Source organism: Cibotium barometz, chromosome 8 (genome assembly GCF_041138505.1).
Source record: "Cibotium barometz isolate CiBa-2024 chromosome 8, ASM4113850v1, whole genome shotgun sequence".
NCBI lineage: Eukaryota > Viridiplantae > Streptophyta > Polypodiopsida > Cyatheales > Cibotiaceae > Cibotium > Cibotium barometz.
The window spans coordinates 17,426,873-17,498,961 of NC_141053.1; the positions used below are offsets into that span (position 1 = coordinate 17,426,873).

The window sequence follows — 72,089 nt, forward strand, 5'->3', positions numbered from 1 at the left end:
ATTTAAGCCATATTGTCTCCGCGCACAGAAGGTACGCGGATGGATTCTGACAAGGTAAATGCCATTGTAAGATGGCCTAAACCTAGAAATCTCAAGGAACTGTAGATTTTTCTAGGTATGTCAAGGTTCTACCGACAATATGTAAAGGACTACGTGAAGATCGCAATCCCCTTAACCGATGAGTTGAAAATAAAATATAAAACTATTCGTTGGGGGGACAACAAAGAAGTTCTGAGAAGCTCAAGATAGCCATCGCAAGCAATGGCACTAGTATTGAGCATTGTGAACCCCAATAAGCCATTTTTTTTGGAGACGACGATAGTGGGAAGGCCATTGGGGCGATTTTATTGCAAAGGGGATGCCTTGTTGCATTTGAAAGCAAGAAGCTTGACTGTGCCCAATGTAACTACTTGGCTTACGAGTGAGAGTTACTTGCTATTATTCATGCTCTATAAAAGTGGTGAAATTATTTGTATGGCACTATGTTTGAGGTCCGACATATCATGAAATTCTCAAATGGCTTTCAAGTCAGAATGAGTTAAAACGTAGAAAATCCTGATGGGCAGAGATCCAACAGGAGTTTGACCTTACACTTTGTTACCAAAGATGTAAATTTAACATAGTAGCGGATGCACTGAGCCGCATGCCGATGGTGAACGAGTTGAGTTTCACCACCTTCAAGAGTGAACTCTTGGAGTCACTACGTGGGTTATGTGGGCATGATTCATCTTTTTCAAAGGTATGGTGCATTATACGCGGCCGCACTTATACACATCACATCAGCCACATCTCTCATCAGAAAGGAGTACTAATCCGAAGAGATTAGTGGAGGTTTCTCTGCGAGAAGAGGAGCAACGCTAGTCCGAAGTGGCTAGACCAGTCTCTTGGGTTATGTACCAAGCCGGAGAGCTTGGGGGTGGGTGGACCCTTCACAACCATTTGATACTAATTCACTTGGGGGTGATTAGCTTCATCGGCACGCCGGGGGCGCGGGGGGGGAGAGAGAGAGAGCGGGAGTATAGACACTATTCTATTGACGACGAGTACTTGCGCTACAAAGGTAGAGTTTGCATACCAGCTATTGGTGATTTTTGGACCCAAATTCTTATTGAAAGTCACGATAGTCTGAGTGTCGGTTTCCCAAGATACAGAAGAACTATGCACTAGTCAAAAGAAAATTTTATTGGCCTAGTTTAATTAAGGACGTCTAGGACTTTGTGCTGAAATGCAAGAAGTGTCTGGTCAATAAGCGCATAAGCGCTTCAAGGTTGGAGGTTTGCTTCATCCACTGGATACTTCCAAAGAGAAATGGAAAAGTATTTCCATGGATTTTATCACTGGTCTACCTAGAACGAATCAAGGGAATGATTCCATTTGGGTAGTGGTTGGCACATCGACCAAGATGGTAAAGTTTATACCTACTAAAAAGACAATGAAAACACTTGAGTTAGCTAGGTTGTTCATCGAACATCTCTACAAACTATATGGCCTACCCGCAAATATAGTCTCTGATAGAGATAGGAAGTTCGATAACCACTTTTGAAGGGAAGTCTTCAAAAATCTAGAAACTACTCTGAGCATGAGTACAACAGACCATCCGCAGTTTGATGGGGTCAGACAAAGAGTCAACCAAGTGTTAGAAGACATGATCCATGTGTATGTCAATAAAAAGCAATCCAATTAATAGGAGTACAAGCGGCATTTAGAGTTTGCTTACAGTTTAAAACATTCTGCGATTGGATTTAGTCCATTCATGTTGATGTATGGATTCTAGTCGAGATCTCCTTGTTGGAAAATATGTGATCTAGCATCCATTCTTAGTGTGATATCGTTAGTGATACCTTAAAGTGTCTTGTTCTAAGGTTAGAAGGCTCATTTACTAGAGTAACTGAGTGTAGGTGTAGTAGATACTTTCCTATGATTGAGGCATCACCTTTTAGGTGAGTCTATTGAGAAATCTAAGCGAGATGGAGAGATTCATGAGCCCTAGGTGCCTCCTTCTCTTGAGCCTATACAAATAGGGTAAACTACTCACACTAAAGAGCCAAGTAGAGAGCTAAGTGGAGAGTGTAATGCCCATGCTTTGTGTACTTTCTTAGTGATCAATATACTAAGTGATCCTTTGTGGAAATACTCTCCTCTTTGCATTTTTCATTAGCATGTGTTTATGTGATGCTTTGTGGTGACCTTGAGTACACTCTATTACTCATTGGTTACATCTCATTATTATCTAAGTGGTGGCATGTGTTGCTCTAGTGGTGTGAGTTTGCTTATGTGATGATCATTTCCATTATTTGATTCATTCAATCATCAAGCTCACAGCATGTCTTTTAACATGGTATCAGAGCTCCTTTCCATGGGAGTGTAATCCTTCATATGTTGGTAGGATACATCTTTGTGATTGTGGGTGTATGTGCTATTTACTCATCACACAAGCATTCTCTATTATCATTTAAGTGATTCTTTGTGAGAAACTCATTGTTGCATTTGTTGCATTTGAGGGTTGATTCTTGCTTCTTAGAGTGGCACTTTGAAGGATCAAGAAAGCCAACAACTCGAACTTCTTAGTGAAGCATTGCTTTGTGACATTACATTCCCTTCATGCTTGTGTAAGTGGCATACATAGAAGTGAGGGAGGGAAAGCATTAGTCTCTTCATCTTGAGTGGCACAAAAGAAGGAAGAGAAATCATCTATGCAAAGTTCTTTGTGAGTGAGAAGAGGTAGAAAAGAAATCCATGTTTTTATATCTTGTGTGTGTGTGTGTGTGTGTGTGTGTGTGTGTGTGTGAGAGAGAGAGAGAGAGAGAGAGAGAGAGAGCCTTTGCATCCTCATTTCTAAGTGAGAGAGAGGAGTAAGAGGTAAGAGAGAGTAAGGAGAAACTCTCTTGCATTGTGGTTCTTCTCTTGGCAAATTCTTTGTGAGATCATCATCTTGGTGTTCTATGTGTGAGCAACAGTGAGTAGCTTTTTCTAAGTTGAGCTACAAGCTCTCACTAGTGAGCTTAGGTGAGCTCAATATTCAGCTCAGAACAAGCTGATTCACGGCTGCAATTACTCAGATTACAGAGGCAAGGCTGCTCCTACAAAGCACAGATCTACAGAGGTAAGCATTGCTCAGTGCTTCTGGCGCAACTGTAAGCTCTTGCATGGAGAGGTTAGCGCAGCTTTTTATTCACAGTATATAGGGCATTGAAAGCCCTGCCTTGCCTCAGTCCTTGTGGTGCGCAAAGGGGGTATCTCGTTCTTTTCTAGTGCAGAATTCAAGAGAGATCGCCTCTTTTCTCTCCTTGAGAAAGAGGGAACCGGTTTTTAAATTCAAATAAGAAATTCTATTTTTAAAGCATAGTGGTTTAAACTCTTCTAATAATCAAAACCTTGTGATATTATCTAATACCCTTTGTAATGCCCTAGTGATATAAAGGACTTTCCGTTTCTTTGTGATTGGTATAAGGGCTTGGGTGAGTTTTATCCTTGTGACCTTATGTGACCTCATCTATGTGGCCATGCATCTATGTGATGATCTCTTGGTGGTGGTTCTACTTTGTGAGTATCCTGGTGGCTCTAAGCACTTCATGTGTGAGAGGGAAGTGGTTTCGTCATCACCATGTGAACTCTTTGAACAACATTTTGTAATGTCCTCATGTTATAAAGGACTTGGGTCAATCTTTGTGATGATGCGTGTGATATTCTCCATGTGTGATATTCTCCATGTGTGAGATGGAGATCACTTGCATACCTCGTGAGTTCTACTTGGTGGTTATCTTTGTGTTACCTTTATGGGACATTCTCTATGTGAGCACATGTGTTGTGTACATCTCCTTGGTTATGATCCTTGGTGACAATCCCTTATGGTCTCTATGTGAGATCATGGTCCTTTGTGATGGTGAAATTCATCAATTGCTTGATGGAGATCAAATCCTGGTAGTGGTTCCATTCTTATATACTACATGGGACTTAATTCACGGACTACCTTGGTGGTGCCGACATCGACTTGGTGACTTCTTTGTGGCTTCTTTGTGATGATTTTTCTAAAAATGGCATGGGTGGCAACATGTTCCTATTTAAGACCTTTTTGGACTTCTTCATCAAATAAGCATGAATGGCAACATAGTACATTTGTTGCTGACATTACATTTGAATGACATTTTATAGCCCGTGGGGCATTTTTTATCTTAGTGATGTCTTAGTGATCTTTATCTTAGTGGTAGATCTGATCCAAGCACACCTTGCGTGGTATGGATTCTTGATCAAGGGAGGGTGTTAGAAAATATATGATCTAGCATCCATTCTTAGTGTGATATCCTTAGTGATACCTTAAAGTGTCTTGTTCTAAGGTTAGAAGGCTCATTTACTAGAGTAATTGAGTGTAGGTCTAGTAGATACTTTCCTATGATTGAGGCATCACCTTTTAGGTGAGTGTGGTGAGAAATCTAAGGGAGGTGGAGAGATTCATGGGCCCTAGGCACCTCCTTCTCTTAAGCCTATATAAACAGGGTATACTACTCACACTAAAGAGCCAAGTAGAGAGCTAAGTGGAGAGTGTAATGCCCATGCTTTGTGTACTTGCTTAGTGATTAATATACTAAGTGGTCCTTTGTGGAAATACTCTCCTCTTTGCATTTTCCATTAGCATGTGTTTATGTGATGCTTTGTGGTGACCTTGAGTACACTCTATTACTCATTGGTTACATCTCATTACTATCTAAGTGGTAGCATGTGTTGCTCTAGTGGTGTGAGTTTACTTATGTGATGATCATTTCCATTGTTTGATTCATTCAATCACTACGCTCGCACCGTCTTTTAACACTCCTACTATAGCCATAGGGCTAGAGAAGGGGAACTTGCAATATGTCAAAGGAGTTTCTTGAAGACATGCAAGATATGCTGCATGCAACAAAAGATTGCATACGTAGCGCACAAGATCGTGCGAAGACCTATGCGGACAAGGATCGCAGAGAAGTGGCCTTTAAAGAAGGTGACTATATATTTGAAAATCCCTGGACACTTTAAAGACGGGAAAGTGTGAAAAGCTTTCAATTGTGGTGCCTTTAAAATCCTTAAGAAGGTTGGTGGATTAGCGTACAAACTTGAGTTGCTGGAGAGCTCTCGAGTTCATCCTGTTTTTCATGCCAGTAGACTACGAAAATCTGTTAATCATCAAGAGAACATAGTTTCTCCAAGAATTTTGGTCAAGTTAATAGAACCACCATCTATTCCACATGAACCCAACAAGATTCTCAGATATAGAGATCGAAACACGAGGCATACTGTGTACCGTGAGGCACTTGTTAAGTGGAAAGATCGTGAAGATGAGGCTTCTTCGTGGGAGTGCTTGAGTACGCTAACCAAGAACTTTCCAAAGTTCGTTTTTGCGAACGAAAACTCTTCTTTTAAGGGGGGAGTAATGTTACGTAGCCCATAGCGGCTACATACGAGAGGCCCAACCAGCTCCAAGACCGTCCATCGAAGCGCAAATGGTGAGTAACCCGGGGTTCAGGGTTGAGGATCCCCAGGACAGAGTTTCATGGGCAACCAAGCATGTGTGGGCAAGTAGGCCCCTATATATGCCCGACGGTGGGGAGGATTCCCCATTACCTATATCAGGCAGGGTGGTGATCCAGGGCTTCCCTCCTCTACATACGCAACTATAATGGTGTGACAAGGACTATCACCGCTTATTGCATAGCCAACTTAGACTAGAGTAATCAAGTCAGAAGACTCTATTGTACATAAAAGTAAAATAATTAAAACATCTTTTTCACTTTCTAATCAGTTTTAAGACACTAAAGGATTGTTTAGAAATTTTTCCATCCCAACTTGTATGGATCTTTTCAATTCCAACAATTTGGATGTCAATCTATCTCAGTAAATGCTAAATGAAAGGATATAGTCTTGAAAAATAGCTAAATCAAACATCTTTCTTTAAAGGCTTAGACCATTATTTGTTGCTTGTAGTAATCCTGGAAACTAGTGATGATGATAAGATGATAACCTCAATGAAGGCCTTGACGATGAGATAGAGCTATATTTGAATATTTTGCAAATAAGTGATCTCAAAGAAGAACTTTTTGAGGGTCATACTGGGGCTCAATGAAGCCAGTATATTAAGATGAGGACTATCACTCTTGTATAATCGAATTGCTTATTAGGGATATCGAGATGATACCTTAGAATGTAATTATTTACCACAAACTGCAAAATTAAGTGTAGTAGACCATTATTGGGTCTGACATTGGCAATGCCTCTGAAGATAGTGAACTATGTAAAAGGAAGATTTCGAACTCAATCTACTTCTACTCGCCCACAAAATTTTCATCCCTGAGAAAAATAAAATCCTTAGAGATCTTGCTCTAACATTTAAAGGATCAAGGCAGAATATGATCTTGTATGACTTGGAACTCTTTCTGGGCTATGAACATATCCTAAATAAGTGACTGTAATATCTTAAAGCTTGTCTTTTCTAATATAAGCTTTTGCACAAGGAGAGACAAATCAACTTGTAGCAACTAACTCAACAATTATGAACTATTTTCCCATGACAACAATTGCTTAATGAGAAAATTGTAGATCGTCTTGTGATGGCCAACTCAATAATTATGTAGTGCTAGTGTTGATGACCATAAAAGAAAGCTTGATTGATCCTCAAAATGAGACTTCTAGAAAAGGGAACCGCATCTACTTTCACTCTTACACCTATTAACACAGCTCAAGATCCTTTTAGTTCTTTGCTAAATGACTAGAGTTTCCTAGTCTACACTACTTTTTATGAATGATCTCTGCTGACATTTCCAAACTAACTAATTTACAAATACTTTCACTTAAGGATCATAACATCATGAGCTCAAGAGCTAAGCCAGCTAACCAAGCTCAATGCTCTTGAACTCTTAGACAACCAACTTGAGAAATAAAATAATTTTAGTTTTGTACCAATTCCGCCATCGTGTCGTGAGGATGGGACACCCTTGAAGTACCTCGATCGAGTTAGACAGCCAATCGTAACATCCCAAGTGGTAGAGTCAGTAGAGGTTCGAGATGTAACTCGACCAAGTTACCGAAACCCCCACCTAGGACAATGCCGATCACCACATAACTCGACCGAGTTACGTGGAGGACAGGTGGACATCCACATAACTCAGTCAAGTTACGTGGTTGATATCCACATACGTGCCACCTTTATGAGTCGATTTACTTGTTGGACATCCACCATGGAACTCGATCGAGTTACAAGCTACATACGTGGATGTCTAATCACTAGCTTCTATTGGCACTTTGCCTTTTGTAAGGGTTGAGTTTTAAAAAAACTATGAATTAAGACTCTTCCTCAAATGAATATATATTTTTCTTTCTTGTCCTAATAAAGATTCTAGTCTTCCTGAAGAAGCATGCGTGATATTTCTTAGGGAAGACAAAATGCCTCAAAATCAACCGCAATCAGTTAAACTGCTTCTAGAGGCCTTGGACTATGATATCAAAGATGCCCTCTATAAGGCTCAGCCACGCCTCTTTAAGGGCAAAGGAAAAAATCTAGGAGAAGATCTGGAGACTTGAATAGACTCTGTGGATGAGTACTTTGATGTGTTACAATGAAAAGAACAAGATGGATCTCTTCCATGCCTCAAGGTCATCGGAGTAGCGCGAATTTGGGGGAGGAACCATTGCGAGTCAAATGGATTGGAACCAAGCTAGCTAGAATGGAATGACATGAAGTAGCATCTGAGAAAAAGTTTGTCCCCCCAAGGTTCCATGAAGACAAAATGAATCAATTCTTAGAGCTAGCAGACGAGGGTAAACACCAAGCTTTTGCAAATCTCCTCCATTTTGTCCCACCAATGGCTAAAGAGTCTCTTCAGAATTAATTTGTCGAGAGACTCAAGGAACCCCTTGATAATCTAGTCAAAAATGCCAAGCCCTCTTTAATTTTCAAGGCAGTAGCAATGGTTGAAGACTTCTCCAAACTTCCCTGTCAAGCCAATGCAGAAATCCTTGCCTCCTACCAGAAAGAACAAGAGACTTTTTGGGAATAATTACATCTAAGAGAGTAATCAAGGCCAAGGGATTAGAAGGACAAGGTTTGAGGAAAGAACCTTCTCAGCACCTCAAGTGTCTTATCTCCTAAATGAGCTCCCAAATGAGCAACAAGAGAGACTCCACTATTAAGACACATGTTGTTTTAGATGTCAACAAATCGGGGACACAGAATCAAGGATTGTCCTAATCATCCAAAACCCTTTTTACCTAGCCCAAGCAATCAAGGATCCACATTCCAAAGACTAGCTCCCCCAGTGCACAGTAATCAGGAACCCCCTCATAATCAAAAGGTCTCAAGAGGAAGAGTTTCTATGCAACCAATCATGTCCAAGGCAGTCACTGTAAATAATCTCATGGAAGAAGACTTTATAATTTGGAGATTTGGGTTCTGTAGAGTAGAGATCCCTTTATAGACCTACATTTAGGTTTATCTTATAGAGTTGGATCAGCACTAGTTTTTAGTACCAAAGATGGTACTCACTCTGGCGATATGATATGCAAATATGTGGTATACATAGCATTGATTGTATGAATTTTCCTAGTGCCTTTGGCTCACATATATATTCTAGCCCAAGATCATAGCAAACATTGGATGGCATTTCTTATGAGTTCTTCATGTTGTAATAATTCTTACGGTGCATTTTGGATGCACCTTTGTTTCATCTCAAATTTCAAGATGAGAGAGGCCATCACTTATTACATGTAAGAGGGGGCTTTTGGATAGAGCTTGATTATCTGGGGATTTTATCTTTTGTATGGGGCTGAAGCTTCTTTTTAGTGCATAGATACAAAGGTGGAGGTGGTTATTCCTTGGGTGTTTTTAACAACTTTGCATGGGATTTATGGTTTCTTTTGAGAAACGATGATTTTCTGGGTAATGGTAGTGTTCGCAAAACGAAGACTATCCTCTCAATTTATGAGATCGTTTCTTTTGAGAAACGATGCTATTCTAGGTAAAGGTAGTGTTCTCGAAGACTATCCTCTCAATTTAAAACTGAGGTTCACAGGGTTTACATGGGGTAGCCATACTCATGATTTGGCCAGTGTTATATGTAGGTGTGATTGCCTTATATGCCAATGAGTTGCTACATAGTATTTTACTTGAGGGAGGATTTATGTGGATGAGTGTTCTACACTTACAATAGCCTCATGATCTTTATTGGGGCAAGATTGCCATGGATCAATGTTCGATACTCATGGTAGCCCCATGATTATGGGAGAAAGTAAGAGGGAATATCATAGATGAAAGATTAATGTGGTGGGCTATCCAGAAAGTGAGCGTTCTTCAGGAGGGAGTCTGGTTGTGTCAAGGCAGGATTAGGAAGGAATTGATCACTCCAATCTAATCTTTTATGTAAAACGGATCATGTATGGAGTTTATCCTAGTGGTATGGGATACTAGGATCTGCTACATGCAGGTTTTTGGAACATCTATATTCCTAATTGCTTGTCTAAAGGGGATTTATATGGAGTGTATCCTAGTGGTATGGGATGCTAGGATCTTCTACATGCAAGTTTCTAGATATATCTATATTCCTATTTGCTGGATTTTTGGACTTAGGGGAAGCAGCAGTTGTGGTTTGAGAAATCAATTTCCCGAAGGAAGGAAGAATGACAGCGTGGATTGGAGATGGATAGAGAGGATACATTAGTTCTGGTGGAACATTGCATATATTCAGCATTGACAGATCATTTGTTTGGTCAAGATCTACCTATGATAATACTAGCAGGTTATGTTTGGTATGGGTGTCAACCCAAGTTTTTCTTGAGAACTAGAATTGTTCTAGGTGCAAATAGCCTTAGAAAGAATTAATATGTTGTACAAAGGGTATGGTATAAAAGGAGACTTATATCATGGGTTATGTTTGGTATAGGTGTCAACCCAAGTTTTTCTTGAGAACTAGAATTGTTCTAGGTGCAAATAGCCTTAGAAAGAATTAATATGTTGTACAAAGGGTATGGTATAAAAGGAGACTTATATCATGGGTTATGTTTGGTATGGGTGTCAACCCAAGTTTTTCTTGAGAACTAGAATTGTTCTAGGTGCAAATAGCCTTAGAAAGAATACTAGCAGGTTATGTTTGGTATGGGTGTCAACCCAAGTTTTTCTTGAGAACTAGAATTGTTCTAGGCGCAAATAGCCTTAGAAAGAATTAATATGTTGTACAAAGGGTATGGTATAAAAGGAGACTTATATCATGGGTGTTCAGGTTTGGACACACTTTTAGAGGTCATTTACGACAAGAATGTGCAAATATCTTACAGTTAAGTGGTTCTCAAAGAGAGAAGGTATCTTGTATGAGGAATTACCCAATCTTAATAGGATAGGTAATTTGATAAAGTACGGCAATTGCCTCTGTGATGTCAGATTATCCGATCCCTTTTAGGACTTGGATTGAGGAATTGTTGTGTTCCTCACGACTTTGGTTTGAGCTAGTTTGTCTTTAGCTCCACTGAGATAGTAGTAGGAACAGTGGCTCGATTTAGTCAGTTCATATTGTTCACAAAGTTATGAGTGGAAAGAATAGACATGGTGAACCAGATTATGGAGTCATCTGTCATATGTAGTATGAGTTTCCCGTATTTATTTCCAAGAGTGGGAAAGTCTTTAACCTTTCATGTCACTAGGCTGAAAGAGATGCTGGGTGTTGAGGATAGCATTGTGACTTCTCAGGATGCTAAGAATGAGGACTTGTCTCATGTTCCATATGAATCAAAAATGGTGATTGACTTTAGGAAAAGGAAACTTAGAAATAAGTCAATCCCTCATTATAAAATATAGGACAGAGGAGGACTTGATATGGGAGACAATTGCTAGTTTATAGCATAGGTTTATTGGCTTTCTTTCTTAGATAGATTTTGTTTCCAGGAGTGGAAACATCTGAGGAGGAGAGGAAGTATGTTACGTATCTAGTGGTAGTCCTTGATATTAGTGGCCTAATTCAATAGGTTTAGGAAAGCCCTAAGATTAGGAGAAAGCAGGAGGCTAATATGATCGACTAAGGTTAGTATTAATAAATACATGTGCACTAGCTAATAAATCCATGTGTACTGGCTATTTACACAACTGGATGGTTGTTCATAGCAACAATGCACACTATATAAGCAAAACATGGGTTATTATTATCATAGCCTCACTATTGGTCAAAGTGCGATTGTTGAGACTCCAGTCAAGCATGTAGAAAAAGCATAGATCAGCATGTCAAAGGCCTCTATGGAATAGATAAGCATGGATCTATGGGATTCAAACCTTAATCCCTAAGATCAAAGATGGTTCGAAGCATAGAACCTACGGTTAGAAGATAGCTAGCCCGCATCCCTCTCGAGGGGTTTATACTAATCACGTGTTTTGTATTTAGGAGTCGATAAGGTTGTAACACACTCCAATCCACACCTAATGGGACTTAAGACGCATGTTTTTGGAGCGTATTCCACTCCTAATCGCAATTGCTAAGCTATTCTTGGGCTTAATAGAATGAAATCTAAGCCTTGTGTGGGCTCCAAAATTATGCAAGACAGATGAACAAAGCTAAGCCCTAGACTAGTCCTCGACAATGCCAAATATTGTCAAGTCAAAAGCTTACCTTAGCCTTACCAAAGCATGTGTCATTGGGCTTTACTTTATAGTCGCAATTGTAAATTCCTAATGTGGGTGTGTTAGCTCATCCATTGCATCCTCACTCTGTTGTCACACCGAAATACTCCTTACCAATTAAGAGAAGGGAAATCTCTTTTTGCTTGGATGGAGGCAAATAGATATGGTCCTTCAAGATAGTTTTCTCTCACAAAAGAAAAAGATAATGGAAGAGGAAAACCTACAATCAAACCTATTCAAGCAAACATCCATCTAGCATATATGCATAGAGGCAAGCAAAGTGAAGGAAGATAAGAGCTCACAAGTAATCTATTGCAAAGAAATGATTATGTATTACTTAATGTCAAAAAAGTCATATACAAGTGACTAGTTTTCACACTAGACCGACCAAACTTAAAATTGGTCCAACATCTATTACTAGTCTTAAGCAAGTATGTATACAAAGTTCTTAGACTTTCCCTATTTGACATTAACCACAAGGTAAGACCACTTGATATGTTCCAACCCCGTCTTACAAAAGATAAGTGCTCGTTTTCCAGTGGGTAAGATAACAAAACACCTTATGATAGGTCGGGTAGGTGAAACCATGTTAACCTACGGAGTGGTCAACATTGATATATAGTTGTTATACAAGCCTGTACAATATGACATCACATTTTTTATAGATTCAAAAACCTATGAGCTTAAAAGTATCAAAAAATGTATGCCTATCATCTAAAAAACATCATGTACATGTTCTCCTTCCATGTACCAATAGATTTCAACCATATTATCCACCTATGCACATCCACCATCTATGGGCTCATTCCACTCATATACTTCATGGGCAATTTGTATACACATCTACAACATGCATGGACATATACGCACACCTACATGCATCACCAAACTTCTCTTGTCCCTCCCTTTACACTCATAAACTCTCTCTATGTCCTCTAATAAGTGACTTCAAAAAAACAAAAGCAAGTATATCATTCCTTTAAACATGGGTGTGCATCAAACCCTCCTCCACATGCATCTAGCATGCATTGACATACAAGCACACCTACATACATCACCAAACCTCATCTAAGTGACTCTCCCTCCCTCATCTATGCTCGTAAGCTCTCTCTACCTTCTCTAGGAAGTCACCTACCTCCTCTAGGCAACTTCAAAAAAAGCCAAAGCGAGTACATCAAGCCTTTAAATCTGAGTGTACATCAAAACCTAGAAATAAAGATTTAGGGACATACATGTTCATGCAAAACCCTAAAAATGCTCAATAGAAATCCTACTCCGTGCATTTTGTCCTCCATTGGTTTAAGGTAGCTCTAATACCAACTATCATGGATTTGCGATAGAATCCTTCCAAGAAATCCTACTCCGTGCATTTTGTCCTCCATTGGTTTAAGGTAGCTCTAATGCCACGACAAGCACAAGTCTTGACTATGATCAAGACCGATTCACGTATGTAATTTGATACACTAATGTGATTTCTATATGGTCACATGACATAGCTTTATAGTTATCCACATGTGGCAGATGGGTCTCTATCCAATTGATTCTCCTTCAAATATACTAGTTTTACTGGTATTAGTTTGGTTATTCTAAAGAGTGCAAGTTAAAGTTCAATAGAATAGATATCCCTCTCCGTGATCGGAGGGCCATGAATGAACCATGTGATCCAGTTGGTTCAACGAGTATACCAGGTGTCGTGCGGTAAGATGAGGATGATGTCTTTATGACATGGTGACCCTTATCTTATTTCCAAGATACCTTTGGCTCACATGTATATTTAGCCCAAGTTTACAACAGATGTTGGATGGTCTTTCTCAATACATTTGTTGTATGGCTTCTCAAGAAGGGACATTCTCTACTCAGCCTCATCTCAGTGTTTCTAGACGAGAGATGTAGCTTTGGTATGTCAGAAGTGGTTCTTTGATAAAACCTCATTATCCCCAAGGATTTTGGATCTACTAGATGCATCATGTGTATTGGAGTGGGCGCATAAATGATGGAAAAGGAGTGAATTTCCTCAATACCATTGGGAACTTTGTTGTGCAGGGATTTACTCTCTTACGTTGAGCAATGTGATTTTGTTTGGAGTAATATTTCTTAGGATTCTTCTCCTATTATTTGGGCAGTTGTCCATGGGTCCTTTGATTGGAATGACAAGCTATTAGTGCTCTTCAGAGATTCCTGTGTAGGACTTAGCTTTGGTAGTAGTATTCAGAGACGAGTTAGCCACTTATGTCTATGCTCAGTGCTAGTGAGTAGCTACGAGCATAGTGTTGGTTGGGGTATTGACATAGTTTGTCATTTTTTGAGTGTTAGCACTTATGGTAGTCCCAAGATTGGAGGACATCTTAGGTAATGTTGTATTAGCAAATTGATGTGGGGGTCTAACCTGAAAGTGGCCGACATTCAAGTAGGAGTCTAGTTGTGTCACAACAAGGTCCAAGAAGGAATTGATCACTCCTGGATTCATGGATCTAAAGGAGGTCTTATATGGAGTATATCTTGGTGGTATGGGATGCTAGAATATGCTGCACATAGAATTTTCGAATGCATCCATATTTCTATTTGGGTGTTAGTTGACCAAATATGAGGCACATTGATTTTTGAATCAATTATAGGGAAGAGGAAAAAATGGATTGGGAACTGCAAATAATTGAATGATATTGCGGATTGATTGATTATTGGATCTAGGTTGGGATGGTGAAACTCTTTGTTTCGTCACTGGCATGGTAAAGCTTTTATGTTTTGAGTGGTGTTGGGAAACCAGTTGGGTTACCAATGGATCTTGAGGAATGCATATATATTCTACAAATATCCATACTCAGAGATTGCATCACTAATAGTATTTCAATGGATTTCATGGATAGATTTATACTTTTGTAAAGGGTTGGTTTGTGTGCTGGATATCGCTAGCAATTTAAAAATTTGGGGCCTGCAAACTAGTGAGTGATGGATTTGTAAAACGTATATGGAGTATAACCTCGTGGTATGGAACGCTAGGGTCTACTTCATGTGCACTTTACGGGTTCATGTGCAATTTACAGGTTTTCGATGATGTAGATGTTTTAACCTTCAATGTGTTCTAGAACTCATGATTGTTGGATGGTAAAACTAATGTTTTACTTGCCTTTGTTCATGAGGTATGAGCTCTATCCTCTAATGTGGCAAATATACGGTTATTGGATTTGTTATTCAAGACTATGTGGCAAAGTGCTAGCTAGTGGGGTTATAGTAGGTCCCAATAATATTGTGATGTTTGGCATCTAGATTACCTCGACACAATAGCTTGAAATTTCTAGGTACTTCAAGTAGTCAAGATTGATTGGGTTGAGTTCCTGCTCATGATTATTGTCCTCGATCTCTCAAGCAACAGAGAGGATATATCAAATTTTGATGGAATGTTGAACGCATTCAACAGCAAGACACCATATGATTTGGTCTAATTTTCCTAGGATGATGCCAAGCATAGGACTCCTAGCGACAACTAGGATATGTTTAGTACAAGTTTCGATAGCCCACATTTCCCTGAGACTTTAGAACTTGAAGGTGTAACTCTAGGAGCAGCCATTCTTGGAAAAGGGTGGATGGTTTGTAGTCATTGAATAGATTTGCAATGACAAATATTGGCTTGCATTATCGTTGGTGTTCTCATTTAAACAATCTCAATGTCTTATATCAGTGGTGCTTTGGATTGAACACGATACTGATAGGAGCATTCTCCAAGATTATGTATGACGAGAGTGCAGAGATACCTAATAGTTTTATGATTCTCGGATAGGGAAGTATTTGATGATCATCCTCTATCTGTTGGGCAAACAAGAGGGTGCATCAAGTTTTGAAGGATAACCTTTACGCATACGTCTCCATGTGACCATTTAACTAGGAGAGACACATCCCTATGGTCGACTTTGTCTATGTTGTACTAGCATTTCAGATATTGATTGCAATTTGAGTATGCTGACATATGGTTTTGAACCTGCATCTCCAATACCTATGGGATTGTTATTTGGATTGATGGGGCTAGAGATTTCCAAGAGGATAGCTAGTCGATGCGTCGGATGCTATCAGGAGTGCTCAAGACAAGGACAAAGCACAGTTATATACTGATATGAAACATTCACTAGGTTACCCACTAGAATGCTAGGTTGTTGAGAGTACCCAAGAGTTCTGAGACGTTACGATCAAAGACGATTGGGAAGTTATCCACTAGGTACAAGGTACATTATGTTGTAGCTAGCAAACAATTATCTTGATGATTTCAAGTTTTCAAACTTCGCGAGTTGGGGAATTAAGGGATTGTTGTATTTCTTAAGATGTCTTGTTTCCATGGTGATAGACTGGAGGAATTGCAGCTTCAGTGGAGCTAATTCTTGGACACCTAGCTATGTGGTTACATTAGACAAAATTTCGGAGGTAGATCCCTTGCTTCATTTCCAAGAGTGGAAATGTCTTAAGAGGGGAAGTATGGTGCAGACCTAATGCTAATCCTCGGGATTAGTAGCCAAATTCAACAAGGTTAGAAAAGCCCTGAGATTAGGAAAAGCAAACTAATACAAGCGCCTATGTGAGTTATTTATAGCAACAATAGCCATTATATAAGTGAGACTTGTGTTATTATTACTCAAAGAAAAATATTCTCTGTGGTTTGTGATGGACCACAATCACCATCAAACATGATTGGATTCGACAAATCAAGGACGATCATGCCAAAGGCCTTGGCATTACCGTGGAACATGATTGGATTCAACGGATCACAAATCATCACAAGCAAGGAGCAAGCGTTGGTAGTATACCACTGCTGACTAGCATGGTTAGTGAGATTCGAGTCTTAGCCTCCACTTCGTGGGTGATTCCTAATGGAATCTACAATTGGGAGGCGAGCTAGCTTGCACTGCACCCTTCTATTTGGTATTAATCTGACTATTTGTGTTTAGGGACATCTTGGTGTATCTTACACTAGACCACCACCCTAAGTTAAACATTAGAGCCTACCCCTACTCGAAATTAGGACTACAATTAGCTACCTGCACATTGTTCTCAAACATGGCTATGGTATTGGAGCAAAGAGAGAGAGAGAGAGAGAGAGAGAGAGAGAGAGAGAGAGAGAGAGAATGTACAAACTAAGAGATTTGCATGAGTCAAATCCGGTGATTTGTGTTGTATTTCTTCACTCAAATACAATGCTTTTATGGGCTTAGAGCCTCTCCTGTATGCCATCACTACTTAGAGCCTCTTATATCTAGTTATTTCGGTGCATCCCTAAGCGTGGATTCACACACGTACATATGAAGCCTTTGGTTACTTGGGTAAGGCGTGTTCTCCAACAACGCCTGCCCTCTAGTAACCTTGGCTAGGACTAAGGTTTCTTTTTGTTCCCCCCCCCCCAAAAAAAGGACAAAATTATGCATGAATAAGCCACCTTGCATACTGCTATGCCTAGTGCCACCAAAGGAGCTGCTGTAGCTGAACCACCCGCCTTTGTCAGTAATATTCTTTCCAATGCAATAATGCGTTCATGCCATCACTTAAAGAAATAATGTTCACAGGCAGTGACCTGAGTTGGCAACTCACCATTTCCTTCCACTGCCTACATTTAGGAATCTCTTAATCACAATTCTTTAAACCATTGTTCCAAAGCCAATGTCTCAGTTTCGCTAGCACCCTGCAAGCTAAGCCTTGCAACCCACTATGTAATTTTGGATGTCACTAAACATAGGCTAAATCTTCACAGTTGAGCAGTTGAGCACTATATAACTGGCATATTCCTTTTGAAAAATTCTGCTGTGCACTAAGTACACATTGGCGACTCTGCCAAGTGGCTCACAAGTTATGGACTGTTCTTTGATATGAACAAAGAGCACCTCAAAGAGGTTAGCTTAGCTTTCTCTAATTGATGCTGGAGGCATCCTCACATCTCAGCTAGAAAACCTAATCAAAAATAGTGGAGTTTAAGACAATTTCTTGCCATAAATTATAATTCAGCTATATTCCCTCCTCTGTCTGAATAATGCAGAAAAACTGCTTAATAATGTGCTTTTGTATTCACCAAATACAAGCCTCAGCTTTATCTCAAACATGGCCAAGAGTGGACACAGCCTTTATTAGATTCACACTAAGCAGTGCTGCAAGAATCATGCCAGGCAACAGCTTACGCTCCTCGCTGCTTTAGGCGGCATTTTTTGTTCATGAACTGCCAGGTCACTCAAAAAATCGCATAAGCTTAGCAGGAGAGACACGTGCACTACTGCACCTGGGTTCCTCCTTTTGGGGGCTTGAAATTCCACATTACTGCAGCCACATTTAATGAATTTCAAAAGTAGCATAAAAAACCACCAAATTGTTGCATGGCACACTCAAATCAGGGCGCAGAAAAGTGCATGTGAGCTGCAGCTCATGATGTGAAAGAATAGAACCTGTAAATCCACTTCCAAGTAGAGGTCCAGGTTATTTCTGACATCCCAGAATAGTAAATACCCTGCAAAATCAAATGGCATTACTTTTAAATGGCAAGATAAATGCACTTGCACTTATGTACTCAGAACTGTTGTGGACAAAGAACCGTTGTGAACAAAAGACTTTTACTGACATCCAATGAGCGCATCGCCTAAACTATAGGAACTTTTGCACCAGCACTTCCGAACAGCTTGCCATCCACCCCCACATTTCTAGTGAATGATTTGAGGCAAAAATTGAGGAAAAATATGTATCACTTATCCCTTGTTAAGGCACATTTAGCAGCATTGCTAAGGAGTTACCATCCATCTAGTGGAGGCAGAGATACAAGGCCCCCAAACAAGCTCATTTCTGATGCCTTTAGTAACATACTTACTGCCTTGCTGAAACATTATCTTTGACAATGACAGCATTCTGCAAGCAGTCAGCAGTCTAATCTGACTGAACCACATTGCAGGCTGAATTTGTTGGAGTGGAGATCAATGTAGCAACAAAGACATAGATGCAGCAAGCAAGGAGAGATGAATGAAAGAACAACAAGTGACATGATAAGCTCACCTACACACTCATAAGAGTGCATACATATACTTTGGGGGGGGGGTAGGGGGAGGGACTCCTAGAGAGGGAAAAGTTGACCTGGCCCATTATTAGCCTACGTCCACCAATCACTACCATATAAATGCATGTAGTGATGATGTGAACATGTATAGGGATCGTGTGGCTGTTCAATCCCCAAATGGCAATAAGCCCAAAGCTTTGCGAAAAGCTTCAAACTTCCCTCGTGAGAGCCTTCGTGAAAATACCTACCACATTGTCATATGCAGAGGCATAAGCTAGGCTAAATCTCTCCTGCAATGAGCCTCTCCGTAACATAATGATAATGCATCTCCATGTGCTTTGTGCGAGCATGTAACACTCAGTTCCTCACAACGGCTAATGCACTCTGGCTGTCAGTGAAGATAGACGTGGGAGACTGCTCTCCAACAACAAGATCTGCCAAAAGGCATTAGAGCCATACACACTCCATAGTCACTCTATAAAAGCTACTCTGTACTCCGCTTCATAACTCGAAGAGACCACTGTCTTCTTGCTAATTACCAAGGTGAGCGAAAAAGCCACTAGTTAGACACTCACATGTCATAACATCTAGTCCAATCTGAATCACTGAAAGCATGCAAATAAGCATCACTCCCTTTCACATAGAATAAGCCAAGAGACTGAGTACCCTGTAAGTATCTAAATACTCGCTTGGCAACCTGCCAATGTCTACTTCCAGAACTATGCATAAACCTACTCAACTCGGAGACTCCAAATTGAATGTCTAGCTTCGTATTACATGGATAGACGAGGCACTCAACAACCTGTTGATAAGGTGATGCATCAGATGGTTCACATGCATCCAAGTGCAAGTATTTAGGATTTTGTCGTAATCATCCTGCATGGCTTGCATCCAATGATTATTTTCATGTGCTCCTTCAAAAAACAGTACACCACGCTGAGCGGGAAACAAGCCCCGCCCCCTCTTCAAGAATTTATTTCAGTGTTGTCACAGATCTGAAGCCGGGAGAGATATAGATAACCTTGGCCTTCATGAGAAAAGACTGCATTGAATTGCCTTCAGGAAATAACAAGCCGTAGAGTTACACGTGCAAGATAACTGCCCTCATCGATGAATCTCGAGCAAAGAGATCCTCCAATTTTGACCATACATGATGAGCATAGGTGAGAGTTTGCATTGCCGGTGAGACCACCTCGGTGATGGTCCGCACAAGCACAGAATGCACCTTCGAGTCCCGATTCTCCCAATCTTGTAATTCCACAACAAATTCATCCTCCTGATCTTGAGTCCACCGCCTAGAGTTTTGAGGATGCTAGGGCTTCCTTTCAGTGCCCTCAACAATGTCCCACAAACCCTTGTGGATGAACCAAATCCGCATCTGAAGCTTCCAATGAGCATAGTTGGGTCCTTTCAACTTGTCATCCTTGTTCGTAGCGGGGGAGCCATATCCACAGCAGCAAAGAACAAATCTCAGCTCTCATACACTTCTCTCAAGTGCTTTCCAACGAAGCGAGGCACCAGGAACAATCAGCCCCCTCTCAAACCGTAGAAAGGAGGAGGCAGAACAACAGCAAAACAGTCCAAGATCCACCGGGAACCTCCTACCGGAAGGGCAAGGACTCATGGAGGAAGAAGACAATGTAGGGCCACTTGTCTGGCAGCACCACATGCAAAGAACTCACCAAAAACAGATGCTGGTGCAGAAAACACAGCCACAACTCCACCTTTTGCCTCTATAGAAGAAAACGCAGCCAAGTAAACTGGCCGGCTTGCCTCTGTAGGAGCAAACGCAGCCACCAAAACTGGCCGGCAGCAAACAGCAAGCTGGCTGGACATGAAAACGCAGCACAGTTGGGAAACATGGCCACTTGTTGTTGCAGATCTGCAGCCGGGAGAGATATGGAGAAAAACACACAGCACAAGGAGGGGAAGGTGGGTAGATTTGCACAGTTTGGAGCAGCCTGGACCTAAGCGTATGATACCATGAAGGAGATAGCACATGCGGAAGCATAAACAGTAAACATATGAGAGAGTGCAAAGGAGATTGAGAGAGTTGGACATGATCACCTTTTATAACAGCAGTAAAGCTTTACAATGGCAATGTTCAGCAAAACTGAGTGTTGAACTATGTGCAAGGGAAATGGATGAATGAGTGAATAAAGGGAAACTCCTTATATAGTGGAGTAGAGACCTGGCCGACGGCCTCTGGCCGATTGGCCCTAGACAAATAAATAGGAGAAAATCCAATAAAATCCCAGATAAATAGTAAAGCCCCAAAACACTAAGATGCACAATTCTAACACTACAATGACCAGAGATGCCTAGGACTTTTTCTATTAGAGATACGCCGGCATAGAGAGACTCATACGTGGAGGCGTAGCACACACAGGTCCTGTGCAGAGACAGCTTACTGATTTCTTTGGGGCACCACTTCAGCACAGCAAAGGCAGGGGCAGGATACAACCACATCCACATCTAGAGGGGTCACTCTTGAGCGTGCCTCTCAGCTATGTTAGGATAGAAGCCCTAGACCTCGGGGTATCCATGATCCAGATGGCATGGGAGGATTAGAGAGATCATCGCAAATCACCCTCCAAGCAATTCACCCCGGAGGAGCTTGTCTTCATGCTTCAGCAACCTATGAGGGATTTCATCCACTGAGGGCCCGTCTATACCCTCACACATTCATGAGCCTCACACGCCCAGAGATGTCTCTGAGTGGACACTTTCGTCCCCTTTTAGTAGCTTCCCATGTTTCACATCTTTCCATGTTACTCTTCATCTCTAGATCTTTAGATCTTGTCCCTTTTTTATGTTACACACCACTGACATTTGTACTTCATCCGACCAGATTATTGTAGCTATTGGTCTCATAGGTCATTTTGGCCTTTCAAAAGACGTTAATACAGATTTCATTTTCATCTCTCTCTCTCTCTCTCTCTCTCTCTCTCTCTCTCTCTCTCTCTCTGCACTCATTCAAAGTTCCCGCCTCTACCAAAAGATGACTCTTCCTAGTAAAAAAAATTGTTGTTCCTCTTCTTTCCTATGCAAACATCTGTTTCAGCTTTGTTGCTTGTTGCTTTTGCATCTTGGTAAAACATGCTAAGAGTCGTTATTTTTCAGGCACAGCAACCAGTATCTGCAAGCTTGGAATGCAAAAGTGTCTCTCAGCCAATGCCATGGTTCTGCATTTCTTTACAGGCAGTTTAAACACCGTTACTACCACTACAACCCAAACAAAGGGGAGCAGCTGTCAACAGCTTAAACAGTCTAAACTTGGATTACTAAAATTTTGCATCATTGAGACACCAAAATAATCAAGAAGACTATCACTAACTCACGTGAAGTATGCTATAATGGCATATGCCATAGATATACACAAACAGGCAAGAGTCACGTAAAGCAAGTAACCACGAATTCCCATGCATAAGATGCCATCTAACGATCCCTAGTATCAACCTAGAGACTTTTTGCAGAAAAATGAGGCACGAGACCCTTCAAAACCATATAAACCGCACAGAATGAGAATTTAATAAAGCTTTACCATGGATGTATTGCCTGACCCTCAAAAGTTCTTCAATATTTTATCTTCTGGTATGCCCTTGCCAACCAAAAGGGATGTGACATCCTGCAAGGTGAAGGATATTCTCAACAGATGCCAAGTAGAAGATCATAAACAAGAGAGCCTGGATATACCTCTTACCTGTGCCATTTCCTTTTGCCCACATAAAATGGCACCAGTCTGAAGAGGATCAAAAAAAAAATCCGAGTCTGCAAACGCAGCCTGCACGCTTTTTTAATGAAAAACCTTGTCCAAGAAGTCCTTTCACCTAAACAACCGCGCATATGATAACCCCTGGGATATGGCTCCACACAGTGATCCTACATACCTGAACATAACCACGCTCTCCTGTCCAATCGCCAGCAGGTTGTGACAAAACAGGCACAATCTTTACCCCTGATGATTCCCATTCCTTAAACTTATCCTGTTCCCAGGAACATTTCCCACTTAAAGCTTTGAGTAACTTCCAGAAGCCAGTATAAATGAAGTATAAAACATAAGGATTTACCTGATATGCCATCCTCTGCAAATTTCTGGTGCCATAATACAGCCTGACATTGGATCTTCTATGTGCATCAAAGCCAGCTTCTATAAGTGAGCGAACGGGACTGTCCTGGTCATTACTTCACATCAGCTAACCACAGAATATCAAAAGAACATAAGCTGTAGCAGAGATTTCACATCTGTTATACAAACATGGATTCAAACTTGAACTTGCAAATTACTACTCTGATTATACTGTGGGACACACTCCACAAATGGATTGTTTGAACAATGGCAAAATCACGATGAAGAACAAGAATCCTAAATACCAGTAAAGAAAAGCAAAGAAAAAATCAAAGACCAAACAATACAAAACAAGCTAGGACGAGTTGAGGGAGTGACCAGAGGAAAAAAACTACCAATGACACCAGCCACCAGTTTCTCCATGATTGCCACTCATCACAAACCTGAGGACCTGGGAGAGAGAGTGCTGAAAGCTTGTAAACTCCATCCTCCACTCCGCCTACCCAAACCACCTGGCCTCTTGCTTTGTCCCGGAGAGCAACAAAGTGCTCATCAAACTCCACCCGTACACTAGTCTTGCAAACCTGATGAACTGACAACAGATGAAAACCAAGTGACGGAACATACAACACCTGGGAGAAATGCTTCCCCCCTCTGCCATCGGGAACTATCTCCATCCTGCCCTCACTGTGAACTGGGATAGTGGATGTATCCCCAGTAAGAATGTGACCAGAAAGCCTGCAAAGATCCTGTAAACCAGAACGGGAAGGAGTCATGTGCCTGGAAGCACCACTATCTAGAATCCACTCCCGAGTATCCGTTTGCGGAGAATCCTCCAATCTCCTCCCTGCCTGAAGAAAATGAAACATCAGTGCCTTTAGTTTCTCGCAGCAGTAACGGACTTCTTCTCAGAAGAATTAATCACAGCACAAGAGATAGAGTGGTAGAGGCGTGTAACTCTGCTCTATATACACAAGAAGATCCCGAGAATGATACAAAAAATGACAAGGGACTGGGGGCCTATTTATATGGCCCCCCATCAGCAGTCGGCCTGCTGTAGGGCAGCCGACTGGACACAAGAAACCTCCACGACTGAAAAATCACAGTCGGCCAGCAGCAAAGTGGGTCGGCTAGCATCAGAGAAGTCCCACGACTCATGCAGTGCAGTCGGCCACTTCCAAAACCTCCACAGATGCAGTCGGCCAGGTTCAAGGTCCTCCTGCCACTACTAGACTGCCTCCCATGCCACAGAAAAATAGGGAAAAAATGGGAAAAAAATACGAAGTGGGGAAAAATGAGAAAACACCTCATACGGGCGGGCACACCCACAACAAAGGCCCTGGTGTATAAAAATAGACAGGAGATGACTTCTAACACCCCCTCTCAGCTCTTGGCTGTGAAACCAACCACAGGGAGCTGGGGTGCCGCCTCAGCAAATCCTGAGATAGCGACTTCGTGAAGAGGTCCACCGTACTGTCCTCCGTCGAACAAAACTCTAGCAAGATGTCATCAGCACAATCTGTTCACGAACAAAGTGCCTCTGGATGACCATGGGTTCCTCCAGTGGAAGCCCAAACCTGCAATGCAACCTCTGCATCCTCACCACCTCGCAAGCAGCATCACAAACAGCCCGGTACTCTGCCTCTGTCCTCGACAAGGCAAAAGATGGCTGTCTCTTACTGCTCCGTAAAACTGCTCTTGGGCTTGAAGTAGATCTCCTCGTGTCCGGATCTCCTCCCCAAACTGAGTCACTCCAACCGTGGAATCGGACTCCATCCAACAATCCCCTTCCTGTGTAAAAGAGTCCATGATCCTTCGCATGCCGCATAAACCACAGGAAACGCAATCCTGCCTCCCAAAGAGTCATCCGTGACCATGAGCTCAACTGCCTCATCAGAAAGCTCCCGTCCAATTTGGTGTCCATCAACCAGATCAATGAACCATTCTGCTTCTGAGTCAAAGAGGCAACACACTGCTCACAAGGATCAACACCTGTTACGGTGCAAAAACAAATCCTGGAAACCTGCTGAAGACCACGCAAGGTCTTCTGAAACCTATCAACCACCCCCTCTGAATCCCGAACCACAAAGCCTGGAGAAACCACCTCCTTCTGCAAGTAATCAACTGCCACCTGCTTGGCTTTCCGAAAGGTCCCTGTGGAAAGAACATCCTCACCTACATGAGTTTCTTTGTGTAATATGCAGAAGCTTCGGAGAAGCATCGGTACTTCAAAACTCACAAATCAGCACTCTTTTCGCGACGGAAATTAACACACAACCTGAAAGGAGATGTGCAAAAAATAGAGAGAGAAGGGGAAGATGGAGAGGACACGGTATTGGGTCCCAATTACCCTCTGTAGGGCCCCCACCATGGATGGTGTATTTGCTTTATTAGAATGATGTAAATCTGAAAACAAAATACAAAATTCTTGACCTTTTCTTGGCTGTCCCTGCCCTTGACCTTCAGAAGTCCACCCCTTTGCTTAGCAATCTCCTTGGCTTGTCTAGCCCTTGGATTGGCTTGAGCTCTTGGTGAAAACTGAGATGAATGATGGGATTGTGGACCTCTCCTATTTATACTACACTTCAACAGCAGTCGGCCAGTATTGGAGCAAGCGGCCAACAGACAAGTTCCCATGACTGAGTAAAATCAGCATTAAATGCTCCAAAAATCCTAATAAATGCTACATAAATTCCCTAGCAAGCTGCGGAGGCTGGCGCTTGCTTCTAGAAGGCTGGGCATAGCCTTTGCCCACAATCCATGGGCTGGAATGCCTGTATGGGCTGCCCCATACTTGCCCTACAGCCCTCTGAAGGCTGTAACCTCTTGAAAATAGCCTTATTCTTGTCTTAGGACTGTCCTACAGCCCTTCCATGGCTGGTGGGTCCAACCTGGGCCTTACTGGCCCACATGGGGATGGTTTCACACCATTCCCATGCCCATACTAAGACCCAGGGTAGCCCTATGGGCTGGCCCCTTGTCCTAAACATAATCTATTCAGTGATCTGGCATCCGGTACCATACCAGATACACAGAACCACTGACATCATTCCAAAGGGAGACTCACAGCGCGGACTGGCACTGTTTCATGTGCAAGACAGTGCACATCTGACCTTGGACTCATGTGCAGGACAATGCACACCTGACCTCGGATGACTGAGATGGATCCCTGGCTGACTCGTCCCGGACTGGGCTCACATGGGACAAGTTCACCATCCCAGGTCCTCCACCTTCTGTACAGAAATGTCTACGTGGCATCCAAGTGCGGGATGCACGTGACATCCCCTTCTGCTTAACTTGACGGAAGCTGCATAGCCGCCAAATAATCCGTCAATAATGCAGGATAGTCTTCGAAAAATTCTTTGTCGAGCCATACCGCTTCATGAGTTCCTCGGTCCTGAAACTTCGTGAGAAACTGTCGTAGTCTTCGGCCTGAGCCATGCTTGAAACGGTGCAGAAGCATCTATTCTGGAACCATTACTTCTGCTTCATCCACAATGTCTGATGTCACCAATTGGCCGACCATTTGGTCCATTCCTAGTTTTTGCGTCTCGTTCACTTGAGGCCAGGCCGGTGTCTCGTGTGAAGAGGCCAGTATTTTTGCTCGACATGGACGGGAGCCAGACTGGTGCCACCCGTGTGTTAGCAAGATGGTGTCGTATGGACGGGAGCCAGATCAGTGCCACCCGTGTATGACCTGGACTGTGTTCGATCCATGGGACTGTCACGCCATGGAAGAGCCACTATTCGTGCCGTGTTTTGCCTATGGGACTGTCACACCATAGGGAAACTCGTGCCTGGAACTGTGTCTTACCTATGGGACTGTCACTCCATAGGAAGACCAGGTTTTTATGTTTTTATGCCGTGCCAGTTTTGTGCCGACAGATATTTTGTACTTGTTCCATGAACAGGAGATATGTCCATGTTACTATTTGCACATGCACACATATTTTGCATGTTTGAAACTGTTTTCGCATGACATGTATTTGTGTGTTTGCCTGCTTGACGTGTTACTTACTGAGCGGGGACGCCTGCCAGTGAGTCGTGAAGTCTGCTCTGTATTCTGACAAGTTTTGGTGCATGTGAACAGGTGGCAAGTATGTCGCACATGTTGTTTTAATATTTTTCTTATTCTAACCCTTTATTTTATAAGGTTAGGTGTTCACACTTATTTAAAAGTGGGCACCCCCTTTGGGCACCCACTTTGGGGCCAAGGTGGGGAGCCCCACTTTTAAGTGAGTGTGGGGGTGGGCATGGTCACCAACCCCCACTAGTTCCCTTTCATGCATGCGTGGGAAATCTCTAGTGGTATCTTCACTTAAATTTTATTAAAAAAAGGGCCCCCTTCAAGCGTAAAATCCATCGCTTCCACCCTACGTGAGAACCGGCGGCTGTGAATTTTTTCTTGGCTCCCAGGCGACAGAAGACTGCTGCGCATGCTCCTCTGGTGGACTGTGCGTTCCATCTGCAGGCGGCTACCATCTCCTCCTTACTGCTGCGCCTGCCCCTCTACAAGCGGCTGAATACTATTGCTGGTGGCTGCGTTGAAACTTACAGGGGACTGCTTATACTGCTGCTGGCTGCGCCTACCTCTCCTGCAGGCGGTTATCATCTCCAACAGGCTGCGCTGCCCCTCCACAACTCTCAGACGTGGGCCACCTTCACAAGGTACTGCTGTGGCTGCTCTTAGACGTGGGCCACCTTCACAAGGTACTGCTGTGGCTGTGGCTGCTCTCAGACGTGGGCCACCTTCACAAGGCGACTACATCCCCTCCTTTCTACGCAGCCCATCAAAGCAACTGGCTGTGTGTCCTTTGTGGTGGTACATCCTCTCCACTGGTGTTCTACCAGGAGACTTCGCATCACCTGGGTGACTTCATCATCCTATGAGTATTGGTTTTTCTATCAACCATCTACAATTAAGTGATTTTCAGATTTGAGTAAAGCATTTAATGTTTAAATCTGATAAGGGATTCATCCCTCTACGGCCACACCCGTTCGGTGCCGGGTTGTCCAAGCTGTATTGGCGAACCTCGGTCCAAAGGTGCTGAGATCGGGAGAGCCAGGCGTTAGTACAAGAGCGCCTGTTTGTGCGTGGTCTCGGAACACCAGTGAGGCGCTCTCCACAGAGTCCAGTGAAAGCACAGGACCGTAGCGATTGGGCCACACTAGTGGTCGTTCTGCTTCGAGTTTCTACATCGAAATCCGAGCCTATTTGTTTGGTACTGTTTTCATATGTACATGGACATTATCTGGTTCTCAGAACCCATGGAGCATTGTATTTATTAAATACTCCCAATAAATATATCATATATTGAGGGGGGGGTCGGCCCGTTCCGGCCCCAGTGCTGGTGTCCATCTTTCCATTTCTGTTCATTTAAATTCAAGTTGTTTTAAAGTTGTCCATTTCTAATTTGTGGTTTTAAAGTTGTGCTATTAAGCGTGTGGGTGTCCAACGGAGTCCTTCCCACTTGACGGGATCGGTTTCATTGGTATCAGAGCACGGTTGTTTCCCTCTTCCTAGTGGGGAAACGAACCTGTGTACTGGACATCCCGCTTTTAGCAAACTTAAAACACAATGGACAGCCAAGGCAACCCTTTGGAAGTACCAAATTCGAGGGGTCCATCTAGTGCTTCTCGTGGGTCTGATGCCCTGCGTGGTAGGCACAAGCCCCTTGAAAGGGTTATGGATAGTGAATCCAAGGGTCAACTGTCTCCAGGAAAGACAGTTATGCTTGAACAAGAGCCTGATGCTATGAGGGCTGAAATGGAACATATGAGAAAACTTTTGCAGGCTCAAGAGCAAGAGTTGAAGTTCTTGCATGAAGATCCACATCTGCAAAGTGCTATTGAAGCCAGGAAGGCTGATGCTATGGTTGATGTAACCTTTGAATCAATGGCTCGTGAAGTGGGTAAGAAACCAAGGGAGTTGGCACTTGCCTACCTCCTTCGCAAAGATGATATCAAAGAGGGGGATGACGGAGAGCTGAAATTCAGAAATCCACCTCGTTTGAAGCATGGAGATCCTACATCCCAGAGGCTGAAATCTTTTATGCAAAAGGAAGAGGTGACTGTCACCTCTCGTCATGCATCCTCTCCACAAGGCACTAAGCCTGACAAATATATGTATGCCAGTGCTCATGGAGGGCACGAAAGTCACACGCATGCAAGATATGTATCTCATGGTGACAGGTCTACTTCCAGAAAAATTTTGCCTTCTGAGTTGTCTCATGGAGAGACCATGCCATATGCAGGTAAGTCACATGCATCTGAGCTTCGAGTTCGTGGAGCACATGCCACCGTGCCCCATGAAGCTTCTTTGACGGCCCATGGAGCCCCTGCAGATCGGGCTACCTCGTTGGATAAGGGGAAAAGAAAAAGAGAGGACCATGAGCCTCATGCCAGGAAGCTCAAGGAGTTCAAAGCAGGTGATAAATCTGTCAAATTTGATGTCTTTCATGGTGAACATGATGCCTCTAAGGTGTTAGCATTTGTGGCACAGTTCGACATTGCTTTTAGCGACGAGGATTTCACAAAAAAGTCAAAGGTGCGCCATGCTAGCATGTTTCTGAAAGGGACTGCTGCCCACTGGTGGATCACTGAAAAGATCACCAAGGATCCCATCTCTACTTGGAAGGAATTCAAAGATAGATTTTATGCTCAGTTCTTGCCACCCAATGCGGAGCAAACTCTCACTCAAAAGTGGGACAGGTTGGAACAAAAAGATAATGAGAGTGTGCAACAGTATGTTAACAAATTTTGGAAAGTGTTGCTGGAAGTGACTCCCTTCTTGCTAATCACAGAGGATGAGAGAAAGAGGAAGTTTCGTTCTGGATTGCAACCAGCATATAGATCGGGTATTGAATTGCACCCAAAACATACGTTGCAACAACTCACAGGTTCTGCCCTTGCTACGGAGCAATTGGTGCTCAAGATCAAGCAGGATCAAGGAGGTTCCAAGGGGAAGGACAAGGCTGTCCCAAATCAGCAAAAGGGTGGACAGCCACCTAAAAAGAACTTCCGGGAGCCCTACAAGGGTGGTAAAGCTGAAAATAACACATCAAAAGAACAGGGTCCAAGGAAGAACAAATTTGGATTAACCCCGGAGCAAAGAGAGCAATATGCTAAGGATGGAAAATGCTTTTCTTGTGGTAGCAAAGACCACATGTTCCGACAATGCCCAGATCGCAAATCAAAGCACGAGGACAAGCACACCAAAGCAAATGTTCATGCAGTTCCTGATGTGCAAGGTAATACAGGTCATGATGCAAAAGAGCGTATGGTTTGCAAGGCTTGGGAGCAAATCAAGGATCAACCCGCACTCTTTATGTTTAATGACTGTGCAACTGACAATTTCATCTCTATGCAAATGGCAGCTGCATTGGGTATTGAGGTTGAAAACATGGGACCTCAGATTGAAGCCGAAGCTACATTTATTGGTAAAGAGGTGCAAGTTACCCCCTTGATAGGGAAGTTGCGTATCCATATACAGGGCTATCTTGATAATGAGCATTTCCTAGTTGCTCCACTGAATGGATGTGATGTATTGTTGGGCAAGCCGTGGCACCATAGGCTTGAGCCCCGCAAAGACTACAAGTCTAATATGATTTCTTTTATGCATAAAGGCCGCATGCATTTTATTGATGCTGGCAAAGAAGGGGATTCCATCCCACTTGTATCACACATCCAAATTAATAAAGCAATGAAAAAGAGTCTTTCAGCGTACTTGGTTTTTGTGCGTGATAGTCTTGTGCCAAATCATCAAAATGTGGATGCTATGACTAATGATAGGCTGAATTTTCTTAATGCATTCAAAGACTGTTTTGCTGACTCATTGCCAGGTGAATTACCTCCCCAAAGGCTCGAAGATCACCGTATAGATCTTGTGCCAGGTAGTTCTCCACCTAACAAACCCGCATACCGAGTGAGTGCTGCACAACAAGAAGAAATTATGAAGCAAGTAAACGAGCTTTTAGAGAAAGGTTTGGTTCAGCCCAGTTCCTCACCTTACTGCTCTCCTGTGCTTCTTGTTCAAAAGAAGGACGGATCATTCCGTATGTGTGTAGACTATAGAGCTTTGAACAAGCTTACCATCAAGAACAGATTTCCTATTCCACGTATTGATGATATCTTGGATAAGCTTGATGGCTCAGCTTGCTTTAGCAGACTTGATTTGAAGAGTGGTTATCACCAGATACGCGTGGTGCCACAAGATGTCCATAAGACTGCGTTCAAGACAGCCTTCGGATTATATGAATTCTTGGTAATGCCTTTTGGTCTCACCAATGCTCCTGCTACTTTTAATCGCATGATGGATAGAATATTCCGACCCCATCGCAAGTTTACAGGAGTCTTCTTTGATGATATCTTGGTTTTCTCCAAGAATGAGCAGGAACACAGAACTCATTTGGTCACAGTGTTCGAAGAGTTGCGGAAGCATAAACTTTTCGTCAATGCCAAGAAAAGTGAGTTTTTCCTTTCAGAGATTCATTATCTGGGACATATTGTATCCAAGGATGGAGTTACAATGGATCCTGCAAAGATAGAGACTATTCGGAATTGGCCCGAATTGCAAAATGTACATCAAGTACGTAGTTTTCTGGGATTATGTTCGTATTACAGGCGTTTCATAAGGCATTTCGCCATGATTGCCACTCCTCTACATGATCTCACGAAGAAGAAAACTACTTTCAAATGGACTTCAAAGGAACAGGATGCTTTCTTGCAGCTCAAGCATGCGATCATATGTGGTCCAGTATTGATTGTTCCTGACTTGCACAAGTCATTCGTGGTTGAATGTGATGCTTGTGGTGATTGCATAGGAGCTGTCCTAAATCAAGAAGGGCATGCAATTGCATACGAGAGCCGTCGTTTGCATGATGCCGAGCTTCATATGGATATCTATGAGAAAGAGCTCTTGGCTGTAATTCACGCCTTAAAGATTTGGAAACACTACCTTCTTGGGGCTGAATTTGTAGTCAAGACAGATCATCAAAGCTTGAGATACTTTCTATCTCAAACCAAGCTTTCAGAGAAGCAGATGAGAATGGCAAACTTTCTTTCCATGTTTCATTTTCAGATTGTGCATACTCCAGGAAAGAAAAATGTAGTGGCCGATGCACTATCTAGGAGGCCTTATGTTGCTGCAATCTAAGTGGCCTCTCATGGAGATCTATCTGCTATGAGAGATTTGTATCATTTGGATGCTGATTTTTGCCATATATGGACTGATTTGATGGCTGGTCATTCACATGCCTCTTATGTTATCAACGAGGGTTATCTAATGAAGGATAATTGCCTATGTGTGGTGAAGGATTTGCGTCCAAAGGTTATGGACGAATGTCACGCTCCACCTTATGCTAGTCATAGAGGTATTATGCCTACTACTAGCATGATTCAGAGGTATTTCTTTTGGCCAAGCATGCGTAAAGACATTGAGGCTTATGTGCGTGCATGTATTACTTGCCAAAAGGTGAAATTTGACAGGCAAAAGCCTCCAGGTTTGTTTCAGCCATTGCCTATTCCCTCGCAACCTTGGGAAAGTATCACGATGGATTTTATTATGGATTTGCCCAGATCCCAACATGGGAATGATGCTATTTGGACTATTGTGGATAGGTTTAGCAAGCAAGCTCACTTCTTGCCCGTCAAGAAAACCATTAAAGCTGATCATATGGTAAAGCTTTTTCTTGCTAATATTTTCAAGCATCATGGTATGCCTAAATCCATTGTTGGGGATAGAGATCCCAGGACTACAAGCCTATTTTGGAGGGCTTTGTTTGATAATATGGGTACTAAACTTGAGTTTTCATCAGCTTAGCATCCCCAAACGGATGGCCAAAGTGAAGCTGCAAATTCAGCCGTGTTGGATTTGTTGAAGTGTTATGTGGCAGATCAAAAGAGTGCATGGGAGAAGTATCTTCCACTTGTTGAGTTTGCCTACAACAATACGATCCATGCTTCCACGAGCAAGGCTCCGTTTGAGATTATTTATGGCAGAGTGGTCTTGCCACCCATCCTTCGAACAAAGGATGAGATATTTGCAGCTGATGAATATGTTCGTGACTTAGATGTTGCCTTTGGTCAGGTCCGGACAGCCATAGCAAGATCTCAGGATAAGCATAAAATGGCTGCTGACAAGCATAGAAGGGACATGGAAGTCAACGAAGGTGATTGGGTATTGCTGAAATTTGAGAAGGCTAGGCTTCGGAAGAGGCCAGGACGAGAAGGATCATATCCTAAGCTTTCTCCTCGCTATTATGGACCCTTCAAGGTGATTCACAAAATCAATGAAGTGTCCTACAGGCTTGCTCTACCTAGTCATTGGAAGATTCACAATGCTTTTCATGTGAGTCTATTTCGGAAATATGTGGGGCCAGATCCTGATGAGCCTGTCACAGAAGATCTGCCAGAAATTGAAGAGCTTGAGGAGATCCTCCAGCCAGAACAGATTGTTTTTCACAAGGAGAGAAAGCTACCTGCAGGAAAGCTTTCCAAGAGATACCTTGTGAAGTTTAAGAATTATTTGCCTATTGATGCCAAATGGGTAAATGAGGATTATTTTGCAGATTATCCGCAATTGTTGCAGGCATATCTTGAGGCTTTTCAGTTGAGGTCAACTCTTTAGAAGCCCGGGGAGATGTCACCAATTGGCCGACCATTTGGTCCATTCCTAGATTTTGCGTCTCGTTCACTTGAGGCCAAGCCAGTGTCTCGTGTGAAGAGGCCAGTATTTTGCTGAAATGGACGGGAGCCAGACTGGTGCCACCCGTGTGTTAGCAGGATCGTGTCGTATGGACGGGAGCCAGATCAGTGCCACCCGTGTATGACCTGGACTGTGTTCGATCCATGGGACTGTCACGCCATGGAAGAGCCACTATTCGTGCCGTGTTTTGCCTATGGGACTGTCACACCATAGGGAGACTCGTGCCTGGAACTGTGTCTTACCTATGGGACTGTCACTCCATAGGAAGACCAGGTTTTTATGTTTTTATGTCGTGCCAGTTTTGTGCCGACAGATATTTTGTACTTGTTCCATGAACGGGAGATATGTCCATGTTACTATTTGCACATGCACACATATTTTGCATGTTTGAAACTGTTTTCGCATGACATGTATTTGTGTGTTTGCCTGCTTGACGTGTTACTTACTGAGCGGGGACGCCTGCCAGTGAGTCGTGAAGTCTGCTCTGTATTCTGACAAGTTTTGGTGCATGTGAACAGGTGGTAAGTATGTCGCACATGTTGTTTTAATATTTTTTTTATTCTGACCCTTTATTTTATAAGGTTAGGTGTTCACACTTATTTAAAAGTGGGCACCCCCTTTGGGCACCCACTTTGGGGCCAAGGTGGGGAGCCCCACTTTTAAGTGAGTGTGGGGGTGGGCATGGTCACCAACCCCCACTAGTTCCCTTTCATGCATGCGTGGGAAATCTCTAGTGGTATCTTCACTTAAATTTTATTAAAAAAAGGGCCCCCTTCAAGCGTAAAATCCATCGCTTCCACCCTACGTGAGAACCGGCGGCTGTGAATTTTTTCTTGGCTCCCAGGCGACAGAAGACTGCTGCGCATGCTCCTCTGGTGGACTGTGCGTTCCATCTGCAGGCGGCTACCATCTCCTCCTTACTGCTGCGCCTGCCCCTCTACAGGCGGCTGAATACTATTGCTGGTGGCTGCGTTGAAACTTACAGGGGACTGCTTATACTGCTGCTGGCTGCGCCTACCTCTCCTGCAGGCAGTTATCATCTCCAACAGGCTGCGCTGCCCCTCCACAACTCTCAGACGTGGGCCACCTTCACAAGGTACTGCTGTGGCTGCTCTCAGACGTGGGCCACCTTCACAAGGTACTGCTGTGGCTGTAGGCAGTTATCATCTCCAACAGGCTGCGCTGCCCCTCCACAACTCTCAGACGTGGGCCACCTTCACAAGGTACTGCTGTGGCTGCTCTCAGACGTGGGCCACCTTCACAAGGTACTGCTGTGGCTGTGGCTGCTCTCAGACGTGGGCCACCTTCACAAGGCGACTACATCCCCTCCTTTCTACGCAGCCCATCAAAGCAACTGGCTGTGTGTCCTTTGTGGTGGTACATCCTCTCCACTGGTGTTCTACAAGAAGACTTCGCATCACCTGGGTGACTTCATCATCCTATGAGTATTGGTTTTTCTATCAACCATCTACAAGTAAGTGATTTTCAGATTTGAGTAAAGCATTTAATGTTTAAATCTGATAAGGGATTCATCCCTCTACGGCCACACCCGTTCGGTGCCGGGTTGTCCACATAGTCACCAGGGAACGAGAACGGATATGGGAACGAGGGACCAATCCGGAACGGGAACGGGACCCCTTGCAACGACGTATTGGGCACCCGTAACCCAGCTTGTCCAAAAAAAAGAAAGAGAACGATGCGCTATTACGCTATTACGCTGCCGGCGGATTTGTGACGTGGAAAAAAAAACGTAAGGGGTGCCGCTTCGCGAATCATGGAAAAAATAAAATAAAAAAGCGTTCCTCCACGTTCCGCCGTTCCCTTCTTCCATTACTCCACGTTCCCCCGTTCCACACCAATGGAACGGCGTTCCCATGTGACTATGGTTGTCCAAGCTGTATTGGCGAACCTCGGTCCAAAGGTGCTGAGATCGGGAGAGCCAGGCGTTAGTACGAGAGCACCTGTTTGTGCGTGGTCTCGGAACACCAGTGAGGCGCTCTCCGCGGAGTCCAGTGAAAGCACAGGACCGTAGCGATTGGGACACACTAGTGGTTGTTCTGCTTCGAGTTTCTACATCGAAATCCGAGCCTATTTGTTTGGTACTGTTTTCATATGTACATGGACATTATCTGGTTCTCAGAACCCATGGAGCATTGTATTTATTAAATACTCCCAATAAATATTGTTGGGGTAAAGGCATTATGCCCACCCTTATAGTGTGTACAAGCCCATAAGTTATAGTACATAGTACACTTAGTACTTTTAATGTACTAAGTGCACTATGTGTACTAGTGCAATATACATGTGTGATAGGGGAGTCACACACTCATGCTATTGATGAGTTGACTTATCCCCACAACTCTCTCTCTCTCTCTCTCTCTCTCTCTCTCTCTCTCCCTTGTTCTTCTCTGTGTATGTCTCCCACATAACTCTTAACCCTAATTCTCCCATCAACTGGTATCAGAGCCCTGGAGCAGTCGTACTGGTCGTGCTGAATTCTGATCTGAGGGTCGCCTTCTTTTTTTTTTGGTCGCCTTTCTCTGCCCAGCCAACCAGCGTGGGCTGCCCAACAGCCACGAGGTCTGGCCAGGCACTGCTCCTTCCACGCTGGCTTCAGCTGCGGAGGTGGAGGAGTTCTACGTGAACACGTGAAGGTCGCACGCTGGGCGTGAACGAAGGCAGCAAAAGAGGCGAACTCATGCGATAAGCTGGTTGCGCTTTGTGGCCACCAGCGGCTGCTGCTGTAGGCGGGTGGCGCTCATAGCGAATACGTCAACACACGCTAATCGTGTAGCGTGGCTGAGGCAGCGAGGAGGCTAGCGCTGGGCGTTCATATGCTAGGCGAAGGCACACGAGCGAAGAATCGTTGGGCGGAGCCCGTCTTGTAGCTTGGCACTAGGCGAGCGAAGCGCACAGCAGCAATACGAAGCACAAGGCTTGAGCGAAGGCGAATACAAGGCGACGCCTGGCTAGTAGCGAAGGAAGCCCGTCGACGTGATTAGCGTCTCTAGTCCACCGACGAAGGGGTCTCCATTCAGAGGCTCGATCACTTGGTACTTCTCCTGAGCGCGGATAGCAACTGGCCTGGCAGCGATCTTCTTGGGCAGAGCCGCTCCAAACCCGAGACCTGTGCCAAAGAAAGCGTTGTTGAGGGGACGGCTAGCTACCCTGGAGGAGGAGGTGGTCTCACGGCACTGTCTCGAGCTGTGGAAGCCATGGCCGGACCCTTTGAGCGGCTGATTGGGCAGCTTATGGAGGATGATCCCCCCGTAGCAAATCACAAGAGCACTCTTTCTGCACCAACAATCTGCAGCAGCAAGAATTGCCCCCATCTCCTGCAACAGCCTGCAAATTGAAGAAAAATCAGAAATTACAAGGTATTTTCCTCAAATTTTTTTTGGGATTTGCAATTGAGCAAGTACAATCAACAATTGAGCAGATACAGGTGTCAAATTGCTCAATTTTGAGCAAAATTGGCAAAATTGGGTGACATTGGTCACAATCAGGATCAATTTGCAGGACATTGGTCACAATCAGGATCAATTTGCAAGAAATTGGATGTCGAAATTTGGGGCTTTTGATGTAATTGTGCAATTTAGCACTCATACATGCTGTATGATGTGAGAAATCGCACATTTGGGCAAAATTGCAGCAAATTGCAGTGCAAATCAAGGGGCTTTTGTGCCGATTTGGTTGATTTGCATGCAGCAATCGCATTTGATGCTGTGGATAATGTGTTGATGCCTTACAAGCACTCAATGTGCCTGTAAATCAAGGGGCTTTCATGTATTTGATGTATATGTGGCCAGGGGGAAGCATCGTGAACACTCTGGATGCCTTTATGTGCGTCAATGTACTATGTATGATCAGAAATTGATCTTAAATCAAGGGGCTTTTCAAGTTCGTATGCTTGTTGAGCTTGGCAAAGCAGCAGGCAAGACATTTATGCCTTGAATCCTCAAAAATCAGCTTGCAGTCAAGGGGCTTTTGCCCAATTTCTGTTCGGGACTGTTTTATGCAGTGTTCGGGACTGTAAAAGTCTGATTTTCACTCATTTGGACAGCCAGGAGAGCATTTATTGCTATTGTACCTGTTGGTACAGATTTGGCACAGCTTTGTGCATGTTTTGGCATGGCTGTACACTGTTTTGAGTGACCAAAAGGTTCAATTTTAGCTGTTGAACTTGCCGGTACAGGTTTGGTACATCATTGGTGAGCACTTGGTACTGCTGTACAGTACTTTGGAAGGGCAAAAGAGCACATTTAAGGTGCTGTCCAAAATCTGCAGCAACCAGATTTTGGTGTTTTCATCACATACAGTGGGAGAAAAGTTGCATTTGTGCTTCCGCAGTGGGAGATAAAGCTTGGGAGAACAACTGTGAGCACTTTGTGTGCTTTTGGTGCAGTGTTTGCACATTTTTGCAGGGAGTCAGGCATTGACAGGTTGCATTTTGCTATGGCAACCACAGGTGAGAGCTCTTCATTGCTTCACATCAAGAAGCTTGAAGGCTCGCATAATTATGATATTTGGCAAACCCAGTGCTACAATGTGTTGCTCCAGAAAAAGCAACACAAGCCTATCAAAGAAAGGGGTGTGATGCCCGCTTCTCTTACTGCTGAAGAGTGGGAAGATATGGATGAGCTGGCAAGATCTACTATCATGTTGTCTGTGTCAGACTCATTACTTTTCAGCATTCGTGAAGAGAAGACAGCTTGGGGAATGTGGCAGAGATTGCAGGACTTGTATGCCCAACAAAGTGCCTCAAGCAAAGTGTATTGGTTGAAGAAACTCATAGGCCTTCAGATGAAGGAAGGGGCGTCTATGACAGCCCATCTAAATGAGTTTAATGGTATTGTCAGCCAGGTCATTAATCAAAAGCTGGCAATGGACGATGAGTTCAAAGCCGCTTTTTTGTTATGCACTTTGCCAGAGAGTTGGGACACATTTGGGACAGCCACTAGCAATTCGAATGCTATGCTGTCATATGCAGATGTTGAGGGTGCTCTTCTTCAAGAAGAGATGAACAGGAAAAACAACTCTGTTGGAAAGTCCAATGCAATGAATGCACGTGGGAGATCCCAGCAAAGGGGGAAAAGCCAAGAACGGGGAAGGAGCAAGTCTCGCTCCAAAAAGGATTTGGAATGCCATTATTGTGGCAAGAAGGGACACATTAAAAAGCAATGCTACAAATGGAAAAATGATCAAAAGGAAAAGGTAAAAGGCAAAGACAAAGAGAAAGATGAAGCCAAAGATGTAAAGCCAAAGGGCAAAAGTGGAGTCAAGATTGAAGAAATCAATGTGTCACATGCAGGTGGCAGTGAGGATGAGGTCCTATTTACTTCTTCACTTGATGCCCATTCACTTCTTACAGGTGGTCATGGTATGCACTCATGGATCATTGATTCAGGTGCCTCCTTTCATGTCACAGGTTGCAGAGACTTGTTTGTCAGGTACACTCTGCTGGCAATGAAGGAGTGGTTTATTTGGGTGATAACCATGCATGCAAGATTCTTGGCAGAGGTGATGTAAGGCTTGTATTTTCAGATGGCTCATAGCTTATGCTCCATGATGTCAGGCATGTGCCTGAGATCAAGAAGAATCTGCTTTCTACTGGACAGCTTGATGATGCTGATTATGTTACCACATTTGGTCGTGGAAAGTGGAAGATTAGTAAGGGCTCACTGGTTGTTGCCAGAGGCTCTAAGGTGGACACTCTTTATTTCATGCATGCAGGTGTTTGTCACCATGCTAATGTAAATGCAACCGAGCTGCCGGAAATTTCTATGTGGCATAGCCGGTTGGGACACATGAGTGTCAAGGGAATGGAGCAATTGTCTCGTTTGGGTTACTTGCCTTCTCTAAAGTTTTCAAGTTTTCAGTTTTGTGAGCATTGTATATATGGTAGGCAACTACAGTGCCCCCACAAGAAAGCTCTTGGACAGAAAGATGCTCAGTTAGAGCTTGTGCATACAGATGTATGTGAGATGCCTCAGCTTTCTTTGGGAGGGACAAAATATTTTGTGTCTTTTATTGATGATGCCACACGCAAGGTGTGGGTTTATCCTCTTCATTTGAAGAGTGATACATTCTCAGTGTTTGAGAAGTTTGTTGCTCTTGTTGAGAATCAAACTGACAAAACACTGAAGGCTTTGCGTTCCGACAATGGTGGAGAGTACATGTCCAAACAGTTTCAGGACTTTTGTGATGCTAAAGGCATCAAGAGGGAGCTCTCTACTCCTTATGATCCTCCACAAAACGGAACAGCAGAGAGAATGAACAGGACCATACAGGAGAAGGTCCGTTCTATGTTGTCACATGCTGCGTTACCTCATGGTTTTTGGGCTGAAGCTGTTATGACAGCCGTTCACCTTATAAACAGGTCACCTAACACGAGGCTTGGTGGGAAAGTGCTAGAAGAAGTATGGACAGGGAAGCCTCCGTCATACAAGCACTTGAGAGTGTTTGGTTGCGTTGCGTACGTGCACATACGCAGGGAAATGCGCACCAAACTTGATCCTAAGTCTCACAAATGCATATTCCTAGGATATGGTGACAGAGGTGAAATGGGGTATAGACTTTGGGATCCCATGAATAGAAAGATCATACGCAGCAATGATGTCATTTTTGATGAAACATGCATGTATAAGGAGCCTGCAAGGCAACAGGAGCCTGGCAGAGTCATCTTTGATGATGATGGACATCATGGACAACAACAAAGGGCTGTAAATCAGCCATTACAGCAGGAAAACCAGCCCTTAAATGGTGCTGAAAATGGTCCAAATGGACAGCCAGATATGGCAGAAGATATCCCAATGGATATACCACAGTTAGAGGAGATACCGGGCATGATTTTTCAGCCTTATGGCATGGAACAGGAGCCACCAATGGGTGATATGCAGGCTGGACAGCAACCTGCAAATGATGGTCATTGGGTACGGAGGTCCACTAGACCCTCCAGAGCCCCTGACAGGTTTGTTCCAGGGGTTGACTACTTGATGCTCACTGACTGTGGGGAGCCCTCATGTTATAAAGAGGCTTTACAGAGGGCAGACAAAGCTCTATGGGAGCGTGCCATGAAGTCAGAGATGGATTCTCTGCATAAAAATGAAACATGGAAGTTGGTGCATTTGCCTGCAGGCAAGAAGGTTTTGCCATGCAAGTGGGTATACAGGCTCAAAGTTGCACCAGATGCAAAGCCAAGATACAAAGCCAGGTTAGTGGCTAAGGGCTTCAAGCAGGAATATGGTGTGGACTTTGATGAGATCTTCTCTCCAGTGGTCAAAATGACCACACTTAGAGCTGTGTTGGCTTTGGTTGCGCATGATGATCTGGACTTGATTCAGATGGATGTGAAGACTGCTTTTCTTCACGGTGATCTCCATGAGGAGATATATATGCAGCAGCCAGAGGGTTATGCAGTAAGTGGAAAGGAGAAGCTTGTATGCAAGCTGAAAAAGAGTCTTTATGGGCTCAAACAGGCACCAAGGGAATGGTATCATAAATTTGATACATTCATGAAATCTCAGAAATTCAGGAGAAGTGACATAGATCACTGCTTGTACACCAAGAAAGCTTTCGATGGCAGTCTCTTGATTCTCATTTTGTATGTTGATGATATGTTGATTGCCGGGAAATCTCGTAAAGAGATGGATGCCTTGAAGCAGAGGCTGCATCAAACCTTTGATATGAAGGATTTGGGTGATGCAAATCACATCTTGGGTATGCGGATACTTCGGGACAGAAATCAGCATGTGTTGTATTTGTCTCAGAAGGAATACATTGGCAAAGTCTTGCAGAGGTTCAATATGGACGGGGGGAAGAAGACTAGTACTCCTTTGCCTCCATATGTGAAACTCAGTGCTATGGACAGCCCACAGTCAGATAGAGACAGGGCTGATATGGCCAAGATTCCGTATGCTTCAGCTTGTGGCAGTCTCATGTATGCCATGGTTGCTACTAGGCCGGACATTGCATTTGCAGTGGGAGTGGTTTCTAGATACATGGCCAACCCTGGCAAGAAGCATTGGGAAGCAGTGAAAGGTGTCATGAGATACCTGAAGGGCACACAGGATATGTGCATATGTTTTGGCAAACAGGATGCATTAGTGCATGGTTACACGGATTCGGATTATGCCGGTCATCCAGATAACCGAAAGTCTACTACCGGTTATGTATTTACATTCACAGGAGGTGCTGTGTCATGGATATCCAGGATGCAGAAGTGCACTGCCTTATCTACTACCGAGGCCGAGTATATTGCAGCCACAGAGGCTTGCAAGGAGGCATTATGGCTATCTCGGTTAGTGGTTGCTTTGGGCTATACAGGGGATATTCCATTGTTGCATTGTGACAGTCAGAGTGCCATCCAGTTGGCAAAGAACCCTGTCTTTCATGCAAAGACGAAGCATGTGGATGTGAAGTATCACTTCATCAAAGAGGTGATAGAGAACAAGCAAATTCAGCTTGTTAAGATTCATACGGATGACAACCCGGCTGATCTATTGACGAAGAGTTTGCCTCCGGAGCGGTTTGCTCATTGCAGACACTTGATGGGCATTGGATGAGGCCAGTTTCAGCCTTGATATGGCCTTGTATATTATCATGTACATGCTGATTTTTTCTTTTCCTTTACTTAAGGGCACTTTGCCTTTAAGTGGGAGGTTGTTGGGGTAAAGGCATTATGCCCACCCTTATAGTGTGTACAAGCCCATAAGTTATAGTACATAGTACACTTAGTACTTTTAATGTACTAAGTGCACTATGTGTACTAGTGCAATATACATGTGTGATAGGGGAGTCACACACTCATGCTATTGATGAGTTGACTTATCCCCACAACTCTCTCTCTCTCTCTCTCTCCCTTGTTCTTCTCTGTGTATGTCTCCCACATAACTCTTAACCCTAATTCTCCCATCAAATATATCATATATTGAGGGGGGGGTCGGCCCGTTCCGGCCCCAGTGCTGGTGTCCATCTTTCCATTTCTGTTCATTTAAATTCAAGTTGTTTTAAAGTTGTCCATTTCAAATTTGTGGTTTTAAAGTTGTGCTATTAAGCGTGTGGGTGTCCAACGGAGTCCTTCCCACTTGACGGGATCGGTTTCATCTGGTTCCGCTTCATCTTTGACCTCTGAAGGGGGTGGACCTACATATGGCTTTAACCAACTGACATGAAATACATCGTGCATAGTCCAACTCGGAGGTAGCTTTAACTGCATAGACACCTCATTAATCTTTTTCCGGAAGGGGAAAGGTCCGAAGCTCTTGAAAGACAACTTTGGGCATCGCCTGCCGACCTGTTTCAGTCTTTGCTTCATAATCCGAAGATAAACCCAATCTCCTTCCGAAAACTTCATATCCCTTCGGTCCTTATTGGCCTGTCGAGTGTAGGCCTCTTGCGCTTTAGCCAATCTGTCTTTTACTGACTCTAGGATCTCCTGGTAAGACTCCGTCACTCTGTTTGCCTCCGGTACTGAAGACGAAGTCCTGGTTAACAACGACTAGAAAGGTCTTCCAAACGATGCCTCATATGGAGTCCTGCCAATAGCTGAAGAAAAAGAGTCATTCAAAACAGCTTGAACTAAAGGCAAAAACGATTCCCACTTACCTTGCTGATCGTGGACATAACACTTCAGCACATCAAAGGCCAACTGGTTGTATATCTCTGTCTGGCCATCTGTCTGTGGATGGAATGCACTGGAAAAATTCAACTTAGTACCAAAATTATCAAACAATGCCCTCCAAAAATGACTGGTAAACTTGGCACAGTCTGACACTATGGTTCTAGGAATCCCGCCAATCGGGTACCAATGCCGAATGAATAACTGGGCAACATCCTCGGCGGTCACATTGGCCCTGCAAGGAATAAGCATAACAAATTTGCTAAACCTATCAACAATAGTTAAGCACTGCGTATTACGCTTACTCGGACTGGGAGGCAGATTTGTGACAAAGTCCATCGAAATGTCCACTTGGCATTGTCTGAATCCAGCGCAATGCCTGATGGTCAGTGCGAACCTCGAAGTCACGGCCATACAGGAAATGTTTCCAATGTTTCAAGGCCTCTATAACTGCTAGGAGTTCACGATCATAGACTAGTAGTTCTTTTCGGCGGGCAGTAACTTACGAGACATGTAAGCTACTCGATGACCATTCTGTTGCAATACACCTCCAATTGCGATGTTACTCGCATCGGTGATCACTTGAAATGGTTCATCCCACGAGGCAAGGGCTAAACAAGGCGCTTCTGACAAAGCCACCTTGAGGTTTTGGAATGCCTCCAACGCTCGTGGAGTCATTCGAATCTTTTGCCTTCTAGTTTTCACTCCCTTTAGCAGATCGGTGAGATCTGCCGAGAGATCAGAAAACTTGTCGATGTGGGTGGAATATGCCTGGCATATACCCCCAAATGATCTTATGTCATAAGCTGTCTGAGACTTCCCAGTTCACAATCTCGACCACTTTAGCCGGATCAAGTCGAATGCCTTCAGCACTGATTATATATCCCAAGTAATGCACCTGGAACAGATAAAATTCTGACTTCTTTTCATTGACATAGAGCTCGTTGCTTTCCAGCAACTTAAGGACTTTCTCCACATCAATGTCATGCTGCTCAACTGTAGCTGAAAATATGAGTATGTCGTCCAGAAATATGAACACACACTTTCCAATCAACTCCCGGAAAATACGCATCATCGTGCGGTTAAATGTAGCTGGGGCGTTCGTCAAACCAAATGGCATGACCACAAATTCATAATGGGCCCGTTCTGTACGGAAGGCTGTCTTGGGGATGTCCCTCTCGACAATCCGTACCTAGTGGTACCCACTCTTTAAATCCAGTTTTGAGAACACCTTTGCTCCATTCAACCTCTCGAGAATATAGTCAATTCGAGGCATCGAGAATCTACTCTTGATAGTCAGCTTGTTGAGTGCACGATAATCGACACACAACCGAGAAGACCCATCTTTCTTCTTGACAAACAAGATCGGTGCTGCAAATGGCGACACGCTAGGGCGGATGAAGCCAGCTTGCAACAATTCTTGGAGTTGGCGGTCCAACTCCGATTCCATTGCCTTAGAAAGGCGATGCGGAAACTTGCTCGGGGGTTCCGAGCTTGGGAGGAGGTCAATCCTGTGATCCTCCGGTCTAGACGGGGGGAGCTAGGGAGAGAGGAGGTCCCGAAGAAAAATCTTCTGGAACTTTTCATGGAGGACCGAGAACTTCTCGGAAGCACTGGCCACCGTCTGGGCTGTCTGGATGTAAATCATCACACTGTGCGCCTTTCCAGACTGCTCGCTCAGCCTACAAGTGGCTTATGAGCGGAAAGTTTGGAATACCTGGCTCACACTTAATGGTCACCGGGGTGTTTGACACATTCCGATTGATCTGGAACGTGTGCCTGTCCCACTTGACATCAGGAAGAAACTTGTGAAACCACTGGATACCCAAAATTATGTCTGCTCCTACAAGAGGGACAACCATAAAGTCACGCACAAACTCTATGCCCTGAATCACTAACTTAGCACCTAGAGCTTCATACTTGACGCTCATTGTCATACCTATGCTAAAACCCTCAACCTGTTTGTCCACCGGAGTCAGCTCGAAACGGGCACGCCTAGCGGCCTGTTCCGTGACCACATCCTCCGTGCTGCCGCTGTCAAACAAGACGACTCTCTGGCCACCTATGTAGCCAAAGGACTTGAGCAATTCGTTGCGCTCATACTCTTGGTCATGGGCGCCCTTCTGCTTATCTTCGAGCTCCCGGCTAATAATTGCTCCAACTGAAGCACCGGGGTTTGAAGAACTAGGGTTAGCCGCTGTGGTCTGTGTGGGAGCTGAGCTCACCACCGAAGCTGTGGAGGCCGCGGCGGCCTTTGGAGGCTTCTTCGAACAATCTCGAGAAGTATGTCCTTTTGTATGACAAAAGAAACATCTACCCTCCTTGTACTGAGAAAGCTCCTTAGCACTCAACTTGCCACCTGTCTTGCCTACCTCCGCTTTCTGGTCTGGAGTAAGCTTAGACGCATTGTTCGAGTTCTTAGAGCCAGAGGCTCCCGGGCTCTGTCCTGGGGAAGACCCCGTCTGGTTCTGGCTTTTGCCCCCCGAGGTGTTAGCCCTGGGAGAAGCCGGCTGGAAAGTCTTGGACTTGCCACCATTGTGTTTCATTTCTGCACTCTGCGCAAGCGAGAGTGTGTCCTCAAAGGTGGCTGGCCTAAACATACGCACCTCCCATTGGATTTGCGTGTCCAGGCCATACAAAAACTGCCCTTTCTTGTCCGTATCAGATAAGCCTAATTGCAAACATAAGGTCGAAATTTTATTGGCAAACTGAAGGACTGGTTGCGCGTTCTGACGCCCTCCCCTGAACTCGTCTTCAAGTCGCTCAAGGTAGTGGGGCGGTAGAAACCGCTGCTTAAGGTCGCGGACGAACTCGTCCCACACATAAGCTGCCATACCTGCTCTGGTGTGGGCATGAGCCCACTGAGTCCACCAAGGAATGGCCTCACCTTCCAAGTATCAACTGGCTAAGATCACTCTATCAGTATCTGTTTTCCTCACTGCGGCAAAGTAAGCTTCAAATTGATGTAACCATGAATAAAGAGTTGTGGGATCGAGTTTACCATTATACTTACTGAAATTCATTTTCTCGGGAAAATGATTCGAGAGCACAGCCGATGTCAATCTGGCGTCCAAAGCTCTGAGGTAACGCTCGTGTTCCACGCGTCACATGGCATCGTCTTCTCGTTGTCGGATCTCCAATGCACGCATCTGCAACTCAAGCAAGGAGCTTGGCTGCGGCTATGGCCCCACGAGAGGGTCCCTGTGACGAGGATCTGGTATCTGGGATACGGAAGGAGAGGGAGGAGGGGATGGTGAACGCGACGCTAGAGTGCGGGTACGCTCCTCCAGAGCCAAGATCCGCGCCTTCTGCTCATCCAACTTGGCGGTCTGTTATGCGAGTGATCGCATCATCTGCTGGAACATGTCTGTGACCCTCAAGCCGAGTGCCCTAGCTGGGCTGCTAGTGCACTCTGGTCCCATGGTTCTGGTTCTCTCTCGTCGCCGAAGCTCGCCATAGCAGGAAAATGCAATTCCTTTCCGGAACGCAATCTGACACTCCAGCAACAGTCGGCCAGTATTGGAGCAGGCGGCCAGCAGACAAGTTCCCACGACTGAGTAAAATCAGCATTAAATGCTCCAAAAATCCTAATAAATGCTACGTAAATTCCCTAGCAAGCTGGGGAGGCTGGCGCTTGCTTCTAGAAGGCTGGGCATAGCCTTTGCCCACAATCCATGGGCTGGGCTGCCTGTATGGGCTGCCCCATACTTGCCCTACAGCCCTCTGAAGGCTGTGACCTCTTGAAAATAGCCTTATTCTTGTCTTAGGACTGTCCTACAGCCCTTCCATGGCTGGTGGGTCCAGCCTGGGCCTTACTAGCCCACATGGGGATGGTTTCACACCATTCCCATGCCCATACTAAGCTCCGGGTAGCCCTATGGGCTGGCCCCTTGTCCTAAACATAATCTACTCAGTGATCTGGCATCTGGTACCATACCAGATACACAAAACCACTGACATCATTCTAGAGGGAGACTCACAGCGCGGACTGGCACTGTTTCATGTGCAGGACAGTGCACATCTGACCTTGGACTCATGTGCAGGACAATGCACACCTGACCTCGGACGACTGAGATGGATCCCTGGCTGACTCGTCCCGGACTGGGCTTACATGGGACCAGTTCACCATCCTAGGTCTTGCACCTTCTGTACAGAAATGTCTACGTGGCATCCAAGTGCGGGATGCACGTGACACTTTGTCCCGAATACTACGAGACATCAGAGCATAAGTTACCTGTTCAGTTTCCTCTGACTGACGAACACAAGAACTACCAACATCAGTACTGGAGAGTTCCTGCCAACTGCTGCCATCTACTGGCAAGCTATCCACCATCTGGTCCCGGAAAGCCTGCACCTGCAGCGTATCCACACTTAAGTGGCCATTACCAGACTCCCACTCACATCACAAATCTGAGGACCTGGGAGAGAGAGTACTAAAAGCTTGTAAACTCCATTCTCCACTCCGCCTTCCCAAATCATATGAAACCGACCGAAACTTTTACGAAACGTTTCAGAATATGAAACTCGTTTTTTATTCACCTAAAATTTTTAAGACCCAAAAACCTTACATGCCAGTTTCATACATACGTATTTCCGAAGCGCAATTTTTCTTATTGCTTGCTACTCGACTTGCAAGCGCACGTCTTTTCCTGCCTGCCGATGACTGGTCGACCATCTTAAGAAGGACACTTCAGCCTTGGCCATGGCCTAAATACATATTTTCATGTATATTCTAAACTTATATTTTTTGCATTTTTTGTACGGAACTTTTTTTTGACATTCCTTTTTTGCTTGGTAGTGACTAGTTGACCATCTCAACAAGGACGCTTGAGCCTTGGTCATGGCCTAAATACATATTTTCATGTATATTCTATATTGAAAAATACATATATTTTTGAATTTTTTGTATGAAACTTTTTTTGGACATTTCAAAAAAATATGAAACTTCTGAAACCTTTTTGAAACTCGTTTCAAATCAGGCATTTCTAAAACTCCTGGTAACTATGCCAAGGTTCCACTCTAAACGTCCAAGATCAAGTGTACAAGTCCCATACATGGTCTTGGTCAGGTGTGCATTGTCCTACACATGAAGCAGTGCCAGTCCATCTTGTGAGTCTCCCTTTAAAATGATGTCAAGTGCTCCGAGTGTTCGGCTTGCAGCCAGATATCAAGCACCTAGGTCTTAGGAAGCATGTAGTTGCATGTAGGAGAAGGGGACAGCCCTTTGGGCTGACGCAAAGGACGTGAAACCAATGTCAGCTGGATTAGTTTGGTCATCCTTGAGAGGATAGACATTTTGAAGGCTTTGGGTCAACTACAACTATAGCTCAGGAGGTGCAAGAAGGTGTCCTGCTCTAGCCATAAGGACAATTTCCCCCACGTGCTTCCAGGTTTGTGGTGGGCTCCAAAGTTTAGTGCATGGGAAACATAAGTCGGAGTTCCAAGCATGGAAAAAAACCTGGCAAGGCAAGTTAGCTTTAGTAGCTATGGATTGAATGTGTTTCAAATTCATTGCTTGGTTTAGTAAAAACTATGGATTGAATGTGTTTCAAATTCATTGCTTGGTTTAGTAAAAATTATGGATTGAATGTGTTTCAAATTCATTGCTTGGTTTAGTAAAAACTATGGATTGGATGTGTTCCAAGTTCATTGTTCGAGGTTTTGGGACATGATGCGTTCACAGTCCATTGTTGGGGGATTATGGGCATGGTTTGTCATTCTGTATACTTGGAGTTCACAGCACATTGGTGTGGGACATCAGAGCCACGCAGATTTCTTTGTTTTTCGGGGTGGCATTTTGTTTTGAGGAGTCAAGTTGGCGAGTGCTATTTCCAAGGTGTATCTGGTACTGCATTATCCTAGAGTGTCCATGGTTGCATCTTCATCCGCTTATCTTCTTCGAACTTTTGCACACACTAGACTGCAGAGGGGGTGTCAGAATATTGTGCATCTCATATGTATGTTGTGGGAACAAGGCCTTATTATTGGGCATTTTATGTAAGTCGTGGGTCTTAATGTATGGGAGCACTTGGCTTCTTTGTATAACAGGGTATCACCCATGAAACGGATCTCCTTGGAAGTGCAGCTGCGGGTTATGAATCCTGCAGAGTCCTCGACGATGCCGGAACACATTAACAAGCTGCAGGCCCGTCAGCAAGAAGTCCTACAAGCTGGGAAAGAGATATCATCTGAAGACATGGCCATCACTTTGCTGTCCCACTTGCCTGCTCAATATTCTACTTTCTATTCCTCGTTGATTACGAGTGGCAGGCTCAGCACCATTACCTGGGAGGAGCTTGTGCCAATGGTCTTGGACCAGGAGAAACGTTTCACGAACCCTCCTCACAGCGGAGGTTCGGAGGCCTTAACTGGCCAACGATCGAACGGCCGGAAAAACAAGGGCAAAGGAAAGGCTTCACCGGAGAAGTCTCAAGGGCAAAGGAAAGGCTTCACCGGAGAAGTCTGAGAAGAAGCCTGATTCAGAACGAGAGAAGCTCAAGGCCGAAAGATCCTGTAATGATTGTGGCGAGAAAGACCACTATTGGAGGAAGTGCCCTAAGCGGACAGGGAAGAGTGCTAATTCCTCCATAGTCACAAGGGAACGAGAACGTTTTGGGGAACGGATGACTGTTTGGAACGGGAACGAAAAGCTTGAATAAAAGGGAACGGAATCGAGAACGCCACATCATTGCATAAATGTGTTTATAAATTTACTTTATATATCTGTAAATGCTTTGGAAAGAGGCATAGTAAAGAAAGAACCTCAAACCATCTCAGTAGTGGCCATGATAATGCATAGATGTGTTCTACATGATACATAGTTCACTTATATTTCTTACATGGTCTGCGGTGCCATTTTGGAACGGGAACGGGAACGGCTATCTCTATGGAACGCGTTCCCCCGTTCCAAGAGCTTGGAACGGCGTTCCCTTGTGACTATGGATTCCTCAGCCTCAGCTGCAAAGACTCCGGCATTTGTGCACTTAGAGATGGACTCCGACGCTTCATCATCTTCGAGCGAGGAGGCAGTTGGCTTCACCGCGAAGGATACCCGGGAATGGATTCTTGACAGTGGTGCTTCCAGGCACATGACTCCATCCCGTGACTTCTTTCTGGATCTGAAACGGCAATCAGGTCGCATCTTTATTGGCGACAATTCCACTATCCCGATACATAGTGAGGGCCGGATGGAGATTATTCCCGACGGCAAGGGGGGCAAGCATGCTTCCCGTGTTCTTTATGTCCCTGCTTTGGGTTTTCATCTTCTGTCAGTGCATGAAGTATGCAAGACTGGCTTTCGGGTGGAATTTGAGAAGCATTCGGTTGCTCTAAAGGACCGTGAGACTGGCCAAGTTGTTTGGGAAGGCGGTGTGGAGAATGGTATCTACAAGCTCTCTGCACTCTCCTCATTGACAGGTTCTCAGGTCGGCAATTTGTGGCACTTTCGTTTTGGCCACTTAAATGTGGATGCATTGAGGCGAGCTTTCCGAGACCATATGGTGGTTGGCTTGCCAGATGTTGGTAGTAGGTAAGGGCGTTGCAGTTCTTGCATACGTGGTAAGCAGCACAGGGAATCCTTTATGCTGCTTGTTGATGATTGTACCATCTTGGAGCAACAAGAGGCAGCCAACTATTGCTCTTTCTTCGACAGAGGCAAAGTACCAGGCTGCTTGTGGTGCTGCTTGTGAGGTTGTATGGCTGAAAAGGCTGCTAGGCGAGATTGGGTTTCCACAGAAGGAGCCCACAGTCATCCAGTGCGATAACTAGAGTTGTATAGCTATTGCTCGGAACCCGGTCTTCCATGCCCGAACCAAGCATATAGAGATACAGTATCACTTTGTACGTGAGAAGATCTTGGCTGGTGACATCTTACTACTTTATTGTTCGACGGAGGACAATGCGGCGGACCTCTTCACGAAGTCTCTACCTCAAGCTACGCTCAGGCGGCACTCCAGCTCCCTTGGGTTGGTTTCACGGATAGGAGCTGAGAGGGGGTGTTAGAAGTCATCTCCTATCTACCTTTATACACCAGGGCCTTTGTTGTGGGTGTGCCCGCCCTTATGAGGTGTTTTATCATTTTTCCTCACTCCCCGTATTTTTTCCCTATTTTTCCCCATTTTTCAGTGGCATGGAGGGATGCCAGAAGTTGGCAAAAGACTCTGGTGGCTAGCCGACTGCCCATTCTGCAGTCGTGTGGCTGGCCGACTGCCCAGACATTAGTCGTGGAGTATTTTACTGCTGGCCGACTGGATGTATGCAGTCGTGGACTTCTGTACTGCTGGCCGACTGCTGATGCAGTCGTGGAGTGCCTTTTCAGCAGGCCGACTGCTCACATGGGGCATATAAATAGGCCCCATGCCCCCACCACTTTCTCATTCAGTTTTCTCCGGGATCTTGTGTATAGAGAAGAGTTTACACACCTATCTCTCTGTGTTTCTTGTGCTGTCTATTTTCTGCATTCTACTTGCTCTTGTCTACCCAAGTTTGGTTATCATTTCCGCTGCATATTCTGACAACACCATCACTAGCTGCGTATCGCCATTGTAACCTTCTTTGCTATTGGATAAAGTGATCTTGTTTGCAATCTCTCACCATCTTCTCCTCTCTCTCTCTCTCCTATGTGTGCTTCCACTTCCGCCCAACTTTATCATGTATACCTCTCCTGCACATGCATATTTTGAGTGGTAATTGTTCTTGAATATGTATAGGCTTTTTTTTGGGGGGAAAGAAGAAGATAGGCTAGTCTTCATTTGAGCACCAAAGAGGCTTGTTCTTCACAAGTCACAAGACAAGCTTGTCTTAAGCGAGGGCAAGATAGAGTCTATCTCAAAGGAGAGTGAGAGATTGCAAGCCCAACATTTGGGAAAAGCTTTGTTAATACACGAAAGCATGATAAATAATCAAGGGGGAAACCCGATAATGGCATTTTCTTTATATTTTTTAATGTATCCAAACGTATTGATGAAAAATCCCAAGGAACTTACTCGGCCCGCAACGAGCAGGATCCCTAGCTGTGGCTCAACACAGACGTAAAAATAATAGGCAGTCAAATGAACTAAAATTGTCTGGGGAAAAAAAAAAACCAAACAGCAAACTATATTTACATTCTATGTTTTTTTTTAAGTGGGATTTGCGAACTAGAGCCTCTTTTTCTTTCGTCGACATGACAAATTTTTAATGTTTATCTGTAGATCTCGTTTTTGCTATCTTCTAACTTTACTCTGCATGTGTAAGTTTTGCAGACTCTAGATGCATGTTCATGTTTATTTGTTGCTTACCTTATGCCGGATCCAGTGGCAAATAGCAGCACAGTAGAGAACTGATCGGCGGGAGAAAACCGGTCGACAGCAAAACCATTCCCCATCACTTGGCTAAGCTCGACCTTGTCGCCTTTGCGGAGTCCGCAGAGCAAGCCTGCTGTAGAGCCGTCCACCTGCTTGATGAGAAACTCCAACGCTCCATATTCGGCAATTCGAGGGGGCGAGGCTATGGCCAGGAAAACAGGCTTACTGGCCCCGACCTTAACTTGGACGAACTGTCCGGGCTTCGTGTGGCCCCTCCTCAATTCAGGGTTCGCACTGATGTCGAGGACTACATGGAAGAGATGCTCTGCCGCCTGTTCGACGCCCGCCACGGGGGCTTCTGCGAAGAGGACCTCCTGCTTCCATACGGCCACGGCTATGGCGGATACAGATCGCCTGGACACGGCTATGGCAGACCTTTTTCTCGAAGGGTTTCCATGGAAGACTAAGCTCTTCAGACGAGGGGCGAAACGGGCCATTGGTGTGACGGCATGGAGATCGGTGTGGAGGTGAAGACCAGCTTGCACAATGCAGGTCGAAGATGGACACGAAAAGCAACCCGCCATTGCAAGCCCTAAAATTTGAAGAATGTGATGATGGTTTCGTGTGTCCGCTCTTGGCCTACAACATTCGTTTTCACACAATGAAGGGAAGAACCTTTCATTTTGACGTGCAACCTTTTAAGCAGCCCATCAGTTATTAATTTTCACTAAGTATAATATAATCCCTTTAGAGTTATGGTCCTAGTCTCTAGACTCCTAATACCTATGGACATTGGATTATGGATACATCATACGTTGGATATGCTGTTGGATATGCTGCTGTTAAATTAATGCTCCACAATGCAAGTTGCCAACGGCTGTTTATGTTAATTTCTCGCCACCACTGGCTAGACTCCACTTTGAAGGCTTTAGGCTTTCAAGTTTCTCCTATTTAAGTTCCCACCTTAAAGCTTTATTGACACACTACACACAATCACGAATGCTCCTCCAAATATCTCTAGAAGCCTAGACTCTTCACTCCTCTCCTCAATCCCAACTCTTGTGACTCGTGAGCTCCCAATTCTACTCTTCAAAAGTGAGAGTCTTCACCTCTCACACAGAGATGCGGCTAGGACATGTGTCAAGAAAGTGGAAGATCAAAGCTTGCTCTTCACTCTCAGGAACCTACCTCGCTTCATCTTCTAGAGAAAATGTGTGTTGAGAGATGCAAGCTCAACTCTTGTGCTCTGCACCAAGCGGAAGGTAACTAGGTCAAAAGTTAACCTAAGCTGCCATCATGCAGTTATGATAGACGTATATTGTGTAATAGATTAGATTGGTCAATGGTGGGTATTGGGGTAATTTTCATTGTTATGGGCAGCATGGTGGTAGTGTTGCAGTATGGTGGAATACAATTATCTAAATACTCATGTCGTGGAAGTGGAGCTACATGCATTATTCAACCCAATCTTGCGTACGTACACATCTCTATTTTTATTTCAATGCTTTTGGTTTTGTGCTTTAATATTTTATCATAGGCTTCACCATGGCTTCCAACATTGGTATCAGAGCCTGCAAAGTCCTCGTGGACCCTAAAGGAAGACAAAAGAAGAGAACAAAGTACCATCACATCATCAACAAAATTCTTTTCTTAAAAAAATCTCCAAAAGAATTCTTTGTTGAAGGCCAAAGAATAAGCTTCCAAAGCAAAGGTTTTTTTTTGTCACAAAAGAAAAAAGAAAAAAGAATACCTCTATCTGCACAACGGCGGCCGACCGATTTTCTCTCCCTAGGGTGGCACATAATTTTTTTAGATCTAGCCCGATCAGAGCCCGTGAATCTGATCAGTGTAGTCCAAAACCCTTTGTGGTGATTTCACCATCTCCTCTCGGGCACCGTTTTCCTTTCCTCTCCACCTACGACTCCCACATGGCATCACTACGTTGCAAAGAAAGGAGGTTTGAAAGCTTTTATTAAAAGCTTTTTAAGCCTTTGATCAAGGCTTAATCAAAGCCTTTCGTAAGGTTTTTTTTCCCTTTTTTAAAGAAAAGTGGTTGAATTTGCTCAAGAATAGGAGGCAATAAGATTTACTAGGTGAGGTTAAGAAAACAGGAAGCTACATTTTCTCTATGATGGCTGGCCTTCAGCAAGTAGTTATGGTTGAGGTTGAAAGGGAGACAGGCAAGAAATTGAAAACGCTTTGAGTTGATGGGGATAACCCAATACCATGCCCCAAATTTCTGCACCAAAATTTGCATGGATCTTTTTCCCTCGTCGTGCTCAGGACGGCCGCGTTATCGGATGGATGGGTGTTGCGTTTTATGGCGCTGCAGAGCCTTTTTAGAAGCCTTTGTTTCAAGTCTTTATAAGCCTTTGACTAAAGGCTTTAATAAAGCCTTTTCTAAGGTTTTTTTAAGCCTTAATCAAGGCTTATAACAAGCATTTTAAGGCCTCGTTTAAGGCCTATAAAAATGATATGTTCTAAATGAATTGTTATCTGATAATAATGAGTTCTATATAAGGGATCTTTATCCCATGATTCTGTGGAGAGCTGATCAATCTAAAGAACCGCAGAATCAGTCTAAAGTCAGATTTGAATTGTAAATAAAAGGACTTAACAAGAATTTTTGTATTGATAGGATCATGGATCGAGGTCGTCATGGTAGGAATGATAACCCCCAACTCGATGAGGAAGAGCTCAACTTGGATGTTTGTAAAACCCTTCATAGATCACAGCCTGGACCTTTCAAGGGTGAAGGGGAAAACTTGGGCGAGACTGTGGAGAAGTGGATCAAAGCAATGGAAAAGTACTTCGATGTCACTGGGTACAATGAGAAGAGCAAAATGGCTCTTGCAAGGCTGAAGATAGTAGAAACAGTGAGAGTAGTATGGAGAAACCAGTGCGAGACAAACCGTGTGGATCGAAACACTCAAACATGGAATGATCTCAAAATTTACCTAAGAAAGAGATTCTGTCCTCCTGGCTTTTTGGAAATAAAGATGAACGAATTCTTAGAGTTAACCTAGGGGAGCAGAACTATTAAAGTATATTTCGCTCTCCTCCTCAAATACTCACCACCGCTGGATGATGAATAGCTGATGGCCAGGTTTATTTGGGGACTGAACGGACCTTTGAATATCCTAGTAAAGAATGCCAAGCGAGTTTACATGGCCGAAGCAGTGTGGATGGGGAAGGATTTTGCCAAGGCCTTTGATGTCAAGGCCCGCCGAAGCCAACACCATCACCTTTCAAGCTCCAGAAGGTGATTCCAACCTTCCACTCTCTAAGAGATATAAGGGTCAAGCCCAGTATATGGGAAGTTCTAGAATGGAAGAAATGTCCTTTTCCCGGAACTCAATCCTTTGGAGATCAACTTCAGAAGTTCCACCCTTGAACAAGGGAGTGAAATGCTATAACTGTCAAGGATTTGGACATTGCAGTATGGATTTCCCAACTCCTTTTGGAACAAGGTCTTTAGGGCGGGAAAATCAGGGATCAAGATTCCAGACTCTAGCTCCTTCCTTCTTCCAGAGTAATCAGGTTTCTTTCCACCAAAATCAGAGAAATCCCAGAGGTAGACCCTCTAACCAACCCGCAGTTTTAATCCAAAGCAATGCAAGACCTCCGCCTCAGAATAGGGGAAGTCAAAGAGAGATGTTCCCAAATCAGCCGTCCACTTCCAAGGCAGTAATGCTGGAAGTGATTGGAGAAGAAGAAGATGAAAGATGAAAGATGGAAGAGATCATACTCCACCTATGAGATGAGGACATCTCGCGTTTTTTAAGCGGGGTAGGATGTAAAATTTCTCCCTCTAGCTTTTGAGGTGTACAGGTGTAAGAACCTCCCCTTCTGATCTTGTAATTATCCCCCTCTTTGAAATAAAAGAAAGATTCTATTTTACCCTGTTTTGACCTAGAGAGAGAAAATGTCTAGAGAGAGATAATCTAAAATTTATATATTTTGGATATAAGAATCCTCCTAGTGTCTAAATGGTTTCCTCTGAAATAGAAATTCAAAAAGAACTTTTCAATGTGCAATTGGAATTAATTGAAAATAGGTAAAAAGAACCTTAGCGTAAGAGTCTAGATTTTAAAAAAATTTTGAATTATGCTCCAATTAAGGTTCCTATGGACCAATAAGATTAATCCAAATGTAGGGAGGAGATAAATTGAAGAATAAAAGAAAACCCCCCAAAAATGAGTAAATGCTCACATAAGATGAAGAGTTGACTAAGGACAAGGTTTATTAGTAAAAAACTATGAATATTACTAAAAAATGAGATATTTTGGGTATAATGATTCAATTTTGACACCTTGGTAAGGAGAAGGGGGCTCTTCAAGGAGGCACCTATTTCACATGTGTCGTGGAGTTTTAAACTAAAAAATATTGTGATATTTTTCTCTCTCCTCTCTTCTGGATCAAACCAAATCAAAAGGGAGCTAAACTAGGTCCAAATCTTGTCCAAATTCAGCCAAACTGAACCTGGGTGATTCTAAAAACTAGTTGAACTTGGTTAGAGGCCTCCCTCACCTATAAATAGATCCTTAGCCCTTTGTATAAAAAAAATCAGAACTATACCATGCTAGTATTATACTAAAATAATGATATTTTCTATTATCCTCTAAAAATCCTCTACAAATTGAAGAGATTGGAGCTTCTCTCTCTCTTCAATCTTCCTTGGAGTCTTCATCAACATACCAAACCAATTGATTGGTTGGGGGCCTCTACTTTGATTAAAGAATCAAGCAATCACAGGAGGTAAAGTGTGGTTTATGGTCTTTTTTTTAAAATCTCCAAATGTTTCTCTCTTCTCAATCCCTCTCAAGCTTGAGAAGCATTCAATTGAATGGCTTTTTAATACAATTGAAGTTCTTTAATGAATTGTAGTGATAAAACACATAAATTTCCATTTATGCTTAAATTAAATGTTTTTTTAAAAGCATGTCTCTCTCTCCCCCAAAGAATGGTCATTCCTATGACCTATTCTATATTCAAATGAAGCTTCTCATAATTCTCTAATCTAAAAGTAATTTCTATGCTTGTCAAATTGAGGCCAAATAAGTGGCTTTTTAATGCCTTCATGCTATTAAATTCATGAAAAAACTAGGAATCAAGTCCATATTTGCATATTGATCCAATTAATGGTTATTCTATCATATGATATTACTAAACTTTATGTTTTCAAAATTATTGAGAATTATCAGTAATAGCAGCGAAGCTATGGCAAAATTTCTGGAAAAATCAACACATAAATCATTTTCGTTCATAATATGAAAAGAGGACCTACTAGCATATTCTAGGATTAATCATCCTAGATTAATTGAATGATTCTCATTATAATAATGAAAAAATTGATTTTATGTTTATGCATAAATAGTTAATTAGGAAAAAGAGAAATTTCTAGGTAATTCATTTTTATGTTAAAAGAGTAATCCCCCATGACAATGGAATTCATTTAGTCCAATGAAGTAAGATAAAAATTGGGATGCTAAAATAATGTATATTTTATTTAAAAATTAAAGAAGGATTTTAGTTAAATTTATCTTTTTGCATAGATAAATTTAAATGATGAAAGAGGAATTCCCACCATATTGGAATTCAAATATTTAAATGAGGAAAGTGTAATTTTTAGCATATTGAGATTAATGGATATTTTATTTAAATTCAAAGATAAATTTTAGATAAATTTATTTTATCTAGGAGAAATATTTAAATGGTAAAACAGGAATTCCTATGAAATTTGGAATTCCATCATTTAGATGAGAAAAGAGAAATTCCTAGTATATTGAAATTAATGGGTATATTATTTAGACTCAAAAATGAATTTTAGATAAATTTATTTTATCTATGAGAAATATTTAAATGGTAAAAGAGGAATTCCTATGACAATTGGAATTCCATCATTTAGATGAGAAAAGAGAAATTCCTAGTATATTGAAATAAATAAGTATTTTATTTAAATTCAAAGATGAATTTTAGATAAATTTATTTTATCTATGAGAAATATTTAAATGGTAAAAGAGGAATTCCTATGACATTTGGAATTCCATCATTTAGATGGAAAAAGAGAAATTCCTAGCATATTGAATTAATGGATATTTTATTATGAGAAATATTGATGATAAAAGAGAAACTCCCATGACATTGGAATGCAAATAATTAAATGCAAAAAAGAGGAATTTCCATGGTATTTGAGAGCCAAGAAATTAAATGGAAAGAAGAGAAATTTTCAGTATAATTCAATTTATGATTATGTATTAAAAGTGAAAATATGGATATAATTGATTTCTGTAAATCCCATGAATTCTTTTATTCAAAAGAGAAATATTGAATATAATTCAATTGAGGAATCGAGAAGGAATATAGAAATAGTCGTTTCAGAAAAAGAACCTTTAATTAGGCCAAGCAATTGGTAGAAATTTAGAGAAAGTCCCGTTATCGAAATCAAACTAGAAAAAGCTACTAAATGGGAATAGCATGTGAAATGAATGTGATAAGGTGTAAATAGGATGCGATAAGATGTGAATGGATGTAATAAGATGAAAATAGAATGTGATACGATGCGATAAGATGTGAATAGATGTAATAACATGAAAATAGAATGTGATAAGATGTAAATGGGATGCGATAAGATGTGTATGAGATGTGATAGGATGTGATAAGATGAAAATAAGATGTGATGTAATGGAAATGGATATAGATGTGTATGTGAAAGAATGGATGTGGATGTGTATGTGATTGAATGGATGTGGATAAATGGATGTGAATGTGAATGTGTATGTGTATGTGAAAGAATGGATGTGGATGTATATGTGAAAGAATGGATGTGGATGTGTATGTGGAAGAATAGATGTGGACGTGTATGTGGAAGATTGGATGTGGATGTGTATGTGAAAGGATGTGATGTCGATGTGAGTGAATGGATGAGATGTAATGTGATGTGAATTAGGATGTGAATGAATGAGATGTGATGTCATGTGAATCGGATATAAATGAATGATATGGGATGTTAATGGATGAGATGAGATGAGATGTAGTGTGATGTGATGTGAATCGGGATAAGAATGAATGAGATGAGATGTGAAATGAATGTGATGAGATGTGATGTAAATTGAGATAGATGTGAATGAATGATATATGATGTAAATAAATGAGGTGTGATGGGATGTGAATATGGGTAGATGCGAGTGGATGAGGATAAAAGAGGAAAGATGTGATGAGATGAAAAATGATGTGATCGGATGAGAATAAATAGGAATACATATGAATTGGATAAGGATTAAGTAATATGGACATATGTGGAACAATGTGAAATATGAGATGAAAAATGATGTGATTGGATGAGAATAGGAATACATATGAATTGGATATGGATTAAGTAATGTGGACAGATGTGGAACGATGTGAAAGATGAGAGTTAATTATGGAAACTGTATTTATGACCTGTTTTTAAATGACTGTTTTATGTCAATAATGCTGGGGAAGCATTTTGACCGTCTTGAGAATGAGGTCGTGGAAACCTAACTGATAAAGTTACAACAGCTGATGGAGAGTCAACGGAGGACGTCTCGCGTAGCAAGGTCGACTGAGGTCTTGACCAGCCTTGGTTCAATTTAAATGGTAGCCTGTGGTACGGTGGATGAGGTCACCTGCGAAGGATCCCAGAGGGTGCTGACCATACGGTGCTCGGGGGCTCTGGGTCACCGAAGATACCCACGCGTGCGTCGGGGAAGATATTGGAACAAGGAGTAAGAGTTGTTTTTTGAAACCGGGCATGGATTTGATTGATTGACCTTGCTGGTCCTTAAAACAGATGAGTCCATGGCTCTTTTATATGGATCTGTTGGTTGATCTTGCTGATCTTCAACGGAGATTCCATCTTGATTTTTATAAGTGAATATATTGTCGGGTAGTATGAGCTAGGAACTATCGAAAAGGCCCCTGAGGGACAGGTGGTGAGCGTTCTGGTTGCCAATGATGCCATAGGTACGCCGATGAAGGAATGATTTTAGAAATTAAGATTCAACCGGATATTTTGGAGGATTATGATCAGTGACACTATGGTTTCATTAAATAATTGTTTTAAAGATATTTGAATCTGTGAAAAAGGTAATTTCATATTGGGTGTGTAAGTGGTGTGACTGGCGTTAAATTTGCATGAATATCTGGCTAGGTATTAAGAGACTAAGGTTATGTAAAAGGGGAAGAGAAGGGTGTGTGTGTGAAGGGACTTAAGGCCTTCTAGCTCCACCTTTAAATAGGTGAGCTAGTGGACCTTAAGTCCCTTCACACACACACCCTTCTCTTCCCCTTTTACATAACCTTAGTCTCTTAATAAGAGACTAAGGTTATGGCCTTCTAGCTCCACCTTAAGTCCCTTCACACACACACCCTTCTCTTCCCCTTTTACATAACCTTAGTATCTTATTACACACCCTTCTCTTAAACCTTTTACATAACCTTAGTCTCTTATTACACACCCTTCTCTTCCCCTTTTACATAACCTTAGACTCTTATTACACACCCTTCTCTTCCCCTTTTACATAACCTTAGACTAAGGTTATGTAAAAGGGGAAGAGAAGGGTGTGTAATAAGAGACTAAGGTTATGTAAAAGGGGAAGAGAAGGGTGTGTGTGTGAAGGGACTTAAACCTTAGTCTCTTATTACACACCCTTCTCTTCCCCTTTTACATAACCTTAGTCTCTTATTACACACCCTTCTCTTCCCCTTTTACATAACCTTAGACTAAGGTTATGTAAAAGGGGAAGAGAAGGGTGTGTAATAAGAGACTAAGGTTATGTAAAAGGGGAAGAGAAGGGTGTGTGTGTGAAGCGGATTAAGGTTTAAGTCCCTTCACACACACACCCTTCTCTTCCCCTTTTACATAACCTTAGTCTCTTATTACACACCCTTCTCTTCCCCTTTTACATAACCTTAGTCTAAGGTTATGTAAAAGGGGAAGAGAAGGGTGTGTAATAAGAGACTAAGGTTATGTAAAAGGTTTAAGTCCCTTCACACACACACCCTTCTCTTCCCCTTTTACATAACCTTAGTCTCTTATTACACACCCTTCTCTTCCCCTTTTACATAACCTTAGACTTCTCTTATTACACACCCTTCTCTTCCCCTTTTACATAACCTTAGTCTCTTATTACACACCCTTCTCTTCCCCTTTTACATAACCTTAGACTAAGGTTATGTAAAAGGGGAAGAGAAGGGTGTGTGTGTGAAGGGACTTAAGGTCCACTAGCTCACCTATTTAAAGGTGGAGCTAGAAGGCCTTTTGTATGGAGTAAGAAGCCTAGTTGTATTTGACCAACTTAATAAGCAAGATATTTTCTTGTATTTTGTGAGTCCCTCTCCTCCACACACTTGATCTAGTATGAGCACCACGAATTATAACACTAGGGGGCCTGGGAACTCTTTTCCTTGGTACCCGGGACAAAACCTAACCAAATTCCTAATTGGATCCCATCACTACAGTGGTTGGGTGGTTGGCTAACCCATGGAACTGGATGGGGTTAGGCTGGACTGATGGATCCGTAAAATGAGACTCAATTTTGTTATAGTACGATAGATGAAGTAAATCCATGATAGTAATTGTTCTATGGAAAAAGAATTAATGGTTGTGCTTCTCGATGGGGAAAAAAGCATTGGTTTCTATAATCCAAGTGCAAGTTTCTTCCTTGATCTGACCAAGTGACTCACAAGTTTGGTCGGATCAGTTTGGTCAGTAATGACCTTGACTACGTTAGAGTACAAATATCTTGGAGGAATCGCCTGTGCTTTCTGGTAGGGGGAAGCTTTTCCGGGTTTGGTTTTTGAAGACCCAAGGGATTAGTCTCTTGTCCGGATATCCGTGGACGAGGCCCCGAGTGAGGGATCCTGTCCCGCACACAAAGTGCTACTTCCGTTGTTAGCACCCCCGAATCCATTGCACGGAGGGGATAGGGATCTTTCGGTTGGTATCAGAGCGAATTGACTAAACTGGATCAACTGAAAAGCCAAAAATGTCAAAAATTTGTGAAGTATTACACGGAGGGAACAGGGATCTTTCGGTTGGTAACAGAGCGAATTGACTAAAGTGGATCAACTGAAAAGCCAAAAATGTCAAAAATTTGCGAAGTAACATTAAAAGGTTGTAATTGTGTGATAAAATTCATACAAATTGATATTCAGAATGAAGATTCATAAAATTGAAAGTGGGTCTTCACATGAAGTACCGCAATTGTATGGAAATCCTTGACTTGCTTGAGGCCTAGTCATGATGGTATTTACCTTATAATTCCAAGGACCGTGACTACCCGTATATACCGAGGGTATAACTGCAGCTCTTTACTGGCAATATATATGAGTAAATATAAGACCTTGAAATTATAAGTAAAAATGATATCCAGATGATGAATTTGAATGTGGTTGATATGATTTTAAAATTCTAGTTGAGAGTTGATGAGTTGATTTGGATTCTGATTAAAAAAAGATGATTCCACAATTTTGGTTGAAAAGCGATCAGTTGAACAAAGCCACAATGAGGATGAATGGGATGATGTTCATAACTGGAATGACGATAATGACTTCAGCAAATCACTACGAGATTAGTGGATTGTGCTGACAGATTGCTACTGTTAACACTTGACGTGGTGGATCCAGTGAAGGGATGACAAATAATAAATTGCATAACTGAAACTTTCATGGAATGTTTAGATGGAATTTTCGGTCTGATGGACCATTATTGTGTTAAGAATATGAATGATATATTGTGAATGAATTGTTATCTGATAATGAGTTCTATATAAGGGATCTTTATCCCATGATTCTGTGGAGAGCTGACCAATCTAAAGAACCGCAGAACCAGTTGGATCTAAAGTCGGATTTGAATTGTAAATAAAAGGACTTAACAAGAATTTTTGTATTGATAGGATCATGGATTGAGGTCGTGGTGGTAGGAATGATAACCCCAAACTCGATGAGGAAGAGCACGACTTGGATGTTCGTAAAACCCTTCATAGATTGCAGCCTGGACCTTCCAAGGGTGAAGGGAAAAATTGGGCGAGACTATGGAGAAGTGGATCGAAGCAATGGAAGAGTACTTCGATGTCATCGGGTACAATGAGAAGAGCAAAATGGCTCTTGCAAGGTTGAAGATAGTAGAAACAGCCACAGTAGCATGGAGAAACCACTGCGAGACAAACCGTGTGGATCAAAACACTCAGACATGAAATGATCTCAAAATTTACCTAAGAGATTCTGTCCTCCTGGCTTTTTGGAAACAAAGATGAACGAATTCTTAGAGTTAACCCCCAGGGGAGCAGAAGTATTGAAGTATATCACCAAGCATTTACTCTCCTCCTCAATTACTCGCCAACCACTAGATGATGAACAGCTGATGCCAGGTTCATTCGGGGACTGAACGAACCGAATATCCTAGTAAAGAATGCCAAGCCAGTTTCCATGGGTGGCCGAAGCAGTGCGGTATATATATGTATGTATGTATATATATGTGTATATATGTATGTATATATATATATATACATATGTATGTATGTATGTATGTATATATATATATATATATATATATATGTATGTATGTTTACATATATATACATATATATATATATACATATGTATGTATACATATGTATATGTATGTATACGTATATATATGTATATATACATATATACATATACATATATATATGTATACATATATATACATATGTATACATATATATACATATGTATACATATATATACATATGTATATATATGTATACATATATATATGTATGTATACATATATACATATATGTATGTATATATATAAACATGTATGTATATATATATAGACTGGGGTTCATGTGTACACACACCCTACAAATATGTATATATATATACATACATTACAAATATGTATGTATGTATATATATATATACATATCTACACACACACACACACACATATATATATACATATTTGTAGGGTGTTATACATACATATTTATAATGTATGTATGTATATATATATACCTATACATATATATATATATATATATTTGTAGGGTGTGTGTACACATGAACCTCAGTCTATATGGTGTGTGCGCACGCATATTGAATTAATTATTTAAGGTTTTCCTTATTTTAGAAAAAAAAGAACTAAGGTTTTCCTTTAATTAATATACTGAATGTTCTTGTCGATGAAGACAAAAATTTAGAGAAGCATTGAGAACAAGTTACCTTTAATGGTGATAGAATCGAAAAAAGCAAATGGGCGCCCCTCTCTCGAGACCAAAAGCGTATCCAAACGACCTTTTCACACGTATCTCAACTTTTTCTTCCTTTTTTCTTTTTTTTTTAAATCCCAAACAATGAAGAAAATTTAACATTTTTTATTGCATGTTTTTTTTCAACCGGGCTTGAAAGGCTAAATTCAGTTTAGAGTAGCTCTCAACAAACTATGTTGATTTTTTAAGCACCTAAAGGATAAGCTTAGGCTAACCATATTTAGACCCTTGGCTATCATGGAATCTAATTTCAAGTAAGTTGTAACCATTCTTTTGAACTTATACACAATAAAAGCAACAACGTTTGTTACATATTTTACAAACCGATACACAGTAAAGGTAACAACATTTGTTACATATTTTATAAAACCACTCTCTAATCTCATACTTCATATGCTTGAGTAAAGGTAACAACATTTGCTACATATTTTATAAAACCACTCTCTAAGCTCATACTTCATAATCTTGAGCAACAACAAAAGTGTACTTGTAATAAAAGCTCATGTCACCAACTTGCTTCAACAAATGTGGACACCTACAATCACAAAGAATTGAACTATGTCTTAAAGTCTACATATCCAATTGCAAAGCAGCACATGCTATGTGATATATTTGACATCACATTCTATTTGGGAGCAAAAGAAGAATAGAGTAAAAGGGCATATGGTTAACACCACCACTTGTTGGGGAGTAAAGGACGAATAGAGTAAAAGGACACATGGTTAACACCACCACAGCAAGATACTCTATACAAACAATAATATTAATAAATACATTAAAGAGAGCATAAAACATAAAGAATACCACTATAAAACATAAATAGAAGCACCCTAAACCATATTAGAAAAGAAGCTAGGAATACATCAAAGAAAAGAAACAAATGGAAAAGAAAAGATGTGGCGACATACAAAGTTTTGGGCTTAGATGATCTTTACTCCGACACATGAGAGATCAATCCAACAACAAATAGGCCGGTCTCCCACATTACATGCAAGGACCTGGAGACTATAGCGCGACAGTTGGGCATTGGTGCTGTGACCAGATTCCTCCTGGATTTGAGGAGCCTACACATATGAAGTGGAGCAAGCATGATCTAGGGAGTATCCTTCAAGAGAGTAAGCGGACAGCATACAAGCGGGTTGGCGGTGCAGGTCATAGTGGTTCATTAGGTCCTCCATAGAGCTATTGTGATAGTGTACTTTAGCGCCAAGGTGTAGACACATTTTGAGTGGGAGGCATGGGTTCACTAGGACTACACTTTATGGTTATATCAACAGTGCTATGAACGACTGCAAGGTCTGAGAGATGATGAGGCATGCAGGGCCATAGGGACATATGTCCCTCCTTACGAGCAATGTTGGATAATTACAACAAATCAATATTGAATTGATTTGTTGAATTGAATTGAAGGCATTTCCATCAGCTACAACACATCATTAAAAATCCTAGCATTTCCATTCATCTAAATAGACCTAGATAATTGGAACTTGCAAACCTGAATAACAGTGCTCTACTCGAGTAAAATTCCAAATCAGGACAGGTAGGAACATATGCTCTACAATGTTTCTTTTGCAGACAATACAAATAAAAATAACTATTTTAATCACAATTATTTTAAGGTCTCACTCAAACTCTCTTTCACTCACACTCTCTCTCGTGGCCTTGAGATCTCTATCCATCTTGCTCCATCTCTCTCAATTGTCAATTAAGATGTGAATGAATGAGATGTAATGAGAAATGGATGTGATGAGATGTAATGTAATTTAAGAAAGATAAGAATGAGAAATGAATGAATGAGATGTAATGTAATTTAAGAAAGATAAGAATGGATGTTATGCGAAGTGAGTGAATCTGATGTGATGGGATGGAAATTGTTGTATCTGGTTAAGAATGGCTATGCATATGATTTGGAATTGGGTTAAGTAATATGGATTGATGTGGAACAATGTGGAAAGACGAGAGTTCATTATAGAAACTGTATTTGTGAACTGTTTGTAAATGACTGTTTTATGTCAAGAATGCTGGGGAAGCATTTTGACTGTTTTGAAGACCTACCTGATAAAGTTGCAACTGCTGACGGAGAGTCAATGGAGGACGTCTCGCGTAGTAAGGTCGGCCGAGGTCTTGACCAGCCTCGGTTTGATTAAAACGGTGAGCTTCTGGTACGGTGGATGAGGGACCAAGGAAACGACCTATGAGTGAAGCGCTAGGTGACCCCTGCGAAGGATCCTATAGGGTGCTGACCATACGGTGCTCGCTGAAGATACCCATAAGTACGTCGGGGAAGATATTGGATCAAGGAGTAAGAGTTGTTTTCTGAATTCGGATGTGAATCTGGTTGATTGACCTTGCTGGTCCTCAATGGATGAGTCCATGACTCTTTTATATGGATCTGTTGGTTGATCTTGCTGATCTTCCACGGAGATTCCATTTTGTTATGTGAATATATTGCTGGTTACTATGAGCTAGGAACTATCGAAAAGGCCCCTGAGTGAACAGGTGGTGAGCGTTCTGGTTGCCAATGATGCCATAAGTACACCGATGAAGGAATGATTGGAAATAAGGATTCAACCAGAGATTTTGAGGATTGTGATCAGTGACACAATGGTTTCATTCACCATGAAATCTCTACACATGTGAGTGATGAAATGGGCATCTGCCCTAGTGCATCATGTTGGAAGGATCACTAGAATCTCCATCAATAAGAGAATGCCCATAAGTGTCAGGCATACCAAGGGGCTCAACCACTTTCTCTTTGCCTTTATGTGATGTACCAACTACATTTTTCAGGACTGGTATTATGACGCAGCCTACATCTGATGGCATATCTCTGATCCTCTGTAGTATGAAGCAGATCATCTGGAAGAGGGCCTCTACTAGCATAGGAGGTGCAACAAACTCTGTCCGGACAATGTCATGTGGGACGGAGGGTTTGCTGCTGTCTGCAGATCATCCATGAGAGTATGAGAATCTGAGGCCTCTCTCTCTGAGACCATGTGGAGGTGGCGAGCCTAGGTGCCCATACTGCTGCAGCATACATCAAAGTAGGGGTGAATTGTGTGTCAAACAACCACCCCTTCGTGCGGGGCTCCTAGAAGTGTGCCTCGTGACACTGTCTCTCTCGCATGATGGCCAGAGCTGCATACCCTCATGTGAGTCGATCCCTGGCTGCCTGTGCCATAGTAAATCTTCCTAGCGGAGTCATAAATGTAATCCCCAGGTACACATATGAGTCTACCACCTCTACACATGTCCTCTTGCTAGTGTGAAGATGGCCTGCTGTCATCGAACCGGCCCTGACTCTTCCAGCGCCTACACTCATTCAGGATCCCATTAGAGATGGTTTGGGGCATCTGTGCTTTGTATGGGCAGGTCTTTGGGCACATACGATGCCCCAGAGCTCTATCTGATGTTATTGCTAGCACCATAGGTGTGAAGCAATGATGCCCACTCTCTCCTACACTATTTGGGCTATACATTGATGAGGTGGCTGACTTCATTGGTCACGGTGGTGGGGACGGGGTAGATAGCATCATCAGCATCCTTTGTGACAATATCCAAACACTTTGCACTTGACTAGCAAGCCTTGTGGTGTAATAAATCAAGCCATCATTTCCCTCAAAAACATATTTGATCAAAGATGTTAGGCTTGAAAATTTAGGTGGTTGTTGAGTCAAGGGATTAGGTGAACCTTCCACCCATATATCAACATGCTTTCTCCCTAATTCCCTGGCCTGTTGCATTACATAAGGGTTGAACTTAGAGGCCTCTGTTCTCTTATAGAGAAGAGCATACTCATCAATCAAGGTCCACATGTATAAATTGCTTCTTAGACCATAAAACAATACTGAAATTGCAATTAACTCCTTTGTTTGCAAAAATATGCAGTGCAATAAAACATTATCATTAATTTCAAACACTTGCGTTTCAAATAAAGTAATGCCCTCTAAACATGTCCATACCTCCATTAAGCACTGTAGCAACACTTCTTCATGCCCTTCTTGATGTAATAACACTTCCTGGTAGTAAAATAATTGGGTATAGAAAATCAATGAAGACAAATGTGACTTTTTGGTTCCACTTGAAGGCACCAGAAAGTCAAATCTCTCTTCATTGTTGTCCATGCATAAATAGTATGTGAGGAAAGAGGAGATTCAAGGGAAAACTTAGAGGCTTCCTTGAGAGATTGAAAATTTTATTGGAGGGAAATTCAAATGGAGAAGTGTGGCTATTGATGAATGAGGAAAACTTACCTAATGACAACCACCATAACTTCATGAAAAATGCACTGGAATAGAACTTAAGCATGTTTAATTGTACATAAAAAAGAACTTTTCAAAATACTAAAAGTTTTCTTCAAGATATATTTGAGTTCTTTTAAAAAATGCCACTATTTCCAATCAACATCTTCTAATTCCATGCTATACTTATGTCAGAAATATAGTTGAATAGTTACATATGTCAAAAATATTCTCGTACTTGTTTTCTTACTTTATAGAGTGCTAGCTTTTCACATTTATGAATTTTCACTCAGAGTGGTTGAAGTTTCATAGAATTTAAGAAAAGAATATAATAAAATAAGCATTGAATCTTTTTAGAAAATATGAAAAAAGGTGAATTTAGATTTGAAAAGAAGAGAGAGAAACCCAATATAATAATATTTTTTTATTTTTTCAAGATTCCAAGAGGAGAGAGAAATCCCTTAAAGGGCTTATTTGGAGCCCAAATTTCCCCTAATGATTGGAGTTGTGGGGGGCCTTGGATGATAAGAAAGAAGCCTCTAAGATCTTATAGCATAATGTGTATCACACAAAGAGAACCGGCTTGTAGACTAGCATAGGTTTTAGTGCAGAATCCAAGTTGTATAGGGCAAAATCTGTCACCTCCTCTAGTGTGGAGCAGCACCTTAGTGTGCTTGATGTTCTCCCAAAAGTTGAAGAGAAATGCTAGAGGGGTTAGAGAGATATGAGCTCTACAAGTTCAGCCATAAGAAGGGGATGCAAATAAGGTTATTATTAGTGAGCTAATTAATAGCTAAATAGAGTGCCAACACCAAAAATTCATGGATAAGATTAAAGCTAAGCTATGAAGAGATATGTCCGGTCTCTGATACTATGTTAAAAAACATGAGTACCTCAAGCAAGGTGGCTATGGTGTGAGCTATGATGGTTGAGATAATGCTAAGGTGGGTGAAGCCTAAGATTACTCATGATGAGTGTGTTGTGCCAATGAGACTTTAGACTCAAGTTTAGCTAGGTTACATGATTGAGACTTGTACTCATAGAAAGAATTGAGATAGATTTCATGATTGATTGCTTGAAAATGACCCCTTTTATATGAGGTGACTACAAGTTGTCTTTGCTTTCTCATGTGGGACTATGCTAGGTGCTAAATTCTTGCTCCCTACTAAGACTTTTGCTCCATGGCAACCATGGCAACATATTTCTTAACAATATCTCCCTCCAAACACATCTAGGTTCATAGGGTTTTATGGGAGTCTCTCGAGCGATGAGGTGCTACATATGGCTTGATTGTCTCACTAATATCGCGACCACTCAAAGACCACATTGATGGCATTTTTTCATGAGCCACACGAGTGGTTATACCCCCACTAATCCCAGCCACTCAAAGGTTGCTTCATCATTTCTCACCCAACCATGCGAGGAGGGTCACTTCCTCAATAGACGGGTCCATATGAGGCACCCCTCGGGTGGCACACACATGTAAATTTTCATTAGTGTAATGGCTCTTCATCATCATAAACACTAGGATCCCAATGTAACATTTAAAAATTGGGCCATGCACTTAATCACTTACCAGCAGAGCAGCAGGTAATTGCATCAATCATTCTTTTTACAACCATTAGGAAAACATCCTTTACAATAGAAATGGCAGCTTCATTGAACATATAAAAACATAGTAGTCATTTATACAAATCAGCACTATTAGAATAAATCCTATCATGGATTTTCTATCAAAAAAGTATCTTTTGAGATTTTGTGTCCCACTTTTTATGTGATCAACAAAGTCTATCAAAAAAGTATATTTTCAAATTTTTGTGTCCCACTTTTTATGTGATCAACAAAGTCTATCTTAAAATGTTAATCTTGAGTTCCCTTGGAACATTTGCTTTGAGACTTTTTGTTTTCCACTTTCCATGTGGTCAATTATCTACCTACAAATTAGCATCTGGGACTGTTGACCCAGTCATCTTATACAACAACTGAGAGTCTCATAGCAGAGCTCCACTTTGCGAGAGCAAAGAGGGACGAGTCTAGAGAGCATGTGAGAGTGCAGTTGGAGAATATGAGAGGGTATCTCAAATACGACTAGTAGTTTACATTGCCTTATGTCCTTGTTTAGCCACACTAACATCAGAGGTCGACATCCTTTTGCATCCCATTCTCTAGATTTTCTTCATGACACCACCTTCCCAATTTGCATCCCATTCTCCAAAGTTTATTCATGACACCACCTTCCCAATTTGCATGGTTTCCCTTGATGCCATCAGGTTATATGGATTGGGATGCAGACACTTATTTCATCTATCTTGCATGGTTGCCCTTAATGCCATCAGGTTATATGGATTGGAATGTGGCCACTTATTTCACCTAATGCCATCAAGTTAATGCCCTTAATGCCATCAGGTTATATGGATTGGAATGTGGCCACTTATTTCACCTACCTTACATTAGTCTCCAATTGCTGCAATGAGCCAGTTGTCCCATTTGCAGATATGTAGTGGATGTGGCAACATACAGAGTTTTGGGCTCAAATGATCTCTACCCTGGCACATGAGAGATTGATCTAGAAAAAGGTAGGCCAGTCTCCCACATTACACACAAGGATTTGGAAACTATAGCACGACAGTTGGCTGTTAGTGTTGTGACCAAATTCCTCCTGGACTTGAGGAGTCTACACATATGAAGTGGAGCAAGCATGATCTAGAGAGTATCCTTGAGGAGATCATGCAGATAGCATACAAGCTAGTTGACGGTGCAAGTTGTAGTGGTTCATCAGCTCCTCCATAGAGCTATCATGATAGTGTAATCAGTGCCACAAGGAGCAGACATGTTTCAGGTGGGAGGTATGGGCTCACTGGGACTACACTTTATGTTTATAGCAATACAACTATGAGTTACTACAAGGTTGGAGAGATGATGAGGCATGTAAGGCCATAGAGATGGTTAGGACCTTCCATGCCACAGGTGGTACATGCTAGCGGTAGTGGTAGTATCACCACCTGAGTCAGAGAGGAGCCTCCATAGGCAGCTATGAGGTTCTAACACAAGGAGGTGTTTGCAATGTCCTCAGGCAACTATGAGGTTCTAACGTAAGGAGGTGTTTGCAATGTCCTCAGGCTCTATATAAGATGATAGTGACTAAATGTAGAGTAGCTGGGTTATTTTTTATCGAGATGCATCTTCTAGTGACTAAACCTAGAGTAACTAGGTTAGTACTTATACCTTGTCCTCTATTGTTCATGATTTATTCAGATG

The 72,089-nt window shown here is 42.5% G+C and overlaps 1 protein-coding gene across 4 annotated transcripts; it reads right to left on the minus strand.

The window, feature by feature from the left end:
* Positions 1–17,097: 17,097 nt before the first annotated feature.
* Positions 17,098–52,930, minus strand: LOC147635982 (FAD/NAD(P)-binding oxidoreductase). Of its 4 annotated transcripts, none has more exons than XR_015266481.1 (7): positions 52,304–52,928; positions 22,703–22,802; positions 22,523–22,618; positions 22,336–22,403; positions 22,177–22,260; positions 18,034–18,095; positions 17,098–17,908 (listed from the first exon to the last, which is right to left on the minus strand). XR_015266481.1 is itself a non-coding variant. In XM_086801411.1 (6 exons), exons 1-5 carry the CDS (start codon positions 52,891–52,893, stop codon positions 22,209–22,211), a joined length of 906 nt encoding a protein of 301 aa, XP_086657537.1. In that variant the 5' UTR covers positions 52,894–52,930; the 3' UTR covers positions 18,102–21,825; positions 22,177–22,208. The 4 variants fall into 4 exon arrangements, 2 of the variants coding, with proteins under 2 accessions (XP_086657537.1, XP_086657536.1); XR_015266480.1 differs by having other exon boundaries at positions 22,336–22,416; positions 52,304–52,927; XM_086801411.1 differs by lacking the exons at positions 17,098–17,908; positions 18,034–18,095 and adding an exon at positions 18,102–21,825 and having other exon boundaries at positions 52,304–52,930.
* Positions 52,931–72,089: the final 19,159 nt, after the last annotated feature.

What these genes read in the sequence shown, in the direction of transcription:
- LOC147635982 (XM_086801410.1), bottom strand. Translation starts at nt 52,893, where the DNA reads ATGGCGGGTTGCTTTTCGTGTCCATCTTCGACCTGCATTGTGCAAGCT. An exon ending in TGCAGAGGATGGCATATCAG is followed by an intron (nt 22,619 to 22,702) that starts GTAAATCCTTAT and finishes TCCTGGGAACAG; the next exon opens with GATAAGTTTAAGGAATGGGA. An exon ending in GAGAGCGTGGTTATGTTCAG is followed by an intron (nt 22,417 to 22,522) that starts GTATGTAGGATC and finishes AAAAGCGTGCAG; the next exon opens with GCTGCGTTTGCAGACTCGGA.